General features: G+C 44.1%; 1 pseudogene; it reads left to right on the top strand.

Moving 5' to 3' along the window:
• Positions 1-12,587: 12,587 nt before the first annotated feature.
• On the top strand, positions 12,588-66,960 carry LOC147707665 (translocon-associated protein subunit gamma-like; annotated as a pseudogene).
• Positions 66,961-72,089: the final 5,129 nt, after the last annotated feature.

Below are 72,089 nucleotides of genomic sequence, written 5' to 3'. Positions count from 1 at the left end.
TACACAAAAAACGCTAAATTCACGTTTCACATCAACATCAGACACCAGCTTCCTAGCGTATTTTAGGGCAGGATCGTTCTGTTTGAACTCAAATCATTTACAGTTATTACAAACTCAAGTGAGTTATATTACACATACTGTAACAAGTTAAGTGATTAAGAAATAGTACCTTTCATATAGTCCCCAGTGAGATTATATACAGTGTGTTCACACGATCATATCCAAGTATCAGTGCCTCAGTAGGATTTTTCTTCCTGTACACCATTACATTTTCAATACCTACAATTAAAACACAAAAGAGAATGGGCCGATCAAAATACTAGTAAATAATAGCATTTCAAGAGGCTTCTAAGTTGGCTCTGAGTCACAAACTAAGTGTATAAAACAGTGAAACAAAATTTAAACTATCAAATTTATCAAATATATTAAAATCAGCAGAAAGCATGATGTAGACCTTGGACCTAAACAATCTTAGATACTAGACATCCATAGTCTATTCTTAAAAAGAATCGATTAACACAGTAGTATATACAACTTGCATTTTAGTCCCCTAGATGCCATTTCATTTCTTCTTCAGAGTTCAAGCCTCTGGGCATCAGGGTGTCTAGCTCAAGAATGTATCTATTCTCCATTTGCCTTCATTTGCGGATTTTGTCACCACCTCTTTTCATGGCTGGGAGCTTGTCAATTACGAAGAACTTCAACAAGTTTCTGTTGCTTTTGTGTAGCTCTTCAAAATGACGTGCAATTGGTGAAGTTTGATCTTTGTTGTCAATAGATCTCATATGTTCCAGGACACGTTTTTTTGCAGGGAACATAGTGCTCCCTACATACTTCCTGGAGCATGGGCACATCAACACATAGACACAATATTCGGAAAGGCATGTAAGATGTTTACTGATGGTTTTTTCAACTGCTTCAACAGGGAAGAAGACTCTTTTGATATTATTGCTATACCTGCATGCCTTGCATTTCATGCAGGTATAGAAGCCTTGAATGTCACTCACTTTCGCTGCATTAGTGCTCACCTCATTCTTGCTTAATTTGTCTTTCAGAGAGTGGGCCTTCCTATCGGTCATATTAGGATTCTCACCCAACACATCACTCAAGGTAGATTCAGTCCTGAGGATGTTCCAATGGCGCTTGAGACTGTTCTGTACTTGCCATGATCTAGAATGATAGGTAGAGATAAATCTTACCACCTCCTTGGTATCTGCAGGTCTCGAATCCTTGTTAGTAACCAATAGAGACAAATGGCTAATTTCACTAGCTTTTTTTAGTGCAGCATCTATGATAGAAGATTGATATCCTCTTTCAATAAAACGCTCTCTCATGCACACACTCTCAGTCAAGAAATCCCGTTCAGTACTACAATTCCTCCGGGCCCGGAGAAATTCACCAAAGGGGATACTTTTTATCAAGGCTTTCGGGTGTCCACTGTCTGTATGTAATAATGTATTCCCCGCAGTCACCTTGCGGTATAGGCTGGTCGTAAGTCTATTACCAGATACTTTGACATGCAGATCAAGAAACACCATGGTTTGGGTGTTCATATGGCCTTCCAAGAAAATGTTTTGGTCATTTCTGTTCAGGTCAACAATGAAGTTCTCCGCTTCACTTTGTGTGCCCTCCCAGATAATGAACAAATCGTCGATGTAGCGCAGCCATAGTTTCACATGGCTGCGGTACATCTGGTGAGTCTTCTCAACTTGCTGCTCCCAGCTTGCCATGAATAGATTAGCAAAGCTGGGAGCAAAACAAGTTCCCATCGCTGTCCCTTGTTGTTGCCTGTAATGAACATCATTAAAGACAAAAAAATTGTGCTCCAAGCAGAATCTCATCATCTGGATAATCATCTCAGAATGATTCAAATATGAGATTGATCTAGAACTCAAAAATTTACGACAAGCTTTGATGCCATCCTCATGTCTAATAGACGTGTAGAGGCTACACACATCTAATGTAATAAGTAGGTAGTCATCCTGCCACTCAAAGTCAGTGAGTTTATTTATAAAATCTCTGCTGTCTTTGAGATACGAGGGGACATTTTCAACAAAGGGTCTGAGAAAAAAGTCAATGTATCGTGACGTGTTCTCTAAAAGAGAGCCAATCGAAGACACAATTGGCCTGCCCGGAGGATTATTAGGGTCTTTATGTAACTTGGGCATTAATTACAAGACTGCTATTTTAGGGTTGCGGTTCAGCAAGAAAGAGTACTCATCCCATTCAATAATACCACTAGAGCGCCAGTTCTTAAGCATCTCATAGTAGGTATTGTTACTCTCCTCAATTGTCTGTAGGGAAGAGACTTCATAACATTCTTTCACATTCAATTGTCTCATACCCTCCTTAATGTAGTTCCCCACATCCATTACAACTACATTCCCCCCCTTCTCAGACTGACGAATGACAATAGAGGAGTCCCATTCCAATGACTTAATAGCTACTCTTTCTGCTTTACTTAAATTGTCATTAGACCAACACTTTTTCTTAGCCAGATTCTTAAAATCATTAATGACCAAAGTTTCGAATGTGTCAATACTGCAAGCAGGCAATGTTGGGTTAAATGTAGATTTCGATTTAAAATGATTCGGACAATTCAAGTCTATTCTATAACCCAAAGAGGTTGCATCGTTAGGAGCATTCTCTGGTGTACCAAACTCCAAATCTTTCATTGCGATTAGAGTTTCCACTTCCTCAATGGTCTCACGTGCCGGCTAAATATTGGAAACAACCATTGCTGAATTTTTTACCTTAAGTTTGTTCCATTTATGCAGCCGCAATTTCCTGGTAAATTTGAACAAATCTACTCGTTCATGAGAGTAATTAAAATTTGCCGAGGGGCAGAAAGAAAGGCCAAATTGCAATACATCATGTTCTATGTTAGACAGTATATGAGTGGAAAGGTTTACCACATTTCGCCGATTCATTTTCCTAGTGTTTTCTTTTGACCCCGTGTTTCCACTCCCACTGGGGTTGTTATGTTTCCGCTTGTTCCATCCGCCCCTCCTGACTGGCTGTTGTTCTTTGGTATGTTTCCTCCAAGATTGCCTCTTCCTCTGCCTTTTCCTCTGTATCCTCTTCCTTGCCCCCGACCTCTGTCTATTTGCCAGTTCTGTTGTTGCGAGGTCTGGTTCATCATCTTGAATTCCTCCCAAAAATTTGAGGCCTTGCTTGCACTTTTGGGTGCAGTTTTAGATGCCTGAATTTGACCATCCTCCGACACATCACTCTCTACTACTTCCTCCTCCGATGTTACCGTTGCCGCGCTCACTGTGTCAATATTCGCTTGCACACCCTTCCTTTTCAAATTGTCATACTTGCGGCTAAAGGTAAAAATACGACCTTCTTGATAGTCAATTTTGTCTCTCAAGAATTTTCTTTCTTTTTTGGCCACAATTTCATCCTCATGTTTGGTCATTTTTTTACTTATTTCCTCCATTTTCTTCGTAAAATTCTCAGTTGTATCCTCCTTCATTAGTTCCTCCTTTAAATCCGCAATTAATTTTAACAATGTCATTCTATCTTTCAATGCATGTTTGATTAAGATAGAAAGCATTCGATTTGGGCAATCCATCAAATTCTCGGCCCATTCCTCCGCCAGCTCAATATCAGGTTCCTCATGTGAAGGGGCAATTAGGATTCTCAATCCTCTTGGAATTCTTTTCTCCTCCTGATATTTTTCTAAGGTGATAGCTTCCAACCACCGCGATATTTCTTTCCGTATCAACTTCTTAAGTTTTTGATATTTATTCACGGTTACTTTCCCAGATGTTAGTGGGTCCTTGCTGGTAGAGCCGTTTGTGGTTTGCACGAACATGGATTGAGCCCTTAGTCTCCTGCGTGCTTCTGCATCCTCTTCCATTGTTACTAATCACGTGGGGATCCCCCCTCCTGCATGCATAAAATTATGCAATTACTTGGAACTAGCGCAGATGTTCAGTAAAGTCTATGATGGTTACTCGAGGACCCACGCTCCCTGATCCCAGAATGTACCTCTACTGGAGATCGGGCGTGGGAAGGTCGCGTTTACAGTTTTTAGCTGCCAAGTTCGAAAATTCCAACCAGTACTTAAGGGCAAATCTGCCTATAGCAGTGGTGCTTTTCAGACGGATACAGCTAATCGTATTCGTTTTTCAACACCCCATAACATCAAAAGCGGGAAGTGATTTGAGTAAAACTCACCGTCCACGGAGCACCAGGAGACTTCAGGCGTGCTCGCCTCGTACTTCCCAGGCCCCCAGTGGGCCGAGTTACACTTCCGATATTTGTATGTCGTGGAGTTCCATGTAGGCTTGTCAAGCTCCTCAGACTGTGGCAGAAACGAAACGCGGTCAACCGGCGATCTTTCAATATTCGGGTTCACATCCTTCGCAACGCCGGGACACCAAGACAGCGGTGCAGTTCAGGGGCAAAGGTAACCCTGTGTATAAATTCAGGTCCACAACGCGTAGCTACGCGACTGCACTCCCCTCGAGAATCCAATGATCAAATCCAATGCATGGTGCGCTTTTCCAAATACATTTATTTATTTAAATGCAGCATCGTGATGAAACACGGAAAAAACCCAACGCGTTTCGGCGAAAACACTCGCCTTGGTCACGGGTAATTCCACAAGCAATGTGCATGTTGCGAAGGATGTGAACCCGAATATATATATATATATATATATATATATATATATATATATATATATATATATATATATATATTACCTACTGGCGACCAGTTATAGTTAGGATTTTTTTCAATGCAAAATCTCAAAATTCTATTTGGAATAACTTTAGCGCCGGTTGACGAATCTGCCTGAAATTTTCCTCAACTTTCCCCCGCGGAGCTCCGGTCCTTCCTTGAAAGTTTGGGGGGGATTCGTGAAGCAGGCCGAGATAAAAGGGGGGTCCCAAAACGTGTTTTCCCCATGTTAATTTCCATAGGGCGGTCAAACTCACTTTTAGCCCGAACGGCTGAATGGATTTCCACCAAACTTGGCAAAATTGTAGGGACTGGTAGCCCGATGTGCCTTTGCTATGTCTCAAGATATGTGCTCCAGTGGTTTTTGAGTAATTTAGGTTAAAAAATATATATATCTATAGGCGCGCCCCGGTACGCGCACCGGGGCGCGTACCGGGCGCGCTACGCGACCCGCGTGCGGAAAGCTGATTGGCTCTCGGGTGTCTGTAAACATTCCAAACAGTCCGGAGCGGCCAATCGAGACACAAGAGGTGGCTAAAACAAAAGGGGGAATTGACCATAATGGGGCAGAGTAGACCCCCGCTTGACAATTTTTTTTGATTTTCGCGGGGGGAGCGCCCGGTACGCGCACCGGGAAGCGTACCATGGGGAAAAAGAATGACAGTTTTAAAAAAAAGTAGCTGTTTTGAAAAAAAAAATCTTTTTGTTGTTGTTTTTTTATATATATATACATACACACACACATATATATAAATGCATATGCATATATATGCATATATGTGTATATGTGTGCGTGTAGAGAGAGGTAGAGGTAGAGAGGGAGCGGTAAAGAGGTAGAGACTAGTAGAGAGAGAAGTAGAGAGAGGTAGAGAGTAGAGAGTGAGTAATAGAGAGTAGAGAGTGAGTAGTAGAGAGTAGTAGAGAGCAGTAGAGAGAGTAGCAGAAAGTGAGTAGTAGAGTGAATAGTAGAGTGAGTAGTAGAGAGTAGTAGAGAGTGAGTAGTAGAGAGTGAGTAGTAGAGAGTGAGTAGTAGAGAGTAGTAGAGAGTAAGTAGTAGAGTGAGTAGTAGAGAGCAGTAGAGAGTGAGTAGTAGAGAGTAGTAAAGAGTGAGTAGTAGAGAGTGAGTAGTAGAGAGAATAGTAGAGAATAGTAGAGAGTTAGTAGTAGAGTGAGTAGTAGAGACTAGTAGAGAGAGAGTAGTAGAGAGTGAGTAGTAGAGAGTAGTAGAGAGTGAGTAGTAGAGTGAGTAGTAGAGAGTGAGTAGTAGAGAGAGAGAGTAGTAGAGAGTGAGTAGTAGAGAGTAGTAGAGAGTGAGAAGTAGAGAGTGAGTAGTAGAGAGTAGTAGTGAGTAGTAAAGAGTGAGTAGTAGAGAGAGAGTAGTAGAGAGTGAGTAGTAGAGAGTAGTAGATAGTGAGTAGTAGGGAGTAGTGAGTAGCAAGTAGTAGGGAGTGAGTAGTAGAGAGAGAGTAGTAGAGAGTAATAGAGTAGTAGAGAATGAGTAGTAGAGAGTGAGTATTTGAGAGTAGTGGAGTAGGAGAGAGTAAGTAGTAGAGAGTAGTGGAGAATATTCCAAAGTTTGGCACAGCACCACTTGCACAATGAGTCCAATCAAATCATATCACTTAGAGTCCTTATTGAAGCGCTGAATCTTGGTGAATATTCAAATGCTTTTATTTTCCTTAAGTTTATGTATCACAGCCAGCCGAAACGTTTTGTTCTGTACAACAGAACTTCTTCAGGGCGTTCTTATTTCCTTCAAGTTATGTCGGTATCCTGTTGTCATATAACTAGATATTTCTTCCAAATGTTAGACGAGACGTAAGTACATTCTTATTCAAAGTGACTAGGTATCAATTTTACCCACACAATTCGGGCAGACTTGAGTAATTTATAGCATCCTCAAAGTTAGTCTTTCAAAAATTCCAAAGTATAGGACATGATAATCCAAATCCAAATGTTTCTCAAGAAAAGTCATTTTCAATCGTTCGGAATATCGGTGTTTGGACAGATATGACCCAGGGACCCCCAGTATGCAAGGGGAATTAGTCCCCCCTCTGCAAACGCGCCAGTGGCCTGCATTACAGAGAGGTGTAAAAAGGGTGTGGCCTCATTACACCTCTCGGCAATGCAGCCTCCTGGGCATACTGGAGGCTCCTGGTGGGCTAGTTGGCCCCCAGGGACCCCCAGTATGCAAGGGGAATTAGTTCCCCCTCTGAAAACGCGGCAGGGGGCTGCGTTGCAGAGAGGTGTAAAAAGGGGCATAGCCTCATTACACCTCTGCAATGCAGCCCCCTGGAGCATACTGGAGGTTCCAGGTGGGCTAGTTGGTCCCCAGGGGCCCCCAGTATGCAAGGGGAATTAGATCCCCCTCTTCAAACATGCACGGGGGCTGCGTTGCAGAGAGGTGTAAAAAGGGTCATGGCTTCATTACACCTCTCTGCAATGCAGTCCCCTGTCGCATACTGGAGATTCCTGGTGGGCTTTCAGGTCTTATATAGTTAAGAATTAGCATTAAAAAAAACTTTGAAATTCATTGAAAAAACCATAGGTTTCACACCAGTTATAGTTAGGAATTAGCATTTAAAAAACCTATGAAATTCACTGAAAAAAACGTAGGTGATGTCATGAGTGATGTCACTGACCATGTCATGAGTGATGTAATATGTGGCGTCATCAGCAGTGCATTGCAGGTGCGCAAGTTATAGTGAGTCCAACTAACTATAACGTGGGAATTTCAATGGTTTTATGTCAGTAAAATTTCCAGCTAACTATAACTGGTGTGAAACCTATGGTTTTTTCAGTGAATTTAATAGGTTTTTTAAATGCTAATTCCTAACTAAAACTGGTGTGAAACCTACGGTTTTTTCAGTGAATATATATATATATATATATATATATATTAGCATGGAATTATATGTAGGGCTTTTAATAACAAAAAACAAGCTTTTAAAAATAAAAATTAACTGTGGAATTCACCCCTTATACATAACTGACAGAAGTATAATTTGCACCCCATACATTTTAGATGTGATCAGTGATGAAATATGTGAGGTCATAAGCAGTGCATCATAGCGGTGCAAGTTAAACATATGCAGTTATGTATAACTGTTGAATTTCTGTGTTTTTTTCGTTTTTAAAATATTCGTTTTTTGGGTATTATTAGAAGACCTACGTATAGTGCCACTTTATTACATTTCTAGGGTTTTTAAAGAAAAATCAGAATCTTACTTTCTTACTTGCCTATAACCCTTTAACCTTTGTTTTTTCACTCAATTTCTATGGTACCTTTAATGTAATGTAACATCTTGCAACCATATGTCTGTGGCCAACCCCGTCACACATGGGTTTAGGCTTTGTGCGGATGGGGGTTGGCAGCAGAGTCTGCACTTAAACCCCCGCCACTCACAGCCTTTGTTGTGTGCAGCGTGAACCACCCCCTATGGGTTGCCAGCCACCTCACTGTGCACAGCTGCAGCTAGGTCATGTATTTCTTTCTTGATTTAATGATTAAATTTATTTATTCATTTTTATAAAGCGCGGACTTTACCCGAAGGTGTCAGAGCACTGTACAATAGAACCAGTTACGTTACATGAGAGAAATGTTACCAAATAGAACGTACAAAATAGCAATACACAGAATCGAACACAGCAGGCAAGAGGAACACAATATCAAACACAGCCAGCAAGGAATGTACAAAAATAGATAAATATTACAAATTTACAATGACTAACGGACTTCCTGGCGGGGTCCGAGAATGAAGGAATTAGTTCTGAAAGTGTCTTTGGAATAGAAGAGATTTGAGGTCTGCTTTGAAGATCCGGATGGAGGTGGTGACATGGAGCGAAGAAGGAAGCGAATTCAGATTCTTATCGCATTACCTGAGAATGATTGAGCCATCAGTTTTTCCCTTTTGAAGTAGGGGGGCTTAAGCAGAAACTTTTCAGCATTCCGAGAAGGTCTCAAGCTTCAAGAAAATTTCAGTTTATTCGCCAGATAGCGAGGGGAGAAATAGTCCAAGGCTTTGTGGGTGATGCAAGCCGTTTTGTAAATAGCTCTAGCCTCGATGGGAAGCCATCAGAGAGAAGACAGGATAGGAGTGATGTAGTCACTTCGTTTGGATCCTGAAATGAAGGGAGCTGCTGAATGGATTTGAGGGGTGAGAGGTGAGATTTGGGAAGGCCAGTCAGAAGAGAATTACAATAATCCAGTCTAGAGAGAACTAGCGATTGGACCAAGGTTTTTAGGTCTTTCTACAGGAAGAACCGACGAATCCCCCATAGAAGGGGCAGCTGATAATGTGCGTTCTTGGCAATGGAGTTGATGTGGGAGATTAGGTTTAGTCTTTTGTCAAGTATGACACCTAGGGATTTAGCGCAGTCGACAATAATGGGTTTACTGTAGAGTAGATTCAGCGGCTCCATCACGGATTGAACAGGAGGCGGGGAAAGAGAGGTGGATAGGAGAAGGAAATCAGTTTTGGAGGGCTTGAGAATGAATTGGTGAACTAACATACAGTTGTGAATAGAGTTGAGTAGTGAGAGATCTTGTGAGGAAGACACCTTGAGGTAGATTTGGGTGTCATCCGTGTAGAGATGGTAGAGGATTCCCGATTTGCTTAGGAGGTTCCCTAAGGGTTCCAGATAGAGATTAAATAGAGTGGGTGCAAGGATCAACCACCAGAGGAGACGAGAAACTGTTAGCAATATTTATCATTTGGGATCTGTCCGAGAGGAATGAGGCAAACCATTTGAGCACTGTGCCTTCAACGCCCATTCTCTGTTGAAGAGTGTTAAGGAGGGTGTTGTGATTAACATTGCCAAAGGCTGTAGAGAGGTCAAGAAGAATCAGCAGGCATGATTCCCCCGAATCGAGTATATGCATTGCATCATCGATCACTTGCAGCAAGGCGGTTTCAGTTCTGCAATTTTGAATAAAGCCAGATTGGAACACGTCAAGGAGAATATTGTCCATAATGTGTTGTGAAAGTTGTTTTCCGAATAACCTAATAAATTGTCCCTTACAGTTAACCTAGACTGTGAGTTTTGCTACATGCCTGCTCTTATTCTAGTCATTATTGGTGTGATGCTCCTATGTTGTTCTTTTAAAGTTGTTTTGCAACACATTTTTCTGTGATCTTTGAAAGAAAAAGGAGATTTGTGAATGGGTGGAAATTGTTGAGGTTTTAGAAGGGGGTTACCTGTCATGTTTTGAGGACAGCTGTGAGGGAACGTTGTCTGAGGAAGAGATTAACTAGCCTGGTCCAATAAGAGAGAGTATTGATATAGAAATCAATGGCAATGCCACTAGGAAAGGGGTCAGAAGAATGGTTGGAGGGTTTGGTTTCGAGGATGCATTTGAGGAGGTCATCTTCCAAGATGGCGGCAAAGTTCTGCCAAGTGACTAAGGATTTTCGCTCCTCATTGGGGGTGGTGTGGTGAACTGATCCACCAGTGATATGACCTTTTTATCAAGGAATATAGCAAATTCAGTTGCTTTCTTTGAAGCATCCTCAGGTTTTATGGTTTGGGGAGAACAATTTGGGTTTTTGATGAGGTCGAAAAGTTTTTTGGGTCTGTTTTTAGCTGAGTCGAGGAGGGATCTGAAATGAGATGCTTTTTCTTGGAAGATGTGCTTATGGTATTTGGATCTTGCTGAACGTAAAATAGAGAGATTGGAGGTAGATGGAGATTGTCTCCAATGTTTCTCCAAGATTCTAAAAATGTTCCTTTCGTCATAGAGAGCTTTATTGAACTAAAAGTGCCAGGGGGGCCGGTCTTTTCCTTTCACTTTGGAGTGGAGCAACCTTGTTGATTTCAACTGCAAGGATTGAGAGGCGATCGTGAGATCCTTGACATCAGTGTTAGAGTCTAGACTAGGAAGTGTACGCATAGCAGAATCACACATAGTCTCAAGGTCAATGTTTTTAATGTTGCAGAACCCAATAGAAACCTGTTTAGGTTGGCCAAGAGTTATAATGTGCGATAGGTGAAAAGGAAGGGAATGAGGAAATGGTCTGACCAGTCTACAATAATAGGGGAAGCAATGGTAAGCTGGTATGCTTTAGAAAAAACAAGGTCCAGAATTGAGCCCTTTGCGTGTGTAATTTCCGTACAGTGTTGGAGAAGATCATTAGCTGAGAGAAAGGTTGCATGCTTGTTGGAAGCCGAGTCTTCCACGGAGCCTCACTGGAGATTGAAGTCACCTAGGAAGATCTGCCTGTCATGAAGTCAGTGAGTTACTCCCTGAAGGAAGAGCAGTTATCGGGCGGGTGGTAGATGGCATGGAACCTGAAGGGTGAGCCGTGATGTACTTGAAGTTTAAGGGATAGGCATTCGAAAGTGCGGAAGAGGATTGTGGGAAAGGCCAGAGGAATGGGGAGACAAGAGAGGGTGCAGGCCAGATACCATGGGCTATGAAAGGTGAATGAAGGGGGACAGGCACCAGGCAGAGTGAGGGGGTTGGGCTAAATGGTGGTTGTGGGAGGAGTGAGAGGAGTGAGGGACTGTAAGGTCAAAGGGAGGGAAGAGGGTGGAATTCCCAAGAGGGGAAACATGGTTGTGAAGCATAGGAGGAGGAAGGACTGTAAGGTCAGAGAGAGAGAAGAATATGGAATTACAAAGAGGGGAGGCAGGGATGTGAGGCATAGGAGGGGGGAGTGTAGGTTGTAGAGAGATGGGAGGTGTAAGAACAGAATTAAAGGTACCAGAGAAGGGGAAGAGCAGAAAGGGATGAGGAGAAGGGGGGAGGAAAGGGGGAGAGCAAGGCAGGTTGATCTGTAGTTCAGGTTGTAAGAAAGATGGATTAAGTAGATGGAAATGGGTAGAAATGGTGGGGGGGTGGTGAATGGCTAACTGGCCACAGACCTCCATCCATATTTTCCTTTTTTTGTTTTATTTATTTTTGCTCCTGAGCAAAACCCATATGATATAGGAGTCCTGGCTATCTCCCATGGCGGTTCTGTGGGACCACTCAGGGTGGGGGGCTGACTGTGTCCCGCAGGACTCCCACTGGACCTGTCAAAGGTTTTGGAAATGTACCAAGAGACCGGTGCATCCCAAAAAATCAGAGCAAAATATTTTGTTCTCAATTTAGTTTCCAGCACTAAACTTGTTTACCCCTGGAAATAACGGGTAAGCAATGCATAGTGCTGCTTTGCATTACCTAGCGCCATGGGTGGCGAACCAAGGGTGGAGCATGGGCGTTCCTGCGCAACCATCCAAGGTTTCTCAAACTAATCCCACTTTACTAAATGAAGCAGATTGGGTTTAGCGTGGGAAAACTGCACCCTTTTTAAGTAGGCACAAGGAAGGAGAAATGCTTTAATTTCTCCTTAATTTCCAGCTTTGCATGCATTCTAACCTGTGCAGCATGCATACAAAGTGGGAAAAGCTTTGCATCATGTCTGGGCATAGTATTTTGTACAGGAAGGGCACCCTTCCTGTACAAAGCCCATGCTAGACTAATACACACACCTTAGTGCTATGGCGCTAAGGTGTGTGCGATAGCTCTATGCCACTAAAGTCAGCACCGGCACAAGGGAAAGGGGAGGAGAGTGCCACATCTCTGAAGAAGTGGCGCTCTTCCCCTCTCTCTCTGTCGCGCAACTCAGCACAGCCTCGCGGGGTGCTGCTATGAGTTGTGTGACTTTTTTGGTAAATCTCCCCCCTAGTAAACAAGTTTTAGCGTGTGAAAACAGCACCCTTTGAAAGTAAGTGCAAGAAAGGAGAAATGCTTTAATTTCTCCTTCCTTTCGGACTTTGCATGTGTGCTGCACTGTACAGGATGCATAGAAAGAGGGGAGGGTTTGAAATGAGGCTTAGCATAGTATTTTGTACTGGAAGGGTACCCTTCCAGTACAAAACCTATGCTAGACTCACAGAAACACTCTTGCACCATGGCGCAAATGTGTTTCCGTGGTGCACAGCAGGTGATTTCTGCACCAGCATTAGTGAGAGGGGAGGAGAGTGCCTTATTTTAGTAAATAAAGTGCTCTCCTCCTCTCTCCTTTTCACGTAGCGCAGTGCAACATTAGCGCTGCGTGAAAAGTTGCTAATTCTCCCCCTAAGGGTTATAATATTACATTAGAATAGGTTTGGGGTATACACAGGGTGAGATGAGAATAGACAAATCTTTTCTTGTCTTGTAATATTATTATTATTATTATTAACAAGAGATATTATAATTATACATATGTATTATTTTATAAAGTATTATTATGTTTGTTATTAATAATAATAGCAATAATCATCATCATAATTGTAGTATGAACGTCTTTCTGCGATATCAATCATGCATAAGATGTTTAGCAAATTTCTGGCATACATTAAGTAATACTATGATTAAAAAAATTGACCTACATAAGCAGCAACGACCTTTATATCATAAGAAAATGCAACATGAACGTTTAATTGCTCTTAGCTAATTAAACTATTATGTATAAATGGAAAAATCACAATATCACATTTGGTATGAAAATGCAGAAAATGAAAACTAAAGAGGTGTAAAAGAAAATTATTGCAGGTAGTGAGGAGAAAATAAAACAGGAGAAAAGAATAACATAGTATAAAAGTGAATAGAAATATAATAGCAATACAATGCTAATCCAGTTACTTTGATGCTGGGATGAATCTGTCTCCTTCAGAAGGCTGTGCCAACATATCAATTTCATCCATGAGGTTTAATAAACATTACATAACCATCCATGGCATTCTATAAGGCGTTGGAGCTGTTAATAGGTTCTCTGTTACTTAACAAAATATTGTCGCATTTCCTCAAGTAGGTAGCATGGCTCACTATGTGTGTGTGTGAGTGTATCCATGAGTATTGTGGGTCGTACGTTATACTTAGCTCAGGTAAATATGACTGCTGAACTTCTATGGTTTTGTATGTGGAAAATCTGAACCTAACTATAATGTCCCATTACCTTTTGTTTTTAGTGAATCTATCAGTAAGTGCGTAAGTGGTTTTAAGGGTGTGTCAGTGGGTGGGTGTGACTGTATTGGTCTGTTTAGGTTGTGTATGAGTTGTTTTGTGGGTCTGTAAGTTGGTGTGTAAGTGTGTGAATAGGTGTGTGAGTGGCTGAATGGGTGTGTGAGTGTGTGAGGGGCTCTATGGGTATTTACGTTGTTGTGACTGAGTGGCTGTGTGAGTGGCTGAATTGGTGTGTAAGTGTGTGAGTGGTGATATGGGTGTGTGAGCAGATGTCTGAGTGGCTGTATAGGTGTGTAACTGTGTGTGTGTGTGTGAGTGGGTGGGTGCTTGAATTGCTGTGTGGGTTTCTGAGTGGGTATGTGAGTGGTTTTATGGGTCTGTGAGTGGCTGTGTATGTATGTGAATGGTGATTGGGTTTGTGAGTGGTTTGCAATTAATCAGTCAGCATTAGTGAAGTGCAGCACTTTCACCACTAGGGTATCTGGGCACTGAGGATGCCATGTCTCTGTCAAAGAGCCAGGTCTTGAGTCTCTTTCTGAATCTGCCAGGGAGGGTGCTCCTCGAAAGTGGAGTGGCAAGTTGTTCCAGGTCTTGGCGGTGATGTAGGAGAAGGAGTGGTCCCCACAATGGATACGGAAGTGAGGGCGAGTGAGGAGGAGTGAAGGTGTCTGGAGGGTTGATGGAAATTCAGCTGATGGATGTTGTAGGAAGGTCCTCGATTGTGGAGGGCTTTGTAAGTATGCATGAGGATATTGAACTGGCATCTCTTTATAGGGGTGTAAGTGGGTATGAGAGTGGCTGTATGGGTCTGTGAGTAGGCATGTGAGTGGCTATATGGGTATGAAAGTAGGTTGAGTAGGTGTGTGAGTAGGCATGGGCGTGCTGGAATGAGTGTGTGAGTAGCTGTATGGGATGTGAGGGGGTGTGTCTTAGTGGCTGTATGGACCTATAAGTGAGTGTGCAAGTGTTTGAGGGCATGTGAGTGACTGTGTGGGTCTGCAAGTAGGTATGGGAGTAGCTGTATGGGTCCATGAGTGAGTGTGTGAGTAGCTGTATGGGTGTGCTAGTGGGTGTATATGTGGCTGTGTGGGTGTGTGAGAGAGTGTTTGTGTAGGTGTGTAACTGGCTGTTTCTAGATATCCTTGAGGGGACGTACAAAGTGAAGAAGTGGGATTAGTGCGAGCCTGCAGATAACCCAAATCCTCTAAACTCTAGAGTCTTTGATTGGTTTTCATCTCACCAATGGAGATTGTTATTCAAATTGCAAGTAATATACTAACACCACTTGCAAGCATTCATTTACCCCCTGCCTCCACACAAACACACACACACTTACAATGTTTTGTTAAAGCCAAAACTCACTAAGGCATATGGGCATCCTCACTATGAACGTAAAATGGCCTAATAAAGTAGAGACAAGAATCACAAAGTACAGTCTTATTACAAAAGGAGGTATTTTTTTCTCCATAAGCTTGTAAGGCTTCTCACAGGCTTCCAATCTGGATGATTTTCCACAACAAATATTTCTGCCAAATTGCAGCTGCCCCTCTTACTGACTTTCCCAAACATGAGACATCAGCTACTGGATATTATGTTTGAATATTACTAACCCTGCCCAATATGATTCCCTGCACTGTCCTTTAGAATGAACATTCAGATATATACACTTTGATTGACAGGTGCATCACACGCTTATATAAAATGCTCAGCACTAACGCTTTTAGAATAACATACAACGCTATTTTCCACATTATGCTCACACTTTAGCAAAACCTAAGCTTCCTTTGTAAGTTCCACTATAGCAAGATATTGTCACTTGCATTACACAGGGGTGCCGCTTCCATTAGTGCAGCCGGTGCTGTGGCATCAGGGCCCAGAGACCTGAGGGGCTTGATTGTAGTTGTATTTCACAGTTTAAAATAATCCAGGGGCTCATTTCCATATTTGCACCAAGGACTGGGATACACACTGGCTATGCCATTGGCATTACATTGTATTTACAAAGCCATTGCTGGTGCAGTTGATAGAGCGCGTAGGTCACCCGACTCTTGTTTACCAAATATATGCGCCTGGGCCCATAACGTTGTTTACCACTATATTTCATAAATCAGGTAACTTGCACACCGCTACCAGTAATCCTTGTTCCTTTCTATTTATTTCTGTGTACCTGACTTACCAATCCTCGAAACAGGTACCTAAGATCCCAATGGATCAGGAGCTATCAGAGGGTAGGAAGATAACACAAAACAAATACCATATACATTTGAATAATGTTTATACTTTTGTAATAACCACAAACGCAAGAAGTTTTAAACACCTTTATCTAATTAATCTTCATCATCCAATGCCATGAGAATGAAATTTACACAGATCAAAACATCAATAACTAATTTCAGAAATATAATATAGCTATGGATCAAAGTAAGAATCATCTATAACTCGCAAAATAAAGGAAATGGGAAAATAAGGAACACGCTAATTTTGTCTAACAGATTTTCACGACGTTACTAAAGGTGGGTAAGGAAAGGGAACATACTAATCAATGCTGATTTTTGAATATACTAACGATTTAGAAGAAACGGTACTTTTCAAGATGTACTTATTTTCTATAGGGAGGGTAAGAGTGGAACATACTAGATATGTAAACAGTTCAGTGTTTGACTAAAGGTAGGGAAAAGATATGGAACATACTAGGAAAAATACTTTACGTGAGAGTCAAATGACAGAGAAATTTTGACATAGGCAAGCTTGCTTTATTTAAGAAACGGGAGAGAGGAAAGAGTTTACATAGACAAACACCCACATGGAGATTATATTTACCTAGGACAGAAGGGAGACTAACCCTGGCCACGGGTCAGTTGGAAAAGGCGGGAAAGGACCCTCAAGGACTTTGGATGCCAGTAGGCGAGCAGGTACAACTCATGGACAGTCAGGACAGGACAACCTCAGGATTCGGATCAGGACTGGGCTCACCAAAGGGTACGACCAACACCTGCAGCTTCGGATGCAACGCCTGCGCTACGCCCTCTCTGCAAGGAATCTGCCAATAACCCCGATTGGGTTCTCGAATCTCCCAGTAAAGTGCTTCGCCAGCACTTAAGGTCTCTCCACCCCAGACTGAGTTTGTGGAAATTTCGGACAGAGTGCTCCGCAGCTCTCTGTATCAATCACCTATAGAGTTCGTAGGGTCAGTGACAGGTCAGCTATTCGGACAAGTCAGACAATTTCTCTAGCTAAACCTAGGCTAGTTATACTGTTTTCGGGTCAGTGTACCACCCACCAATGTTGCAAGTGAAAGGATCCCCAACTTCGGATTGGACAAGAGAGGTGGTTAGGTCATGACACCACCTATAATTTGAACTTTCCCATACTAAATATTCAATTTTCGAACCCACCCCTTACATTCCAGTTCCCATGGCATAGAAATTCAGAATACAATAGAGCATACAGAAAATATCGCAAAATGTTTTGAGTGCAGGTACGAGTTGATGTCTTTTCGCTGGGCATGGGTCACTTTCCCAGGAGCATCTTGGCTTCAGCAGCCAGCTGGCTGATTTCCACTGCTGCAAGACTCTCTTTTTTCTCATCACGTGATTAGTACCGCACAGGCTTCAAAGATGGAGTGGCCCGCAAAGATCGATACATAAAAAGTAAGCGAAAACAATTCAGAAACACAGAAAAATGAATACACTGTATACCATGATTGGCTATACTACATCCCTTACTTTATAATAACTATAGCATTAGGAGTTAAGCAGAACAAAACGGTTTGAGCAAAAGCAGCAGTGCAAGCGAAGAGCATGTGAGAAACAAAGCGGTCAGTTTAGCTGTACTGCGCATGAGCGACAAGTTCCCTTCAGAACTGCGAGTGCGTCACATCACATGGGTATGACCGACGCATGCGCAGACTAGAATCCTGCATAGCAGCGACCATTTTAGGTGCAAGCGTAGTTAGGATTAGTAAACACATAGGCAAGCCTCGCTGGGACACCCTCGTGTAGTGTAAAAGTGCAGTATTAATAAGACAAACAGGTTGGTTATGACATTAACGTTATTTGAGGTTCATGAATACAAGCAAGTCGCGTAACGTGCAAATCCTTGCTCCATCAATCCCCTCTTTGATGATATTTACTATCATCACTATTAATGGAACCAGATGCCAACTTTCTCTTTCACAGTTCACCAATTTCAATTTCTACAAACCTCTTACTGAGCCTTTTTTCTGCATCCTTATTAGGATGGGAATTCTTCAATTTTTTGTAAATCTGATTATTCACTTCTAATTCAAGCTCATCAGCATTCCATTTCACTCCTCTCTTATTCACAGCATACTTCTTTTTGCATTTTTGACATTTACAGCAAATTAATATTATTAGCACAATTAAACTTATTCCTGCTATTGGCATCAGTATTTTACTCACAAGACTTTTACTTATATTAGAAAACCAACTACCTACTGAGGAGAGACCATCAGTCAGTCTCTTCCAGGCACTGTCAACCTCCAGTGGTTTGAGCTCCTTTTCCAAATTAGTTATGTTTCTCACATATTTCTTAATTTCAACACTCTTATCAGGAATGTAAGTGCAACAATGTTGCGCTTTCAACATTCTACAGACTCCGCCCTCTTTTGCCAATAAGGTATCAAGAGCAAGTCTATTTTGTAACACCATTGATCTGATCGCAACCATTTCAGTATTGACCAGCAGGAAACCAGCAGCAGTGTCAGTTGATAATCGATCCACAACTGTAGACAATTTGCAAATTCGGTGTGTATTCAGAACCACTCCCACTCCAGGTATCAATGCACTAAATATATCACCTAAAATTTCTCCTACACTTTCTCTTCTACTACGCACTAAACCATTAGTATTTTCATTGCTTCCAGTGGCGTCATTCACATGGTATATTTTCGGGAAGACAATTCCAAAATAGCAGCTTCCATACCAGTGATCCGGCAATTTGAAATAAGCCTTGTTTCCACATATATAATAAATTCCGGAAAACACAGGTTCTGACCCATTTTTTAAACCCCAACCTCCAATTACCTTGTAATTGTGTTCGCATTCACTGGAACCAATGAACATATTATTATAATAACTGGTCTTTTCTCTATGAAGACAAAGTTTCCCTTTTCTTTCGAAATCTAGCAACAGTGCAGGGTTTGCCTCACCATTTGAGGTGCTTTCCATGTTTTCTGCCCATTTAGGAGTTTTCTGCCTTTTATCACTGGCCTTTCTTTGGAAACTTACCCTTCTTTTCTCTGCCATGTTTAGAAACATTTTCTCTTGGTCATGTAATGAACAGGTCAAGTTATCTCGGTGTGCTTCACCTAAATCTATAGTACCTATTGTCAGAAAGTATTCTCCCATATAATGTGTCACATCACTTTTAGTATGTACAATATTCAGGTTTCCACGAATGGGAAATTCCGAAAAGATTACGTCAGAGTTAGAATAATAATACTGTAAAGTTCCTCTATAAAATAAGCTTGCTAAAATACTACAGGAAATTCCATAGGTTAGGGGTAAATGGTGATAGGTCACACCTTCAGCTACAGAAGTGGGTAGCTTCATACAGACATAGCAGTCTTCTATTTTCATTGCTTCTACATAGTGTACTAAAAGGTTTGCAAATACATTTAAATGTGTTCTGTTTTTGATTCTGTGATAATGTAGTCCTCCCTCTTCTGATGCATCTACGTCCATTTTTGTCTGTCTAAGACTAAATGTTTTCTCACGTCTTTCTACACTTCGTGGTGTCTCTTCTGTCGGCAGAACTTCTGTGTCTTTTGTCACTTGTTTAGTGGGATATAGGTTAGAGTCTTTACTTATCATGAACGGTATTGTAATTGTTAGTCCTATCCATAATATCAGTACTATTGCTACACTACACAAACATATTTTACAGCATGTTTTACAACAATTCCGTCTAGGTCTTCCATTCACATTAGAATCAGACATTGTGGCTCAAAAGAAGTTTTCCAACCCCTCTTTGTAACTTTACACAGGTTGCTTACGCAGGGTAACTTTCAGGTTGGGTCTTCTTCTTCGGAAACTTGGTCAGTAATCAGTTCTTCATCACTCTCGTCACTTATCTTGAGGTCTTCAAATTCCTCTAGCACTAGGTAAGTCCATTCGGGACTCCGATACTTTTCGTTTTGTCTTTTTATTCTGCTACTTCTTCTTTTAGGCTTGGCTCCAGATTTCTCTTTTTCACTGGAGGCCCTTTTCCTGTCTTCTAGCTTTTCTTCTACCATTTTCAATCTTAGTCTCAGTCTTTTTATGAATCTTGGTTCACTCTTCTTCTTTTTGAGTCTTTTAACTGGCACTGTGGTTTTGCTTTCTTCTAATGGTCGTTTATTTTCATTTAGTTGTGGCACATTTATTTCAACACTATCTTCTTCCCTTCCTGTCTGACTAGTTCCAGGTCTTATTTCAGCCTCTTCTGCCTGGTTACTAAGCTGGCCTTGTTCAGGTGTAAGCTGATTGTGATTTTCGTTTGTCTCAAATTCTGTTTCCTGAACACATTCGTCTATCACTATCTAATCCTGTTCATGCTCTTCGAACCCTTGATTTTCTTCCGCATGAACTTCAGCCCTAATTTCTAACTGTCCCTTTTCAGTCTCTGGAGTTCTTGGAGGTGTGTCGATAACCTGCCCTGTCCCTATCTGACCTTCCTCCTCATCAGATTTGACATGGATTTCGATTATCTGATTATCTCCCTCTAATCCTGTCTCGTCCTCACTCTCCCACTCTCTATCTAAGTAGGTGTATCTTCGGGTTCTTATTGGATCGAGAGTTAGATCGTCTGCTGGGACCCCCTCGTCTTGACTGGTGCTCGGTTGTTCGTCATCAGCTATTTCAGGACCAAAGTCTGGAGATCCTTCAGCTGCACAACCTTCAGCCTCAGTTGCTTCTTCTTCTGTCACCCTCTTGGTATGACTGGCATGGATCCACTTTGGCACACCTACACACTTCACCGCGGTTGTGGTGACAAGAATCACTTGTCTCGGTTTCCCCCACTTCGGTGCAAGGCAACTCGACCGGGTGTGTTTCTTTAGAACAACCCAATCACCTGGGTTTAGATTATGGACTGGAGTTGTTGGCCTGGCGACGGCGTCTTCCCCAATCTGGTGAGAGATAGAACGCACTTGGTCACCCAGTTGCTTGCAGTACTCTAGTGCCAAATCATCAGAAATACTTAGCAGTTCGTGTCCTGGTACCCATGCCTGCCCATCACTCTTCCCATCAGTATCTCATGGGGACTCAGGCCTGTGTTTCGGTCTGGAATACTTCTCAGTCCCATCAGGACAAGGGGTAAAGCGTCTATCCAATTCAATCCTGTAGAGTTACACATTTTTCCCAGTCTTGACTTTATAGTGCTATACAGCTGTTCTACTACTCCAGAAGCCTCTGGATGATATGCACAGTGCAGTTTTTGTGTAATTCTGAATGCTTCACAGAGCTGAGTTATTACGTCATTGGCAAAATGCCCACCTCTGTCTGATTCAATTGTGATCGGAAAACCGAACCTAGGTATCAGTTCTCTTAGTAACAACTTGGCTACAGTAATGGCATCATTTTTCTTAGCTGGGTAAGCTTCCACCCATTTTGAGAATAGGCAGACTATGACAAGGACGTACTTCATTCCTTTACAACGGGGTAACTGTATAAAGTCAACTTGTAGTCTGATAAAAGGGCCCTCTGCCTTTCCAATTGTACTTGACAACACCACTGTTTTCTTCCCAGGATTAAACTGCTGACAAGTTAAGCACCTCTGGCAAAGTGCCTCTGCAATGTTCCTGAACTTCGAATTGTACCATGCCTGTTTGAAAACACGGACCATCGCATCTCTCCCTATGTGTGTGTCTCCATGTATCAGTCTAGCCATAGGAGCAATCAAGCTGTCTGGTAACACAGGCATACCATCACTACAGACAATGACACCATCTTCATTCCTTGGTCGACAACCAGATTTTTCCCATCTTTCCTTTTCCTCTGGTTCTGCTGCCCTTTGCAACCCTTTCAGTTCCTCCCAAGTTGATACATCCTCAAACACCATAAGTTGGCAGCTGTTTCCGATTCCCCCCAAATTGATATTCACTGACATTCTATGTCTTGCACAATGTTGGGCTACTTGGTCAGCATATCTGTTTCCGGCTGTCACATCGTCATTGCCAGATTTGTGAGCAGCACACTTGACCACTGCCAATTCTTTTGTTAACTGGATTGCTTCCAGTAGGTTCTGTACCACTTTTCCATTTCTGATAGGGGTACCTGAGGAAGTCATAAATTCTCTTTGCAGCCATAATTGGCCGAAGTCATGCACAACCCCGTAACCATACTGGCTATCAGTGTATATGGTTACTCTTTTGTTTTTCCCATTTTTACAGGCTCTTGCCAATGCAACCAATTCGGCTACTTGTGCAGACTTTACTCCAAATAGGTAAGATGCTTCTATTGTCTTTTCTAGAGTGCACACAGCATAGGCAGCACTTAGACCTCCATCCCTATGTCTTAAACATGAGCCATCTACAAACAATTCAATATCTTTTATCGGCAAGGCCTTTTCCTTGATATCTGGGCGTGGTTTTGTGCTAAATTCAGTCAGATCAATGCAATTATGCTTGACCTCTTCTCCGACTTCTGCAACCAGTGTATCTGGTAACAGAGTTGCAGGATTCAGTATATTACATCTAGTGATGGTTACATTTGCTGCACCCACCAGGATTCTTTCATACTTAGTCAGCCGACTAGGTGTGAGGTACTGAGTCTTGGCTCGGGTCAGTAGGATTACAACTGCATGTGGGACATACACGGTTACCGGATGTCCCATGAAAATGGATTCACTTTGTTCTAGACTCATGCAAGTTGCAGCTACTGCTTTCAGACATCCAGGCAATCCAGCAGCCACTGGATCTAAGGTAGCAGAAAAATATGCCACTGGACGTCTGGTCAGACCATGAATTTGTGTTAGGACTGAGAGTGCACAATTGTCTCGTGTGTCACAAAACAGGGCAAAGTCTTTTGAATAGTCAGGCATTCCCAATGCAGGAGCTGTGCATATACAGTCTCGCAATTTCACAAAGGAAGTCATGCTTTCATCATACCACTCAACTGGATCCTTTGCTCCTTTCTTGGTCATTTTTATTAATGGCTTTGCTAGGACTGCAAATCCCACAATCCACTGTCTACAGTATCCTACTACTCCCAGGAACATTCTGATTTCCTTTTGAGTATTTGGTAATTCCATGTCTCGAATTATCCTAATTCGTTCTGAAGTAACTTTCCGAATACCTTTTTCTGTCTGGTGCCCCAGATATTTCACTGAGTTTGTACAGAACTGTAATTTGTCTGGTGATACCTTATGTCCTCCTTTACCTAAATGATTCAACAATGCAATGGTATCAGTAACACAGTTGTTCCGACTTTTAGACGCCACCAAGAGGTCGTCTATGTACTGGACCAAAACTGATTCTCCAGGTAAGACTAATGATTCAAGGCATCTTTTCAAAATTTGATTGAAAATTGAAGGACTTTCTGTGTACCCTTGAGGAACACGATTCCAGACATAGACATGACTGTCAAATTCAAATGAGAAAATAAATTTGCTGTCTGGATGCAATGGGATCGAAAAGAATGCGTGACATAAGTCAATGACGGTAAACCATCCAGCATTCCATGGAATTTGGTACAAAATCACTGCAGGGTTTGGCACAATAGGACAGCAAGGGACAACGATCTTGTTTACCTTGCGCAGGTCTTGCACTACCCTGTACTTCCCACTAGGCTTTTTGATTCCAATTATGGGCGAATTACAAGGACTGCTCATTACTTCTTGTATGATGTTTGCTTCTAGCAATCTTTTTATTTCAATGGCAACTCCTGCTTTCACTTCTGCACTCATTTTATACTGCTTGGTATTTGGGTAAACTGCATTTGCTTTTATGGCTATTTGAATCGGGTCTACATTTGCCATTAATCCTACATCTTTTCCAGTGAAATCCGACACCTCTGGTTTCACTGTCTGTTGGAGCTCTTCAGGTAAGTCTTGTATTGTCAATTTCTTAATTTCTGAGTCAGGCCTTATTAACATTAATTTATACAGCCCATCTTCGTCCGGGGTCTGAATTTCAACGCCCTTTGGTGTGCAAAAGATGGTACAGTTCATTTTGCACAGCAAATCACATCCCAGTAAGTTCACAGGACTGGAATCACAGACGACAAATCTGTTATGTTATGTTATGCTATGAGATTTCCATTGGTTCAGTTACTGGGGTACTAATTATTTGGTTTCACACACCCACTACTTGGATTGCTTCTCCCGAGAGGGGTAGGTTTGGAACGTCTGCTGTTCTCACAGTAGAACGGGTAGCACCAGTGTCCAACAGAAAGGTGACGTCATTTCCTTCAACCTTTCCTTCAATGTATGACCCTGTCTGGTCTACCGGTAAGGAGGCGCCAAGCACGCAATCCTCGTCCTCCCCCCTCAGGCCCCGTCAGTAAGGTTTATCACAGAGAAACGTATCATTCAACAGGAATTGCGAAGTTGCTGCATTTCTATCCTCCCATACCTCAATTTCCTCATTATGCTGCGTTCTATTCTTATAGTTTGGCCTAGGTGCGCGAGGCAACTGAGGCTGCTTTACCTGCTGCTGTGTCTTTCGTGGCCACTCTTTCTGCACCTGTGGATTTAAATAATTATTTGGCACATTACCATTCTGTAGCAAGGGATACTCGTCTCTCCAGTGCCCTATCTGTCCGCACCCGTGACAAGAGAATTTCTTTCGGGCTTCTTCTCGACTCATTTTTACTCGGGGTTTCCCTCCTCCCCCAGGGCCTGTATTCGGGGTATTACTATTCATTTTACCCAACTGCTTTTCTTGTTGTTCTGCCAATTTCACTTGTGCCCACATGACCTTTTCTTTTAATGCTTTCCGTTTATTTTCCATCTCATCTTCACAATACTTGGCGTATTTCAGGACCTCATCTATAGGTTTTCCTTGCCAACAGATTTTATTATCTCTAATCCACTGTGAGATCTCGGGTCTTAGCCCTAATACAAATCGATAAATAAAATGGGTCATATCCTTCATTTCAATGTTATCGATTCCACTGTAGGTTTTGAACACTTGTAACAGTCGTTCATAATATGAGTGAACAGTTTCATCACGAGTTTGGGTAGTTCTATCTATGCGGGTCCAATCAGTTTCTTTGGCTGGCACTTTTCCTTTTAAATACAGTATTACTTTATCATACTGTCTCATCACCTCCGGGGAGGGAGCTCCGGTTCTTGAGTCTCTTTCATACTCTTCACTGAGCCAATCAACTGCAATTTTACATTCTGTCCATAAATCTACAGGAACTACAATGTCGAAGAATCCATCTAGGTCCTTCAAAAGACATTTTTGAACTTTTACAAATCTTTCAACCTGTCAATACCACTCTACAGGCTTTTCTCGTAATTTCGGGAAATCATTCGTAAATGACACAATATCTTGTCGGGACCATGGTACATGTACATATTTCCCACCTGGCACTTCTCTCATAGGATACAAAGTCTCTGCCTTGTCGACTTCTTTTAGAACATATTCAGAAGTCATTTGTCTGGCCTTACTGTCTTCCTTTTTCTTCGCCCATCTAGTTTTCCATTTTTCTAAATCTCCCCATTTTTGTAATAGAGTCAGCAATTCTCTTATCTGTACCTTTTTCCCTGACACATTCATGTTTTCGAAATCCTTGTCAGAAAATTCTGCTCTGTAGGGCTTTTGTAATACTTTGGATCTGCTAACATCTATTCCCATATTAGCTGCTGTGTCCATTAATTTCTCATGGAACACTTGTTTCTGGTAATGCTTTTGCAGATGAATAATAACTCTTCCTCACTAAGGGTGTTCAACCTGTCCAGTCCCACGTTCCCTGCCGTTAGTTCTTCCAGTTCGATTCTTAACTTGTAAATATCTAATGGTTTTGGCTGAGGATTTGCTTTCTCTAATTCTCGAGTCCATCGATCTATCTCTTCCGGAGTCACTACCGTGGCACTCCGAGTACCTGCAGATGACTCTATTAGGACTTCTCTTGCACTAGTCTGGGTTCTGGTTCTCTGTGCACTGCCTTCTGGTTCTCTTATGGGTAAATCCATTAGGGAAATCACTGACTCACATTCACTTGTCTGGTCATCTACTATTAAAGGCTCTTTTCTGGGCGGTACTACAGTTGGAGTAATAACTGGAGTTGTTGGACTAGCCTGTCTATCCCCATAGAGGGGAACAACTGGGCCAATAGTTAGTGGAATGGTCAAAGCTTCAGGACTGGTATTTAGCTGGGTTATTTTCTGAATGAGTTCATTTCTCTGTTTCTCTAAGGCTTCCTTTTCCCTTTCCTGCAAAATCCTTTCCATAGAGGTTTCAGGTATTATATGCGGAACCAAAGGAGGGTAAAGACTCGGGGCAGTTGGAACTGTCCTACTTGGTCCCTCATCACAAATTGGTCTATAACAAGGGATAGTTGGATCCGACATGCTTGATCCCTCATTTCCACGAGGTCTAGTGCCTAGTCCCGTCGCTTCAGTGGTACTGGCCCTTCTATCCCTAGTATGCCTGTAAAATGGGTTTTTCGAACTCCGGGACCTAGACTCCTCATCATAGGGTGGTGGATTTTTCATAAATAAATCCTCCAAGTATTCATCTTCTGAATCACCCGCAGCCACTTGGTGTCGGGTTTTCTCTGTGCTTTTTTCTCCTGCATGTTCGTCTACACCAAATACTGGAAATAATCCCTCAACCATCTTATTCTGTCTCCATTGTTTCATCTTTTTCTCTTTAGTCTCTCTCTGCATTTTCGGGTACCATTTACTTATTCCCTTGTCCATTCTGGGTCTGTCTCGCTCAAAGGCCTCAATGTCCCATTCTTCTAAAGCCTAGTATTGCGTCAATCTTGGTCTGGGATGTAAGTCATTCATTCGGGTCCTCAAATTAAACAGAATTCTACTTTTAAAGGTACCATCTAGGGGAAATGCTAAGATTCCATCGTCCTTGGTATACTTTACCCAATTTTCCAACCATACACAGGTATGATATCCTTTGTCAAACATCATAAATGACGCGGGAGTATTAGGTGGTGGAATGATTGCACCTTTTCTAGTTGTAATGGACTTATCTTTCTTGAAGTAATTTTTGACCTTGTCTGTGAAAGACATTTTTCTCTTGCTTCCGTACATATTGTAAGGTCTGCCTCTTGGCATCTGATCCTTACGGAAACCTAAGTGTTGTGGATCTGGTAAAAATTCAGGATACCACATATACTTCGTAACCAGAATTTTCGTATTAAACGACGTATTTTGTTTACAAATCCTTTTCCAATGCTAGCGGGTCTTTCAGTCTTTCAACCACCAATCAACACTATGATTACAATTGTTTCCGACCAATGGGTGCGCGGCCTTTTTCGCGAGACGCGGTCTCACGCTCCGGCACTCACCCCGCCTTTACAATACTAGCTTCGTTACACACCCGCTGTTTCGACCAATACCAGCGCAGCACAGAGTGACGTCAACGCAGCTCTGCGACCGACTCCCTCCTTCACAAGGTAACGGAAACTTTTGAATTTTCTTAAAGTGCAAGTGCTCAGTTTAATATACAGCGTATAACATTCGCCACTGTACTCGAGTGTCTATAAAGAACGCTGTGTTACACTACAACTAAACCTCTTCTGTCTACTTTTCATACACTACGGATAGACCCTTCTGCCTACCCTTCACACAAGCATTAGAGAACCTGTTACTTCTTTGACTCATCCACTCTTTCCGGGATATATACGAAGTCTAAAGTTTCAACAGTGAACTCCTTTGCTATCACTCAAGCTTCGATGAACCTACTACTCCTTCCTCGTGTGACCCGTACTAGGTTATATCACAACTGAACTTTCATCAGCGAACTCGTTGCGGTCAGTCATTCAATTATTCATTCAGAAAACCCTATTTAGCGCTTCCAGTTCTGCCTAACCATGCACTAATCTTCCTCACAGCCAGTGACCTCTCTGCGGAGTGGATTCTACTCACCACCCGCTATTCTATCCCCGGGAAATTTCCAGACAACATATAACAATCACTAACAATTTGTTAATAAACACTTAATATAGAAGCATTTCATAAAATAGAATTTCAAAACATTTTCAAAACATTTTAAAGCAATAATTTTTACAGCAGATCGATCTTAAGGAGGAAAAAGAATTGTTAACAGTACATTTAAATTTTCACGGTTTATCAATAATTAATTTATCTACCTATCTTAACTAGTCCTAACCATTCCTCTGCTACCAGAAAATTACTTATAGAGCGCGCAGGTCACCCGACTCTTATTTACCAAATATACGCTCCTGGGCCCATAACGTTGTTTACCACTATATTTCATAAATCAGGTAACTTACACACCGCTATCAGTAATCCTTGTTCCTTTCTATTTATTTCTGTGTACCTGACTTACCAATCCTCAAAACAGGCACCTAAGATCACAATGGATCAGGAGCTATCAGAGGGTAGGAAGATAACACAAAACAAATACCATATACATTTGAATAATGTTTGTACTTTTGTAATAACCACAAACGCAAGAAGTTTTAAACACCTTTATCTAATTAATCTTCATCATCCAATGCCATGAGAATGAAATTTACACAGATCAAAACATCAATAACTAAGATCAGAAATATAATATAGCTATGGATCAAAGTAAGAATCATCTATAACTCGAAAAATAAAGGAAATGGGAAAATAAGGAACACGCTAATTTTGTCTAACAGATTTTCACGACGTTACAAAAGGCGGGTAGGGAAAGGGAACATACTAATCAATGCTGATTTTTGAATATATTAACGATTTAGAAGAAACAATAGTTTTCAAGAGGTACTTATTTTCTATAGGGAGGGTAAGAGTGGAACATACTAGATATGTAAACAGTTCAGTGTTTGACTAAAGGTAGGGAAAAGATATGGAACATGCTAGGAAAAATACTTTAAGTGAGAGTCAAATGACAGAGAAATTTTGACATAGGCAAGTTTGCTTTATTTAAGAAATGGGAGAGAGGAAAGAGTTTAGATAGACAAACACCCACATGGAGATTATATTTACCTAGGACAGAAGGGAGACTAACCCTGGCCACGGGTCAGTTGGAAAAGGCGGGAAAGGACCCTCAAGGACTTTGGATGCCAGTAGGCGAGCAGGTACATCTCATGGACAGTCAGGACAGGACAACCTCAGGATTCCGATCAGGACTGGGCTCACCAAAGGGTACAACCAACACCTGCAGCTTCGGATGCAACGCCTGCGCTACGCCCTCTCTGCAAAGAATCTGCCAATAACCCCGATTGGGTTCTCGAATCTCCCAGTAAAGTGCTTCGCCAGCACTTAAGGTCTCTCCACCCCAGACTGAGTTTGTGGAAATTTCGACAGAGTGCTCCGCAGCTCTCTGTATCAATCACCTATAGAGTTCGTAGGGTCAGTGACAGGTCAGCTATTCGGACAAGTCGGACAATTTCTCTAGCTAAACCTAGGCTAGTTATACGGTTTTCGGGTCAGTGTACCACCCACCAATGTTGCAAGGGAAAGGATCCCCAACTTCGGATTGGACAAGAGAGGTGGTTAGGTCATGACACCACCTATAATTTGAATTTTCCCATAGTAAATATTCAATTTTCGAACCCACCCCTTACATTCCATTTCCCATGGCATAGAAATTCAGAATACAATAGAGCATACAGAAAATATCGCAAAATGTATCGAGTGCAGGTACGAGTTGATGTCTTTTCTCTGGGCATGGGTCACTTTCCCAGGAGCATCTTGGCTTCAGCAGCCAGCTGGCTGATTTCCACTGCTGTAAGACTCTCTTTTTCCTCATCACGTGATTAGTACCGCACGGGCTTCAAAGATGGAGTGGCACACCTCTCCCAGGCCCGCAAAGATCGATACATAAAAAGTAAGCGAAAACAATTTAGAAACACAGAAAAATGAATACACTGTATACCATGATTGGCTATACTACATCCCTTACGTTTTAATAACTACTAGCAGCCCGCCCCGGCTTTGCCCGGGGCAGAAGGGGGCTGGGGGCAGCATTTTAAGCCTATGTGCACCCCCCCCTGACATTGCCCAGACCGCATCCCTCCCGCCTCCCGCCCCGACATTGGCCATACCGCCTCTCGCCTCCCGCCTCCCACCTTGAGCCTTCAGCCTTGAGCCTCCCGCCCGCCCCGACATTGGCCATACCGCCTACCGCCTCCTGCCTCGCGCCTTGACCCTCCCGCCCACCTCCCGCCTACCGCCTCTCGCCTCTCACCTCTCGCCTCCCGCCTCTCGCCTGCCTTTGCCTTACCTGAGCTCCGGACTTCACCGCCACTCCTCGCCGCAAGTCACTGCTCCTCCCCGCATATCGTCATTACGTTACGTCTAGGTCGCGATCAGCGCTACGTCGCGGCCAGCGCTTGTTTTAGGGGACTACTTTGTTTACAAATTTGAATTTTTTAATTTACGTTTTTTTTAAATTTAATGTCGCCTATGTCCATCTACACACCCTGACATTTTCATAATTGTATCGGGTGTGTACATTGGCGCTGTGGTTCCCGAGTTTACCTGGCCAAAAGGTGCAAGTTCTCTCTTTATAATAGTAGTATAGATAGCATTAGGAGTTAAGCAGAACGAAACGGCTTGAGCAAAAGCAGCAGTGCAAGCGAAGAGCATGTGAGAAACAAAGCGGCCATTTTAGCTGTACTGCGCATGAGCGACAAGTTCCCTCCAGAACTGCGAGTGCGTCACATCACATGGGTATGACCGACGCATGCGCAGACTAGAATCCCGCATAGCAGCGACCATTTTAGGTGCAAGCGTAGTTAGGATTAGTAAACACATAGGAAAGCCTCGCTGGGACACCCTCGTGTAGTGTAAAAGTGCAGTATTAATAAGACAAACAGGTTGGTTATGACGTTAACGTTATTCGAGGTTCATGAATACAAGCAAGTCGTGTAACGTGCGAATCCTTGCTCCATCACAGTCTCCAACCACCATCAGGCGCAAAGTCACCCTTCAAAGTGAGTTGAATTCATGTTTGTTTTTTAAGCAGATTGGCTATACTACATCCCTTACGTTTTAATAACTATTAGCAGCCCGCCCCGGCTTTGCCCGGGGCAGAAGGGGCCTGGGGGCAGCATTTTAAGGCTCTGTGCACCCCCCCTGACATTGCTCAGACCGCATCCCTCCCGCCTCCCGCCCTGGCATTGGCCATACCGCCTCCCGCCTCCCGCCTCCCACCTTGAGCCTTCAGCCTTGAGCCTCCCGCCCGCCGCCCGCCCCGACATTGGCCATACCGCCTACCGCCTCCCGCCTCCCGCCTCGCGACTTGAGCCTCCCGCCCGCCTCCCGCCTCCCGCCTCTCGCCTCTCACCTCTCGCCTCCCTCCTCTCGCCTTCCTTTGCCTTACCTGAGCTCCGGACTTCACCGCCACTCCTCGCCGCAAGTCACCGCTCCTCCCCGCATATCGTCATTACGTTACGTCTAGGTCGCGATCAGCGCTACGTCGCGGCCAGCGCTTGTTTTAGGGGACTACTTTGTTTACAAATTTGAATTTTTTAATTTACATTTTATTTTAATTTAATGTCGCCTATGTCCATCTACACACCCTGACATTTTCCTAAATGTATCGGGTGTGTAGATTGGCGCTGTGGTTCCCGAGCTTACCTGGCCAAAAGGTGCAAGTTCTCTCTTTATAATAGTAGTATAGATAGCATTAGGAGTTAAGCAGAACGAAACGGCTTGAGCAAAAGCAGCAGTGCAAGCGAAGAGCATGTGAGAAACAAAGCGGCCATTTTAGCTGTACTGCGCATGAGCGACAAGTTCCCTCCAGAACTGCGAGTGCGTCACATCACATGGGTATGACCGACGCATGCGCAGACTAGAATCCCGCATAGCAGCGACCATTTTAAGGTGCAAGCGTAGTTAGGATTAGTAAACACATAGGCAAGCCTCGCTGGGAGACCCTCGTGTAGTGTAAAAGTGCAGTATTAATAAGACAAACAGGTTGGTTATGACGTTAACGTTATTCGAGGTTCATGAATACAAGCAAGTCGCGTAACGTGCGAATCCTTGCTCCATTACAGTCTCCAACAACCATCAGGCGCAGAGTCACCCTTCAAAGTGAGTTGAATTCATGTTTGTTTTTTAAGCAGATTTTCAATTAACATGTTACTATGCACAAACAATTGGGCAGGGCTGTTGGGCATCAGGCACGCCTCTGTTAATGCATGCATAAAAAGTACACACCTGCTGATCAGAATTTACCGGACTTACCAGAGTTATCAGCAAAACAATAGGAATGAAAAACTCACCTCAATCTGGCAAAGCAGCAGGCTGGGCAGAGCTGGGATCATCCTTTAGGGTAATTCATGCTCTGTTTATGTGAAGGGTTTAGAGGCTGCTGCAACTGTTTGGGCCAGCAGATATAAGATCCAGTGTCTGCTCACAGAGGGTCAACACTGCATGCAGATGTTGAAGGCATGACTACTGCTCCCATGACTGGCAGGGGGCTGGTGATGTTGTGGCGATGGGAACTCTTGCACTGTGCCTTGTTTGTCCTAGGAGTATGGAAGAAGCAGAAGTCACAGCAAAAATACGGGACACAGAGTAAAGGTTGAGAAATCTCAGCTGAGTCTGAGTCCCAAGATGACTGCCAACCTGGCTGAAGTAGTTGGCAGCCAATCAGATCTCACCATAAGAACTGTGTTAAGACTCTGCCCAGATTTGATTAATAAAACTTTTTCCTTAATAACACCAAAACTACTGAATGGATTTGCACCAAATTACAAATAAGGATAACATACGTACTACGGGTATGTGACTAAAGAAAGCATTAAGCTGCTGAATGAGGGGAATGAAATTAGCAATTTATTGTTGAGAAATAAATCGTTCTGCATGAGATGACATACTATGTCATGCTTCAGGTACTGTCTGTGTGAACCTATTGTGGGTCGGAACATCTGCGTGATTGAAAAGTGAGCCAGCAGTTACTGGGACTAAGACCAATCAGGGTGCATATGATGATGACTTGGCAGCATGAGCAATTCAAACAGCGAATTGTTCGTTATAAATGACTATGCTTAATCACCCAATGGCAGTGATCTTTTGTGCATTTAAAGACTTTGAGAATGAACTTAATGTTTAACCAGCATTGAGATAGGCAAGCAAATGCCTAAACTCGTCTGTCTCGGCAATACATTTGATTACAAAGTACCAGATGAGTGCTCCTTGTGTTTCCTTTTAGAGCGCTGTTGTGGTTATATGCAATTAATTTGTCTCTTTACCAGGGTAGGGATTTGCTGCCGTTTTGCTATGCGTCACCTGTATTTCTCTTTCATAGACAAGGAAAAAATACATTTGTATGGAGACACATCTATACCACGTAGAAGTAATACGATGTTTGGTCACCAGGAGTGTAAATACATCACCAAAGTGTAAAGTAGAGCAAACATGATATAATATCATGAGAATAGCAGCACATTGTATAAATAAATACATAAATAAATAAATATATACTCAATATATGACTGTCCAGCTCTTACAATTTCAGCAGTTAGTGAAACAAGGCTACTATTTATGAATAAAATGAGGCTAAAAAAAGTAAAACCAATGTAAAACTTTTTCTCATATATAGCAGCATTATACAAAAATCATATAAGTCTAATGGTTACACATAGGATATACCCATGAGGTTAAGATGGTTAAAAAGATAAAGCACAAGTGGACAATTGCCAAAAATCCATGTCAGCATAAGAAATGAGACTAAGTCAGTGTAAATACGCAAAATCATGACACAATAAGTGCAAACACCATGTGCAAAAGTGTAAACAACAAACAGTACAAAGAAAATGAATTCTCAAGCTAAATAATTAAAAACATTATTATCAGGTAGGTAGGCAGCAGCCTGAGCTGATTGTAATCATAATGACTTATTAAAGATGGGTATAAACGTCTTCACTGGAGTTCAATCCATTCGGTGTCTTACAGTCCATTTATAAGATGTACCTTGTTTCTAGTTTGCGTAACAATGATTCACGATCCCCACCTCTTCTCAGTGGTGGGACCATGTCAATTTCAAAGTACTTAAGGTCAGCAGAGTTTTTAGTGTGAGATTCATCAAAGTGCCTAGCAACAGGATATGCAGCATCGCCATTGTTGATAGCACGTATGTGCTGGAGTATCCTCTTGTGGACCTGCAACTTTGTGCTTCCCACATAGCGCAGGCCACAGGGAAACTCCAGCACATTTACTACAAATTCAGTCTTGCGGTTACGTTTTTTCTGGATGTGGACAGGTCTGTTGCGGAGAGGTTTACAAAAGGGGGTGGTGATGAACAGAGTGTCTGAATTGAGCAGACCACTCTTACCCAGTCCAAAGATCAGGGCTTGATCCATCACCGTTATTTATCTCACTACCCCATCCCAGCTCAGAACCTGGCTATATGCAAATCAGTCTGTCCCTGGCCCAGTGCATCATGGGAACAGGGCAGACTAAACTACCAAGCCAATTCTTTACCAGAAAGGAGACAAGCTACCGGGGACCGGTTTCTGGCATTTCAGCCTCTTCGGCCCGGCTTGCTTGAATCCTGATGGAGCAGTGAGAAAGGGACTCATGTCTGAGTATACCCTGCCACACCTATAGTGGCCAAAATCGATTTACAAAAGGGGGTGGTGATGAACAGAGTGTCTGAATTGAGCAGACCACTCTTACCCAGTCCAAAGATCAGGGCTTGATCCATCACCGTTATTTATCTCACTACCCCATCCCAGCTCAGAACCTGGCTATATGCAAATCAGTCTGTCCCTGGCCCAGTGCATCATGGGAACAGGGCAGACTAAACTACCAAGCCAATTCTTTACCAGAAAGGAGACAAGCTACCGGGGACCGGTTTCTGGCATTTCAGCCTCTTCGGCCCGGCTTGCTTGAATCCTGATGGAGCAGTGAGAAAGGGACTCATGTCTGAGTATACCCTGCCACACCTATAGTGGCCAAAATCGATTTACAAAAGGGGGTGGTGATGAACAGAGTGTCTGAATTGAGCAGACCACTCTTACCCAGTCCAAAGATCAGGGCTTGATCCATCACCGTTATTTATCTCACTACCCCATCCCAGCTCAGAACCTGGCTATATGCAAATCAGTCTGTCCCTGGCCCAGTGCATCATGGGAACAGGGCAGACTAAACTACCAAGCCAATTCTTTACCAGAAAGGAGACAAGCTACCGGGGACCGGTTTCTGGCATTTCAGCCTCTTCGGCCCGGCTTGCTTGAATCCTGATGGAGCAGTGAGAAAGGGACTCATGTCTGAGTATACCCTGCCACACCTATAGTGGCCAAAATCGATTTACAAAAGGGGGTGGTGATGAACAGAGTGTCTGAATTGAGCAGACCACTCTTACCCAGTCCAAAGATCAGGGCTTGATCCATCACCGTTATTTATCTCACTACCCCATCCCAGCTCAGAACCTGGCTATATGCAAATCAGTCTGTCCCTGGCCCAGTGCATCATGGGAACAGGGCAGACTAAACTACCAAGCCAATTCTTTACCAGAAAGGAGACAAGCTACCGGGGACCGGTTTCTGGCATTTCAGCCTCTTCGGCCCGGCTTGCTTGAATCCTGATGGAGCAGTGAGAAAGGGACTCATGTCTGAGTATACCCTGCCACACCTATAGTGGCCAAAATCGATTTACAAAAGGGGGTGGTGATGAACAGAGTGTCTGAATTGAGCAGACCACTCTTACCCAGTCCAAAGATCAGGGCTTGATCCATCACCGTTATTTATCTCACTACCCCATCCCAGCTCAGAACCTGGCTATATGCAAATCAGTCTGTCCCTGGCCCAGTGCATCATGGGAACAGGGCAGACTAAACTACCAAGCCAATTCTTTACCAGAAAGGAGACAAGCTACCGGGGACCGGTTTCTGGCATTTCAGCCTCTTCGGCCCGGCTTGCTTGAATCCTGATGGAGCAGTGAGAAAGGGACTCATGTCTGAGTATACCCTGCCACACCTATAGTGGCCAAAATCGATTTACAAAAGGGGGTGGTGATGAACAGAGTGTCTGAATTGAGCAGACCACTCTTACCCAGTCCAAAGATCAGGGCTTGATCCATCACCGTTATTTATCTCACTACCCCATCCCAGCTCAGAACCTGGCTATATGCAAATCAGTCTGTCCCTGGCCCAGTGCATCATGGGAACAGGGCAGACTAAACTACCAAGCCAATTCTTTACCAGAAAGGAGACAAGCTACCGGGGACCGGTTTCTGGCATTTCAGCCTCTTCGGCCCGGCTTGCTTGAATCCTGATGGAGCAGTGAGAAAGGGACTCATGTCTGAGTATACCCTGCCACACCTATAGTGGCCAAAATCGATTTACAAAAGGGGGTGGTGATGAACAGAGTGTCTGAATTGAGCAGACCACTCTTACCCAGTCCAAAGATCAGGGCTTGATCCATCACCGTTATTTATCTCACTACCCCATCCCAGCTCAGAACCTGGCTATATGCAAATCAGTCTGTCCCTGGCCCAGTGCATCATGGGAACAGGGCAGACTAAACTACCAAGCCAATTCTTTACCAGAAAGGAGACAAGCTACCGGGGACCGGTTTCTGGCATTTCAGCCTCTTCGGCCCGGCTTGCTTGAATCCTGATGGAGCAGTGAGAAAGGGACTCATGTCTGAGTATACCCTGCCACACCTATAGTGGCCAAAATCGATTTACAAAAGGGGGTGGTGATGAACAGAGTGTCTGAATTGAGCAGACCACTCTTACCCAGTCCAAAGATCAGGGCTTGATCCATCACCGTTATTTATCTCACTACCCCATCCCAGCTCAGAACCTGGCTATATGCAAATCAGTCTGTCCCTGGCCCAGTGCATCATGGGAACAGGGCAGACTAAACTACCAAGCCAATTCTTTACCAGAAAGGAGACAAGCTACCGGGGACCGGTTTCTGGCATTTCAGCCTCTTCGGCCCGGCTTGCTTGAATCCTGATGGAGCAGTGAGAAAGGGACTCATGTCTGAGTATACCCTGCCACACCTATAGTGGCCAAAATCGATTTACAAAAGGGGGTGGTGATGAACAGAGTGTCTGAATTGAGCAGACCACTCTTACCCAGTCCAAAGATCAGGGCTTGATCCATCACCGTTATTTATCTCACTACCCCATCCCAGCTCAGAACCTGGCTATATGCAAATCAGTCTGTCCCTGGCCCAGTGCATCATGGGAACAGGGCAGACTAAACTACCAAGCCAATTCTTTACCAGAAAGGAGACAAGCTACCGGGGACCGGTTTCTGGCATTTCAGCCTCTTCGGCCCGGCTTGCTTGAATCCTGATGGAGCAGTGAGAAAGGGACTCATGTCTGAGTATACCCTGCCACACCTATAGTGGCCAAAATCGATTTACAAAAGGGGGTGGTGATGAACAGAGTGTCTGAATTGAGCAGACCACTCTTACCCAGTCCAAAGATCAGGGCTTGATCCATCACCGTTATTTATCTCACTACCCCATCCCAGCTCAGAACCTGGCTATATGCAAATCAGTCTGTCCCTGGCCCAGTGCATCATGGGAACAGGGCAGACTAAACTACCAAGCCAATTCTTTACCAGAAAGGAGACAAGCTACCGGGGACCGGTTTCTGGCATTTCAGCCTCTTCGGCCCGGCTTGCTTGAATCCTGATGGAGCAGTGAGAAAGGGACTCATGTCTGAGTATACCCTGCCACACCTATAGTGGCCAAAATCGATTTACAAAAGGGGGTGGTGATGAACAGAGTGTCTGAATTGAGCAGACCACTCTTACCCAGTCCAAAGATCAGGGCTTGATCCATCACCGTTATTTATCTCACTACCCCATCCCAGCTCAGAACCTGGCTATATGCAAATCAGTCTGTCCCTGGCCCAGTGCATCATGGGAACAGGGCAGACTAAACTACCAAGCCAATTCTTTACCAGAAAGGAGACAAGCTACCGGGGACCGGTTCTGGCATTTCAGCCTCTTCGGCCCGGCTTGCTTGAATCCTGATGGAGCAGTGAGAAAGGGACTCATGTCTGAGTATACCCTGCCACACCTATAGTGGCCAAAATCGATTTACAAAAGGGGGTGGTGATGAACAGAGTGTCTGAATTGAGCAGACCACTCTTACCCAGTCCAAAGATCAGGGCTTGATCCATCACCGTTATTTATCTCACTACCCCATCCCAGCTCAGAACCTGGCTATATGCAAATCAGTCTGTCCCTGGCCCAGTGCATCATGGGAACAGGGCAGACTAAACTACCAAGCCAATTCTTTACCAGAAAGGAGACAAGCTACCGGGGACCGGTTTCTGGCATTTCAGCCTCTTCGGCCCGGCTTGCTTGAATCCTGATGGAGCAGTGAGAAAGGGACTCATGTCTGAGTATACCCTGCCACACCTATAGTGGCCAAAATCGATTTACAAAAGGGGGTGGTGATGAACAGAGTGTCTGAATTGAGCAGACCACTCTTACCCAGTCCAAAGATCAGGGCTTGATCCATCACCGTTATTTATCTCACTACCCCATCCCAGCTCAGAACCTGGCTATATGCAAATCAGTCTGTCCCTGGCCCAGTGCATCATGGGAACAGGGCAGACTAAACTACCAAGCCAATTCTTTACCAGAAAGGAGACAAGCTACCGGGGACCGGTTTCTGGCATTTCAGCCTCTTCGGCCCGGCTTGCTTGAATCCTGATGGAGCAGTGAGAAAGGGACTCATGTCTGAGTATACCCTGCCACACCTATAGTGGCCAAAATCGATTTACAAAAGGGGGTGGTGATGAACAGAGTGTCTGAATTGAGCAGACCACTCTTACCCAGTCCAAAGATCAGGGCTTGATCCATCACCGTTATTTATCTCACTACCCCATCCCAGCTCAGAACCTGGCTATATGCAAATCAGTCTGTCCCTGGCCCAGTGCATCATGGGAACAGGGCAGACTAAACTACCAAGCCAATTCTTTACCAGAAAGGAGACAAGCTACCGGGGACCGGTTTCTGGCATTTCAGCCTCTTCGGCCCGGCTTGCTTGAATCCTGATGGAGCAGTGAGAAAGGGACTCATGTCTGAGTATACCCTGCCACACCTATAGTGGCCAAAATCGATTTACAAAAGGGGGTGGTGATGAACAGAGTGTCTGAATTGAGCAGACCACTCTTACCCAGTCCAAAGATCAGGGCTTGATCCATCACCGTTATTTATCTCACTACCCCATCCCAGCTCAGAACCTGGCTATATGCAAATCAGTCTGTCCCTGGCCCAGTGCATCATGGGAACAGGGCAGACTAAACTACCAAGCCAATTCTTTACCAGAAAGGAGACAAGCTACCGGGGACCGGTTTCTGGCATTTCAGCCTCTTCGGCCCGGCTTGCTTGAATCCTGATGGAGCAGTGAGAAAGGGACTCATGTCTGAGTATAGCTTGTTTCCTTCCCAGTGTAAGAATTGGCTTTTGTAGTTTGGTTTGCCCTGTTCCCATCATGCACTGGGACAGGAACAGACTAATTTGCATACAGCCAGGTTCTGAAACTGGGATGGTGCAGTGAGCTAAAAAACGGTGTTGGATCTAGCCCTGATCTCTTGACTGGGTGAGAGCTTTCTGCTTAATTCAGAGACTCTGTCCCTCACCACCCCTTGTTGTAAATATTTTTGTCCACCCTAAGCGTGGAAGGGTATTCTCAGATGTGAGACCCTTGCTCATTGCACCATCAGGATTCAAGCAAACCGGGCCGAAGACGGCTGTAATGCCAGAAACCGGTCCCCGGGAGCTTGTTTCCTTCCCAGTGTAAGAATTGGCTTTTGTAGTTTGGTTTGCCCTGTTCCCATCATGCACTGGGACAGGAACAGACTAATTTGCATACAGCCAGGTTCTGAAACTGGGATGGTGCAGTGAGCTAAAAAACGGTGTTGGATCTAGCCCTGATCTCTTGACTGGGTGAGAGCTTTCTGCTTAATTCAGAGACTCTGTCCCTCACCACCCCTTGTTGTAAATATTTTTGTCCACCCTAAGCGTGGAAGGGTATTCTCAGATGTGAGACCCTTGCTCATTGCACCATCAGGATTCAAGCAAACCGGGCCGAAGACGGCTGTAATGCCAGAAACCGGTCCCCGGGAGCTTGTTTCCTTCCCAGTGTAAGAATTGGCTTTTGTAGTTTGGTTTGCCCTGTTCCCATCATGCACTGGGACAGGAACAGACTAATTTGCATACAGCCAGGTTCTGAAACTGGGATGGTGCAGTGAGCTAAAAAACGGTGTTGGATCTAGCCCTGATCTCTTGACTGGGTGAGAGCTTTCTGCTTAATTCAGAGACTCTGTCCCTCACCACCCCTTGTTGTAAATATTTTTGTCCACCCTAAGCGTGGAAGGGTATTCTCAGATGTGAGACCCTTGCTCATTGCACCATCAGGATTCAAGCAAACCGGGCCGAAGACGGCTGTAATGCCAGAAACCGGTCCCCGGGAGCTTGTTTCCTTCCCAGTGTAAGAATTGGCTTTTGTAGTTTGGTTTGCCCTGTTCCCATCATGCACTGGGACAGGAACAGACTAATTTGCATACAGCCAGGTTCTGAAACTGGGATGGTGCAGTGAGCTAAAAAACGGTGTTGGATCTAGCCCTGATCTCTTGACTGGGTGAGAGCTTTCTGCTTAATTCAGAGACTCTGTCCCTCACCACCCCTTGTTGTAAATATTTTTGTCCACCCTAAGCGTGGAAGGGTATTCTCAGATGTGAGACCCTTGCTCATTGCACCATCAGGATTCAAGCAAACCGGGCCGAAGACGGCTGTAATGCCAGAAACCGGTCCCCGGGAGCTTGTTTCCTTCCCAGTGTAAGAATTGGCTTTTGTAGTTTGGTTTGCCCTGTTCCCATCATGCACTGGGACAGGAACAGACTAATTTGCATACAGCCAGGTTCTGAAACTGGGATGGTGCAGTGAGCTAAAAAACGGTGTTGGATCTAGCCCTGATCTCTTGACTGGGTGAGAGCTTTCTGCTTAATTCAGAGACTCTGTCCCTCACCACCCCTTGTTGTAAATATTTTTGTCCACCCTAAGCGTGGAAGGGTATTCTCAGATGTGAGACCCTTGCTCATTGCACCATCAGGATTCAAGCAAACCGGGCCGAAGACGGCTGTAATGCCAGAAACCGGTCCCCGGGAGCTTGTTTCCTTCCCAGTGTAAGAATTGGCTTTTGTAGTTTGGTTTGCCCTGTTCCCATCATGCACTGGGACAGGAACAGACTAATTTGCATACAGCCAGGTTCTGAAACTGGGATGGTGCAGTGAGCTAAAAAACGGTGTTGGATCTAGCCCTGATCTCTTGACTGGGTGAGAGCTTTCTGCTTAATTCAGAGACTCTGTCCCTCACCACCCCTTGTTGTAAATATTTTTGTCCACCCTAAGCGTGGAAGGGTATTCTCAGATGTGAGACCCTTGCTCATTGCACCATCAGGATTCAAGCAAACCGGGCCGAAGACGGCTGTAATGCCAGAAACCGGTCCCCGGGAGCTTGTTTCCTTCCCAGTGTAAGAATTGGCTTTTGTAGTTTGGTTTGCCCTGTTCCCATCATGCACTGGGACAGGAACAGACTAATTTGCATACAGCCAGGTTCTGAAACTGGGATGGTGCAGTGAGCTAAAAAACGGTGTTGGATCTAGCCCTGATCTCTTGACTGGGTGAGAGCTTTCTGCTTAATTCAGAGACTCTGTCCCTCACCACCCCTTGTTGTAAATATTTTTGTCCACCCTAAGCGTGGAAGGGTATTCTCAGATGTGAGACCCTTGCTCATTGCACCATCAGGATTCAAGCAAACCGGGCCGAAGACGGCTGTAATGCCAGAAACCGGTCCCCGGGAGCTTGTTTCCTTCCCAGTGTAAGAATTGGCTTTTGTAGTTTGGTTTGCCCTGTTCCCATCATGCACTGGGACAGGAACAGACTAATTTGCATACAGCCAGGTTCTGAAACTGGGATGGTGCAGTGAGCTAAAAAACGGTGTTGGATCTAGCCCTGATCTCTTGACTGGGTGAGAGCTTTCTGCTTAATTCAGAGACTCTGTCCCTCACCACCCCTTGTTGTAAATATTTTTGTCCACCCTAAGCGTGGAAGGGTATTCTCAGATGTGAGACCCTTGCTCATTGCACCATCAGGATTCAAGCAAACCGGGCCGAAGACGGCTGTAATGCCAGAAACCGGTCCCCGGGAGCTTGTTTCCTTCCCAGTGTAAGAATTGGCTTTTGTAGTTTGGTTTGCCCTGTTCCCATCATGCACTGGGACAGGAACAGACTAATTTGCATACAGCCAGGTTCTGAAACTGGGATGGTGCAGTGAGCTAAAAAACGGTGTTGGATCTAGCCCTGATCTCTTGACTGGGTGAGAGCTTTCTGCTTAATTCAGAGACTCTGTCCCTCACCACCCCTTGTTGTAAATATTTTTGTCCACCCTAAGCGTGGAAGGGTATTCTCAGATGTGAGACCCTTGCTCATTGCACCATCAGGATTCAAGCAAACCGGGCCGAAGACGGCTGTAATGCCAGAAACCGGTCCCCGGGAGCTTGTTTCCTTCCCAGTGTAAGAATCGGCTTTTGTAGTTTGGTTTGCCCTGTTCCCATCATGCACTGGGACAGGAACAGACTAATTTGCATACAGCCAGGTTCTGAAACTGGGATGGTGCAGTGAGCTAAAAAACGGTGTTGGATCTAGCCCTGATCTCTTGACTGGGTGAGAGCTTTCTGCTTAATTCAGAGACTCTGTCCCTCACCACCCCTTGTTGTAAATATTTTTGTCCACCCTAAGCGTGGAAGGGTATTCTCAGATGTGAGACCCTTGCTCATTGCACCATCAGGATTCAAGCAAACCGGGCCGAAGACGGCTGTAATGCCAGAAACCGGTCCCCGGGAGCTTGTTTCCTTCCCAGTGTAAGAATTGGCTTTTGTAGTTTGGTTTGCCCTGTTCCCATCATGCACTGGGACAGGAACAGACTAATTTGCATACAGCCAGGTTCTGAAACTGGGATGGTGCAGTGAGCTAAAAAACGGTGTTGGATCTAGCCCTGATCTCTTGACTGGGTGAGAGCTTTCTGCTTAATTCAGAGACTCTGTCCCTCACCTCCCCTTGTTGTAAATATTTTTGTCCACCCTAAGCGTGGAAGGGTATTCTCAGATGTGAGACCCTTGCTCATTGCACCATCAGGATTCAAGCAAACCGGGCCGAAGACGGCTGTAATGCCAGAAACCGGTCCCCGGGAGCTTGTTTCCTTCCCAGTGTAAGAATTGGCTTTTGTAGTTTGGTTTGCCCTGTTCCCATCATGCACTGGGACAGGAACAGACTAATTTGCATACAGCCAGGTTCTGAAACTGGGATGGTGCAGTGAGCTAAAAAACGGTGTTGGATCTAGCCCTGATCTCTTGACTGGGTGAGAGCTTTCTGCTTAATTCAGAGACTCTGTCCCTCACCACCCCTTGTTGTAAATATTTTTGTCCACCCTAAGCGTGGAAGGGTATTCTCAGATGTGAGACCCTTGCTCATTGCACCATCAGGATTCAAGCAAACCGGGCCGAAGACGGCTGTAATGCCAGAAACCGGTCCCCGGGAGCTTGTTTCCTTCCCAGTGTAAGAATTGGCTTTTGTAGTTTGGTTTGCCCTGTTCCCATCATGCACTGGGACAGGAACAGACTAATTTGCATACAGCCAGGTTCTGAAACTGGGATGGTGCAGTGAGCTAAAAAACGGTGTTGGATCTAGCCCTGATCTCTTGACTGGGTGAGAGCTTTCTGCTTAATTCAGAGACTCTGTCCCTCACCACCCCTTGTTGTAAATATTTTTGTCCACCCTAAGCGTGGAAGGGTATTCTCAGATGTGAGACCCTTGCTCATTGCACCATCAGGATTCAAGCAAACCGGGCCGAAGACGGCTGTAATGCCAGAAACCGGTCCCCGGGAGCTTGTTTCCTTCCCAGTGTAAGAATTGGCTTTTGTAGTTTGGTTTGCCCTGTTCCCATCATGCACTGGGACAGGAACAGACTAATTTGCATACAGCCAGGTTCTGAAACTGGGATGGTGCAGTGAGCTAAAAAACGGTGTTGGATCTAGCCCTGATCTCTTGACTGGGTGAGAGCTTTCTGCTTAATTCAGAGACTCTGTCCCTCACCACCCCTTGTTGTAAATATTTTTGTCCACCCTAAGCGTGGAAGGGTATTCTCAGATGTGAGACCCTTGCTCATTGCACCATCAGGATTCAAGCAAACCGGGCCGAAGACGGCTGTAATGCCAGAAACCGGTCCCCGGGAGCTTGTTTCCTTCCCAGTGTAAGAATTGGCTTTTGTAGTTTGGTTTGCCCTGTTCCCATCATGCACTGGGACAGGAACAGACTAATTTGCATACAGCCAGGTTCTGAAACTGGGATGGTGCAGTGAGCTAAAAAACGGTGTTGGATCTAGCCCTGATCTCTTGACTGGGTGAGAGCTTTCTGCTTAATTCAGAGACTCTGTCCCTCACCACCCCTTGTTGTAAATATTTTTGTCCACCCTAAGCGTGGAAGGGTATTCTCAGATGTGAGACCCTTGCTCATTGCACCATCAGGATTCAAGCAAACCGGGCCGAAGACGGCTGTAATGCCAGAAACCGGTCCCCGGGAGCTTGTTTCCTTCCCAGTGTAAGAATTGGCTTTTGTAGTTTGGTTTGCCCTGTTCCCATCATGCACTGGGACAGGAACAGACTAATTTGCATACAGCCAGGTTCTGAAACTGGGATGGTGCAGTGAGCTAAAAAACGGTGTTGGATCTAGCCCTGATCTCTTGACTGGGTGAGAGCTTTCTGCTTAATTCAGAGACTCTGTCCCTCACCACCCCTTGTTGTAAATATTTTTGTCCACCCTAAGCGTGGAAGGGTATTCTCAGATGTGAGACCCTTGCTCATTGCACCATCAGGATTCAAGCAAACCGGGCCGAAGACGGCTGTAATGCCAGAAACCGGTCCCCGGGAGCTTGTTTCCTTCCCAGTGTAAGAATTGGCTTTTGTAGTTTGGTTTGCCCTGTTCCCATCATGCACTGGGACAGGAACAGACTAATTTGCATACAGCCAGGTTCTGAAACTGGGATGGTGCAGTGAGCTAAAAAACGGTGTTGGATCTAGCCCTGATCTCTTGACTGGGTGAGAGCTTTCTGCTTAATTCAGAGACTCTGTCCCTCACCACCCCTTGTTGTAAATATTTTTGTCCACCCTAAGCGTGGAAGGGTATTCTCAGATGTGAGACCCTTGCTCATTGCACCATCAGGATTCAAGCAAACCGGGCCGAAGACGGCTGTAATGCCAGAAACCGGTCCCCGGGAGCTTGTTTCCTTCCCAGTGTAAGAATTGGCTTTTGTAGTTTGGTTTGCCCTGTTCCCATCATGCACTGGGACAGGAACAGACTAATTTGCATACAGCCAGGTTCTGAAACTGGGATGGTGCAGTGAGCTAAAAAACGGTGTTGGATCTAGCCCTGATCTCTTGACTGGGTGAGAGCTTTCTGCTTAATTCAGAGACTCTGTCCCTCACCACCCCTTGTTGTAAATATGTTGCGGAGAGGTGTCATGTATTCGGTCTTACTAACTCCATTTTTGCAGGTTTTGCAAACAGAACACTTGATGAAACCCTTAATGCTATTGAGCCAGGAAGTATTGGTTCTAACCTCAGGGCTGCTTTTAATCAGGCAATTGCTCATCAAGCCTGCCTTTCTGTATGTTATACTTGCTGATCGTGATAAATGGGTCCCCAATATCGGATTGCTTTTGATTAATGCCCAATTTCTGTTTACAATCTTGCGATTTGTTTTATGCTGATTGTTGTAGGTTAGAATCAATGTGGTCTTGATCTGTTCGTTTTGTACCAATTTGGTTTTTCCTGCTAATGCCAGTGGTCTGCCATGTTCATTTGCTTTAAGTTTGGCTTTGTCGACCACTTCTGGGAGATAGCCTCTTCTCAAAAACCTGTCTCTGCAATCTTTCTATGCAATTCGGCAATCATTATCAGTGCTGAAAATTCTTCTTATTCGTAGCATTTCCCCATAGGGAATGCTACTGATTAAATGCGCAGGGTGATGTCTAGTGGCATGTAATATAGCATTTCCAGCAGTAGATTTCCTATACATTCTAGTGTGAAGTTGATTCGCTTGGATGTTAATTTCTACCTCTAGAAAGCATACTGACCTATTGCTTATCTGACCAGTGAAACTAAGATTAAGGTTGTTGTTATTAAGTTTTTCAATGAACTGTTAAGCCTCACATTCAGATCCTTTCCAGATTATCAAAAGGTCATCAATATACCTAAACCATTTAACAACATTTCAGACATCATTTCAGGGTAGGTGGGCATGAGGATCTGTTTCTCCCAGTGTCCCATATGCAGACAGGCATAGCTGGGGGAGAAAAAAGCCCCCATGGCCACACCTCTCACCTGCTGGAACACTTGGTTGGAAAACAAAAAGAAGTTATTCTCAAGGCAAAAATTAAACATGGATAACAACATCCTGTTATGATGGAGGAAACAAATAGGTCTCGTATTTAAATAATATTCAATGGCTTTTAATCCATCCCTGTGATGGATACTGGTATACAGGGAAGAGACGTCAAGCGATATCAAAAGAAAATCATGTTGTGAGGTCATTACTTCTAGTTTTTGTAGCAAATCACCAGTATCAAGAATAAAAGGAAGATTCTTAACATGGTCCTGTAAGAAAAAGTCAACATACTTGCTGGCATTCTCCATAATGCTATTGCAAGCTGAAATTATGGGGCATCCAGGTGGCTTCACATTGCTCTTATGAATTTCGGGTATGAAGTTTACAATGGGCATCACTGGGTGGCACTTCTTTAAAAATGTAAACTCATCCATAGTTAATAGACCAGTGCTTTTCAACACCACCAAGTTAGTATAAAACAAATTCCAAGCCACTTTAACCTCTGCCATCGTAGTTCTTTTGTAACAATTCCTGTCATTGAGTTGACCAAGTGCGTCCTCCATCTACATTTCCCTTGACCACAACACGACGTTACCGGCTTTGTCTGATTGGCGGATAATGACATTCACATTATTTTGGAGTTTTTTAATAAGTTGATGGTAAGCAAAGTCACGATAGTGGTGCCTCTTATTAATATTAACTTGCTTTTTGTACAACAATCTCAGTTCTTGAGAGACTTTGTCGTGGACGGCATCAATGTTGTCTTTAAACATGATAGGGCAAAATGTCGATTTGGGTTTGAAATTAGTAGGGGCTGCACTAACTCTGAATCCAGTGCCCTGGTTAGCAGACAAAGTTACAGTGTCAGTGCCGTCCTCACCTTGCATTTGTAGTAAGTCCTGCAATAGCTCTGCATCACCAGCTGTAAATAAAGGCGGACTCAAATTGTGTACTGTAGGTGGTACTGATCATGCTGATTTGTGTAACATGTGAAACTTGCGAAGTTTCAACTTACGCATGTATTTATGCATGTCTATTCTGGTACCCGCGTAATCAAAATTACTTTTAGCACTGAAAGATAGACCTAATGCTAAAATGTGTGTTTCCTTTTCACTCAATGCGGTACAAAAGGGTGTGGTGATGGACGGAGCATCTGAACCAATCAAACACTCACACCCAGTCAACAGATCTGGGTTTAATCCATCATGTTCTTTAGCCCACTCTGCCACCCCAGTTCAGACATGGCCATATGCATATCAGTCTGACCCTGTGCCTCATGAGAACAGTCCAGCCCAAACTGCCAAGCCTTGCCTTCCCTGGACCGGAAACAAGCTTCCTAGGACCGGTTTCTGGCATTCCAGCCGTCTTCAGCCAGGCTTGCTTGAATCCAGTGGCAAAGTGAGCAAGGGACTCCCGTCTGAGCATACCCTGCCAACTTATGGCGAACAAAGTGGTACAAAAGGGGGTGGTGATGGACGGAGCATCTGAACCAATCAAACACTCACACCCAGTCAACAGATCTGGGTTTAATCAGAGTGGGCTGAAGACCGGTGATGGATTAAACCCAGATCTGTTGACTGGGTTTGAGTGTTTGATTGGTTCAGATGCTCCGTCCATCCCCACCCCCTTTTGTACCGCTTTGTTCACCATAAGTTGGCAGGGTATGCTCAGACATGAGTCCCTTGCTCACTTTGCCACTGGATTTAAGCAAGCCTGGCTAAAGACGGCTGTAATGCCAGAAACCGATCCTAGGAAGCTTGTTTCTAGGAAGGCATGGCTTGGCAGTTCGGGCTGGACTGTTCACATGAGGCACAAGGTCAGACTGATTTGCATATGGCCATGTCTGAACTGGGGTGGCAGAGTGGGCTAAAGAACGGTGATGGATTAAACCCAGATCTGTTGACTGGGTGTGAGTGTTTGATTGGTTCAGATGCACCATCCATCACCACTCACTTTTGTGCTCCTTTTCACTCACTGGCATCTTGGTTAAGTTAATTACTGTTTGGGAATCACAGCTATCAGTTACTGAATCTATTTGAGCCTCCATTGCTTTCGTGGTTTTCTGTTGGGTTGCTTTGTACTCACGTTTGTGTTGTTTGTTGCGTTGCCGCCTGGTGCCTAGCTTCCTGTTGATGCTTTGCTGATATTTGAATTTCGAGCACCAGAACGTAGAGTCTGCCTCAGATCCTAATTCTTGTGCCAGTGTGAATTTTTGAAACCCCAAGCGCTGTGCTCATTGTTGATCATTGTCACACTCACTATCAATATTCGAGCTCAAATCTGAAAGTGAAGATGAAGGTGGTATGTCATTTTTAGGTCTCGGTAATATCCGGTCGCAGACCGGAAGTCCGAGAATTAATGTTGCTTAGTGGGACTATTTGTCCCGCCTCTGTTTTTGCCTCTCTCCCATTGGCTGGCTTCCTAAACAGAGGCCAGCCATTGGAAGAGAGAGCTGACCCTCCGAATAGGCTCCGTCTTTTTCGGATTCGGGGGCGTACATTTTGCTGTTCTTTAGCCAGTGACGTCATCTGTCACTCAAAACAACAAATACACGCCCCCGAATCCGAAAATTGGCGTGCGTTTCTCTGAGGCATTTTCTCCTTGCCTCGGAGAAACGTGGAGGTGTTTTCGGAGTTGCTCGTCTCCATTCCCTTCTGCTTTTAGGAGCTGCTCGGCTCCGCTCGCCTCCCCCCTTCCCTCTGCCCTCCTCCGTCGTGCTCTCGCCTCCCCCCCCTCCCTCTGCTGCAGCTCTCCTCTGTCGTGCTCTGCCGCTCCCCAGCCCCCACCCCTCCCTCCTCCTTAAAATTATGTTGTGACCTCCCTATTCACGGTGCAACGCTGACCTCCACTCCCGTGCAGAACTCTTGTTTATTGTCGTTGTGAGGAACAGCTCCGATGTTCAGGTTCGGTCTTGTTTTTCCTCCTCTCCTTTCCTCCTCTACACGTGGTATGGTCCAATTAAGACATGATCTAGCGCGGAAGGTGTAGGGTTGAGTATTATGTGTGAATTTAAAATGAGAGAAAATACACAGGATTGCGATTTTACAGGTCCCTTGGCAAATGGCGGTCGGTAAGAAATTTACATTTTTGTAATACTTCACATAACGCAACTCGGGGAGGAAACCCTGCGGTGATGAATACAGCTGCTGCATATATTTGCTGAATGGCCGATGTTTTGTTATGCGATCTATCCAGCGGGATGACAGGGTCACTTTAACACTCGCCGCTGACTTCAACCACGGATTGCTTCTCGATAGCTCGGATAATTGTAAAGGAACCTATTTAACCTTTCACTCTTTCAAGGTTGGTGACCACATTGGCATTGGTGAGTTTACTAGTGACATCTGTGACTTACAGCGCTTAGAAATGGCAGAAGGTCGGCGTGTCGCGCTGTGGAGAAAATGAATATTGTTATTGACATGCACTTCCTGAATCTGGTATTTCTAACTGTTCAGATGGGCCAAAGGGGTTAAACTAACTCCTCTGACAGATGCTATGATTTGCAAGTTAAGCGCTAAGATTCCTGCTAGGCGATCTCAGCTTTTCATCATTCCGACATCGGTAACTTGGTTACCATTTAACTTGTAATATGCAGCAGTCTATTTCATAGACCTAGAAAAAGGAGAAAGGTGGTGTAACAACGTATTATATAAAAAAAATGTTAGCGCGTCCCAACCCGATTTACCAACTGTCTAATTTTACCGTGTTCCGGTATCGACTCGACTTACATGGATGTGCAGAAGAGAACACGTCTGACCCCCTTGCTGCAGCAACGCCCGAATCTCCTCCAACTCTGAATGTCTGAACTGAGGGGTTTCTGCAAATGCAGAAGGAAGAAAAAGACTGCAGGCATGTTAACTATTCCTGCAGGATACAACCCGACGCAATAATTTATTGGCGCTTTAATAACAGTCGTAATTAAAGCAGTCTAACCCGAGCTGTTCTTTGCTCAAAATGTGAATGCCTTTATTTTTAAAAAAAAAGCGACCACTAGGGGTTTAGTTTTCTCTGTTTTTGCTCGTACAATTTTATATATATATATATATTTTGCAACCTTCTTGAAGTCAATTGAAAGGTTTGTGGTGTGCAAAAGTTTAGCTTCGCAACATCCATGTAAAACTCGTTACTTTTGCTATGAATTTGTGTCATGTGCGTCCTTGTTTAAGTGCGTCTACAGTGACGTCCTTTGGTGAAAATAGTGTTTTTTAGTCAATGAAATGCCATTGTGCCTAGATAAACTGGACACAATGTAAACCCGAAGAGAGATATTCTGCATACATTTTCCAGGAGGAACTTGCGTCTCAAACGTACATTTAGCCTGAATTACAACCAGCAGTTGGTGGCTAACTTTACTAGAGTCTATTCGGAACATTCTCCTACAAAGGAATGACAAAACCTCAAATGTGTAAATAAATAGAGAAACTTCTTAGCCGTTTTAAAGGGTGCAAAAATCTGACACTTACCAAAACGTTCCTGGCAAAAAGAACTGAACAATCACCACTCGCTGTTTTGAAATTTTACAAGATGTTCTTGCATTTGACTTTGGGGGAAAGGGTTGGTTTGTAGCTAAAGCAGCGGCGTTCAAACTGCTGAGGGGGCAGCCCCTAGGGGGTGACAAATTAACGGATACTTCAGTGTGAGGCTCTGTCGCACAGAGAGCGTGAGTGCACAAGTCAGTAAAAACACTGATATAGTGCTCCAAACTGAAGGCGTGGTATATTAGCGCTAGAAAGAGGCTGCCTTCTTCAAGCTAAAAGGTCCCTGAAAAACAAAAGCGCAATTACCAATTGCCGGGTGGCCAAATTGGCATTTTGAAGGCCTTGCTGGAAACCATCACCATGTTTAAATGCTAATTAAAAAAGTGTGGCATGTTTAGTGATCATTCAATTGTCACTTTCCTCCTAAATATCTCCCATGTAACCCTCACTCCTTGTTTTAAACTCCATCCCCCACTTTTGTAATCCATCGCCTATTTATTGTGGGAGGTACCTTTCTCTGATACATCATTGTGTACATTCCTTGCAGGATATTTCGCAGTCCCCTCCCTAATCTTTTCAATTAATTGGTAGCTGCCTTAATAAGCCCCACGTAATAGTTCGCGCAAACACTGAAAGTCTTCGCAGTACATTTGAGTGCCCTGAACCGTACTTTTGCTCAGCATGCAGCTCAGTGCAAATCATTTAAAGACTGCTGGGGCTTTTAGGCAAGCAGTTTTAATTTGAGATAGTGACTTCCCTGCTTAATCGCACTGAGTGATTCTGAGCAAATCACAACACATTCTCTTACCTTACAGTTTTCTCTATTGGATTTGAAAGCGCTTAGAAGAAGATTCTTCGCAAGCAGTACAAGCTATATTAAATCAGGACATTTTGAAACTTATCTCGTGCAAACGGGAGGCTAAAACTTTCCGCATAAAGTCCTTTTATGTCACAACCACCCTTCCCTTTCAGTGAATCGACTCTGTCTGTGTGTGTGGGGCTCTGTCTGTGTGGCTCTGTGTGTTGGGGCTCTGTGTGTTGGGGCTCTGTCTGTGTTGGGGCTCTGTCTGTGTTGGGGCTCTGTCTGTGTTGGGGCTCTGTGTTGGGCTCTGTCTGTGTGGCTCTGTCTGTGTGGCTAGCTTTTTTTGTAGGTGGCTCTATGTGGGGGTGGCTCTGTGTGTGTGGGGGTGGCTCTGTGTGTGTGTAGGTGGCTCTGTGTGTGGGTGGCTCTGTGTGTGTGTGTGGGTGGCTCTATGTGAATGACTGTGTGGGTAGCTCTGTATGTGTGTGTGGGTGGCTTTGTGTGTGTGGCTCTGTGTGGGTGCAAAAGCAATAGGTCTCGCATTTGCGAGCGATTAAGCTATTGGCATTGTAAATGACAATGCCATTTATTTATGTTTTAAAAACAAAAACATAAATAAAAATAATGTCATGAGCAATGCCAATAGCTCTAACTTTAACAATGCGAGACCATTGCATTGTAAATGCTTGTTGACTGTTTGTAATGAAGTCGAGGGACTTGGTGTCATTTTCTTAGTCGCTTTCACATTATCGTACTTCCTTGCAAAAGTAAATATTTGCCCGTGTTCGTAATCCAACCTGTCTCGTTGGAATTTATTGGCATTCCTTTTCTTATATTACTTCCTCCTCGCGGAGCAAATGTGCTTTCATGTCATCCCGATATTTGGCGGTGCTTGGAGTGATCGGAATCTTTCCTATCTCCGCATTCAGGGCATCAATTTTGCTTTGTAATGCAACCCGGTCACTCTCTGCGTATTTGACAAGGATTTCCAGCAAACGCCGAGAGGCAAGGTTGCCCCCTCGAAAAAGCCCCCCACAGGTAGGTATTCTTCACGTTTTATTAGATGAAAGCTGCAGCACAGTTTCAGGACATCTGACCGTAATGTCAGTAAGCCGACGTGTTTCGTGCTCCCTCGCACTTTATCACAGACTTGATTACTTCACCAATGTAGAGCAAACAGAGCACCTGATATGTTTGATGATACCCGCCCCAGTGGGAGTGAACAGTAGCACTGCCTGCTGGTCTCTGCAGTGCTCGTATAATCTACTCCAGTGAGCTGCTTCTGCGTTGCACAACTTCAAAAATAAAATACCCCAGTGGGTTGTGAAAATGTCCCGTTCACCCTGGGCTGCATCTTAGGACTTTCCCACTTTCCTCCTGTTCAACACTGCTGACTACCGGTTGGCATCAGCATTGATCCACTGCATATATATTTACTGAAAGAACCAAAGGTCACAGGGACAATATAGCTATGAAATAGAATTTAAAAAACCCTTAGAAATTCACTGACAAAACCCCATAGGTTACAGTGACGTAATAGTTAGGCTTAAATTTCACTTGTACAAAACCAGAGAAATTCAGCAGTTATAGTTACAATGTACTGCTTATGACTTCACATATTAATCAATCATGACATTACCAGTGACATTACTGATTACAACACTGATAGCAACTCAAAAAACATAACTGATGACATCATCCAGTAGGGGTAAGTTTTCTCTAAGCGTTTGTTAATCATATATAATAAGCTACTCCAAAAGTTAAATTAATACTAGGTGTACAATTAATGAGTGATACTATTTCTAGCATATATTATGTGAGAGGCTGTGCAACTGTGTGTATCCATGTGTGAGTGGGTGTCTGAGTGGCTGTATGAGTGTATATTTGAGTGTGTAAGTAGTTGTGTGGGTGACTGAGTAGCTGTGTGAGTGGCTGTATTGGTAAGTGAGTGGGTGGGTGTGTTAGTGACTGCATAGGTGAGTGAGTGGGTGTCTGAATGGCTGTATGAGTGAGTGGCTGGGTGCGTAAGTGACTGTATGATTGAGTAAGTGGCTGTTTGAGTGGGTGTTTGGTTAAGTGATAAGGTGTATGAATGCTGCATTTGAAAGTGTTTCTCATTGTGGATGGCTGTATGAGTAAGTGAGCAGATGTGGAAGTACTTGTATGGATATATGGGTGTGTGAGTGAGTGTATCTGAGTGCCTGTATGGGTGAGTGGCTGTATTGAGAGGGTGTATGGGTCAGTGAGTTGGTATGTGAGTGGCTGTATAGGTGAATACGTGGGTATGTGAGTGACTGTTGGGTTAGTATGTGGCTGTGTGTGTGGTTATATAGGTGATTGGTTGAATGAGTAGCGGTATGGGTGAGTAAGTAGTTGTGTGAGTGGCTGTTTGAGTGAGTGAGTGGAATGTGAGTACCAGTATAGATGAGTGAGTGGGTGTGTGAGTAGCTGTATTGTTGAGTGAGTGATTTTTTGAGTACTTGTATGGGTCTGTGAATGAGTATGTGAGTGGTTGTATGGGTCTGTGAATGGATATGGGAGACATTATATAGGGATGTGAATGGGTATGTGAGTGGTTGTGTCGATGATGTCAAAAGTGATGTCATTTGAGATGTCATCAGTGATGTCAATGACCATGTCATGAGTGATGTAATATGCAAGGTCATAAGCAGTGCAAATCGGGGGCATAAGTTACAGATAGCACAGGTAACGATAACTGCTGGATTTCTCTGGTTTGTACGAGTGAAATGTGAGCTTAACTGCAATGTCCCTGAAACCTTTGTTTTTTTAAGTGTATTTCTAAGGGCTTTTAAAATGCTATTTCCTAACTTTCACATCCCTGCAACCTTCATTTTATCAGTGAATTTCAACATTTAAAAAAAATGTTATTTCCAAACTGTAACCTGTAACCCTTGAGATTGGGTGTGTGAGTGGCTGTATAGGTAGGTCTGTGTGTGTGTGAGTCTTTGAGTGAGTGAGCGAGTGGATGCGTGAATGTCTGCATGGGTCTCTGAGTAGTTGTGTATGTCTCTGACTTGGTCTGTGAATGGTAATAAGGCCTGGGCGTAAAATTCTGCTCCACTCATAGAGTTTGCGTAATTCTGCAACACCGCATTCTGCGGAGAACATGGAGTTACCAATCAACTCTGCATTAGAGCAGAATTTTCTTGTGCCATGTGTGAGTGAAATCGAGTGTGAGTAACCGCGGCTGCAACCTGTAGTGAGCCAGAAGGCCAGGGCCCTTTGCAGATTGGTTGAGAAAAAGGGTGAGGCCTCCAACAACGTCTTAGCAACCTGGGTGTGGGGAACTTACTTCTGGCAACAATAGGGGTTCTGAGGTTCCGTGATTCTGAACCCGTTCAATAAAGGTCATCGTATCAAGACTATTTTGGTATCAGCGGACCGCAAATGACGAGTGCGGTATGTACGAGTGTTTTTGTCATAATCGATTGATGGAAACACCTTGTATTTAGAGATTTTGTTCGAACCAACGGGTTCCATTTTGTGTACGGCAGCCATTTTGTGGTTGCCCTCACATAGGCAGATGACTGCGGCCGAACGAGTCTTTGGGGCACGTACACCTTTAGCTGACTTTTGTGTGACCTGAACGAACTGACTCCCTTGCCCGAGCCTGACCTCGTTGAGCCAGTTCCTTTTTAGGCAGCTGGTCAGATAGAGATCAAAGAGCAGGACATTGCTGAGTTTATGGTACACACACACACACTCTTCCATCTTGCTTCTCATCTGTTTCTGCTCCTTCCTTTATGGCCTATTTATGGTTTGGGTTGAGGTCCTTTTATTATGGGTTTGTCCGGCCTGTCCGAGCAGGAATGTTGGATTTTGCCTTGTCATTTCTGGTGGGCTGGACAACTGAAAGTGGGCTTGCCGTTATGCGATACTTTTGAGATGTCACTACGTGATTGGTTAGTTTGTAAGTAATTGATGTTAGTCAGGAATGTGATTTTTGGCATTAAAGATGATGTCTCACTTTACTAAATTGTGCAGTCTCTGACAAACCACCCGTGTTGTGCTTCGTAGACCTCTTTTCCTGGTTGCAGCCAATAAACTTGGTCTTTGACATCACCTAGAAGTGTCCTGTGTCTCTGTTTGCCAAGACAGGGGAACTCGAAGACTTTGGGCGTTTTCCCTGGCGCCGCTGGGTTCTAAAACCTGGTTCTTCAGTTCTTAGTGCCCAGCAACCTTCAGCAGTCAAGGGGACTTCATCTTCCAACCAGGAGTACGCCAAGAGGCCCATGTGCAGAGCGGTTGAGAAAGGGGGCAGGCCTCCGATGACTTCACAGTTATCTGGCTCTGGGGGACTTATTTGTGGCAACAATAGGGGTTCTTGACCCTCTACAACCCTTGGTAGCCAAGGGGACTTTGGGGCATATTATCAAGGACCGGTGTTAAAGTTTCCTGCCGATAAAACGGCGATAATTTTAACACCGGTCCTTGATAATATGCCCCTTTGTTCCCTAACCAGTAGTGCGCCACGAGGCCCCTGTACAGAGTGGTTGAGAAAGGAGGCAAGGCTTCTAACGATGTTTCAGCAATCCCGCTGTGGGGGACTTACTTGTAGCCACAATAGGAGTTCTTGGCCCTCAATGACCCTTAGAGGCCAAGGGTCTCTATTTTGCCTCTTTCGGGATGTTTCGGACCTTTATTTTGCCTCTTTCTGTTTATTTCTTACTTTTCTCAAGCCTCTTTCTGCTCGTTTTACACCTTTATTCACCCACTTTCTGCTCATTTTGACTCTTTCTGTTTATTTCTCCCCTTTATATTGCCCTTTTCTGCTCGTTTTGACCTTTATTTTGCCTCTTTGTGCTCGTTTCGCATCTTTATTTTATCTCTTTTTGCTAGTTTCTCACCTTTATTTTCCAACTTCTGCTTGTTTCTCACCTTTTTTTGCTTTTTTTCTGCTCTGATCTCTACTTTGCCACTTTCTGCTTGTTGCTGGCATTTATGTTTCCTCTTTCTGAGCTTTATTGTGACTCTTTTTGCTCGTTGCTTATCTCTAGTTTGCCTCTTTCTACTCATTTAAGACCTTTATTTTGCCTCTTTATGATCGTTGCCTCTAGCTTGCCTCTTTCAGCTTATTTCTCACCTTTATTTTGCCTCTTTCTGATCGTTACTGACCTTTATTTTGCGTCTTTCTGCCTGACCCTCCCAAGAGTCCTAAGGGGTCAGGGTATTCCTACCATGACCCCTTCTCTATTTTTAAGGTTTTTTTCTGGGACTTGACAGTCCCAAGATGGCTGTCAACACTTCCTGGTTGAAGTGGTGGCAGTCAATCAAATTTCAGCATGGGACTGTTGGATCCTTGGATTTCTCTCACCATTTCCAAAACTACCACATTGGAAAAAGGCACTTCTCTGGATCAATATCTACCTTTCTGCCATATTTGATGGAATTCTGTTCAGTGGTTCGGGCTGAGTCTGGATGGGAAATTGCATGGGGAAAATACATTTTGGGACCCACCTCTTTCTCAGACCCAAAGTGGCAGATCACCCCAAAACTTTCAAGACAGCAGCTGAAGTGAGCCGCAAACTCCCGGGGCTTACTAATGTCCCAGGGGCCACCAACTCTAAGGGCAATCAATTATAGAAGTGTGGGGGTCCGGCACAGCCCCGGAGACAGCCACCACCCGGGGCAATTAACTTATAGAAATGCGGGATTGCAAAGAGCACTTCTGAGGCACACACCCTTTCTCCACCACTGTGCAAATGCACCTCCTGGTGCACTTCTGTTTGGGGAATGAAGTCTCCTTGACTTAAGAGGGTCCATGGGGCCAACTACCTCTCCTGTTACCTCCAGTAAGTCCCACACTGTGGGATTGTTGAGGGGTCTTCGGAGGCTAGGCCCCCGCTCTTTACCACGCTGCAAACTCACCTCCTGGCACACTGCTGGTTGAGGGATGAAGTTCCCTTGGCTACTGAGGGTCCTTCGGGGCCAACGACTACTCCTGTTGCCTCCTGTAACCCGCACACAGCGGGATTGCTGAGAGGTTGTCGGAGGCCAGGCCCCCTATTATCCCCCACTCTGCAAATGCACCTTCTGGTGCACAGCTGGTTGGGGGATAAAGGGGCATATTATCAAGGGGGTTTATCTCCGCTTTTTTGGCTTTAAAAGCCAAGAAAGCGGAGATAAAATTATCTCCCTATTACCTAGCTGCGACAGCTAGTAGGAGATAGCGACCATCTTGGGCCCAACTTTGCATGTCAGTGATATTTATCACTAATGACATGCAGAGTGGGCGTGCCAAGATGTTAGCGACTGGAAACAGTCACTAACATCGCTATCTCCTATTATCAACTTTTGGAGATATTTGCGCTAAGCGCGAATATCTCCAAAAGCTAACACCTGCCCTGAGCAGTTCTTAGCCATGTTATCCAATGGGAGGTGGATTACATGGCTAAGAGCATTAGCTCGCTAATGCATGAATATTGCTGACTTTTCAGCGATATTCATGCATTGCGGACGATTTTTATTGCATTTGCGATAAACCTTGGTAATACCAAGGTTTATCTGCGATAAAAATCGCCGCAGCTCGGCGATAATTTTTTCACGCTAACCAAGCAATAGCGATAATTATGGCTATTGCTTGGTAATATGCTCCAAAGTCCCTTGGATGCTGAGGGTACTTTGTGGACAGGAACCCCTTCTGTTACTTCAAGTAAATCCCAGACAGCTAGAGCAACTGTAGTGCAAAATTATACCCACCAAAGAGCATTTAGTATTTGTTTAAAGAATATATTCGAAGGAATTAAATGCATGTCAAAAATGCTGGAGCTCAGATTGTGTAGTAACAAGTGGAGCAATATTATATACTATCAATCCAGTAATAACCTATAGTTTGCAAAAACAATTATGCCACCCTAACTATCTCCTTTCTGCTGATCACTGTTCATTTAAAAAATATTAGTTCATAAGAAAAAAACTACGCTTCACATTATCGTTCTTTAAGTTGTAGCTGTAATTATTCGGTGCCCCCTGCCTTTCACCTTGGCTGCTGGCTGCAGGCATTATGAAGTCACAACTCTATTTCATTTCACTATTTTATATATTACACAGTGGCAGTCTCCACTGTGTAGTTCTGGTTTAGACTGTGTTTCCATTTAAAAGCTTTTATTTGATTTGCCTGAATCTTTTGACCCATGGACAGTTTTGTACTCAATTTGGCAAGCCACTTAATAAGTCAAGTGAGCTTCTGCATGCCTCGTTTCGTGAAGATCTGTTCAGGGAAAAAAGTTAATGAGCGAGCGAAAATACAAGTTATTTCTCATTTCAGTTTGCATAGGAAATTTGCTCTCACCTATGGTCTGAATGGCTGAATGAATTTTCACCAAACCTGACATGAAAGTGGACCTTCACTGAGAGGACAATGCTTTTTTCGTGTGGTGTCAGGTCATTCAGTAGTTTTTTAGATATTAGAGTTTAAAACAGTTCAAGAACTGTCTTGAAAGGGTTTTTACCACTTTTGTATATCGTGTCCATTTTTAAAAGTCTTTTTATTGTTTTACGCAAGAAGAAAACATAAGAATATTGGCACTGACACTTGTGACAAATCATAGTAGGCGACATTTGATCATTATTCATCTTGGAGACATTGCCACTGCAAAATTCTCTCCTCCAATGGTCCCAGACCCCTTTGGTATCCAAGTACCAAGAGAACCTGATTCTGCATGACTTCAGCCACAACCTGCCCACAAAGTCCTCAGCACTATTCTTTGGCAATGCTCATCGCATCTGCAATCCCCAAATGGGTATATTGGAGGATATGGCACATTGATCTTGTCCAGTCTGCAGTTCTTTACAGTGTCATGACTTTCGTCAGCTCCTACCTCATTGACTTTGCATGCACACAAACATTTTAAATTCGTTCTGAAGCACAAAGGTGCTCAGAGATGGCGCAGGGTCATATGTTTACATGGGGATATTGCCAGCAGAACGTCACTTATAGCGGCGTTCTGGCGGCGATATGCCTTTCTCCATATTTACAAGGCGCTGTTAAGCCACTTTTTGTGGCTAAACCATGCCTTGTAAATAAGGCCGCTTTACACGCACCACTTAGCGTGAAAGGGGTCTGCAATTGGTGTTGTTGTGGGCACTCCACCGCAATACCCATTGCCTTTGACGCTGCCCCCAGATTTACAAGGAGGTGTAAATCTGAGGCAGCATCAAAAACTAACGCCATGCAAGAGAGTGTTAGGGTGGCAATTGTTTAATTTCCCCGCGTTTTTCCTTTTTCTATGTGTGCTGCATTCTGCATCACACATAGAAGAAACATTATGCCATTAGAGATTGTTTATGTGCAGGAATGAAAACCTTGCAGCTAAATTTAGCTTCAGTGCAAGGGAAAACATAGGGGTGCAACGTATTTTGTGAATAGGGTCCGGTCCATCCCTGCGTTTTGAAATTTCGGAGCGCTCTGACATTTTCAGCAATCTTTCTGAGGCAGATAACCGGAGGATGTCAAAAAAAGGATGAAAGTATTTTGTGATGACAAATGAAGTTGCTGACTATGAGGCTACAACCTTTTCTATTTTGTACTACAACACACTTTTCCTGGACCTTGTCATCATTGCATTGTTTTTAGGACGAGCCTGAGGCCAGTGCGCAAGCACTGCTCTGGTGATCTGTTGTAGGTAGAGTACGGAGGAGAAGCCCAGCCCATATTTTTCATTGACTTGTGTCTTTATCCTTCGTAAATGCTGATGTTTGATTCCTTAACTGGCTTGTTAGTCCCTCCTCAGTACGGCCATGCCGTCATTTGTATCCTTCCATGGCTACTGGCCCCTTTACTCAGAGGTTACACTGTATGTGTACAGTTTCTTAATTGAGCTGGGACAATGGCAGCCGCTTGTTTTGGAATGCGAGACCTATGGCATATTTTTAAATTAATATTTGCAGGCGCTGCGCTGCCTCGCACGGCTCGCGGTTTCATGTATTTCTTTTTATTAAATTTTCTGACGCCGCGCTGCCTCGCACGGCGCCTGGTTTCATGTTTTTTATTCTTTATTAATGTGATCAGGCTTTGCGCTGCCTAGCACAATGCCGGGTTTCATGTTTTTTTTTTTTATGAATGTGTACGGGTGCCGCACTGCCTAGCGCACTGCACGGTTTCATGTTTATTTTTTTATTATTATGTTCAGGCTAACTATATGTTGAGTGAATAACTTGGCCAATTGAGCAGATTTGTGGATTGATTTTAGAGGAACAAAATGACTCATATCAGAAAAGTGATCTACCACAACCCAGATGGTGGAATATCCCTGACTGGAGGGAAGATCTACAATGAAATCCATTGAAACGGTAGGCCAGGGATATGGGGCTACTGGCAAGGGCATAAGTAAACCTTGAGGGGGCTGTCTATAAGCCTTTTCCTTAACACACTGTTCACATTTCGCCACATATTGTCTCACCTGAGCATCTAATTCAGGCCACCAAAATTCTCGTTTTATCAGTTCCAAGGTCTTCTTCACATCCTTATGACCAGCCAAAAGATCATCATTATAATGTTCCACAATTTCTTTGCATAATTCCTCACCAGGCACAAAAAGATTTCCTTGATAGTAGGGTTTACCATTCTTAATCTCATGTTTGGAATCTTCTTTTACCCAGGCCAACATTTTCCCTACAGGGAGAGCCTTTTTGATGTTGTCCTCCAATTCTGAATATAAAATGGTATTAATTCTTTTTTCCTCTGGGATTATGTAACCTTCCTTTTTAGCTTCATCATTGTCTCTGACATCCGAACGAGACAAGGCACCAGCCTTTCAATTAGCAGATCCTGGTTTGTAAGTCAAAACAAAATTGTAATCAGCAAAAAATAGGGACCACCTCAATTGTCGGGGGTGAGAGTGCGAGCAGACTTCAAAAATTGTAGATTTCTGTGGTCGGTAAAAACTGTGACCTCATACTTAGACCCTAATAGATAATGCCTCCATTCCTGAAAGGCATCTTTCACTGCCAATAACTCTTTGTCTGCTGTAGAGTAATTGATTTCCGCTGCTGAAAGCTTCTGAGACCAATAAGCTACAGGATGAAGTTGCCCAGTAGTCTTGTGTCTTTGAGACAAAATTCCTCCAATAGCTAGATTTGAAGCATCAGCTTCAAGAAAGAATGGTTCATCTGGGTTTGGATGCTGCAAAATGGGTGCAGAGGTAAAAACTTCTTTTAAATATTGAAAGGTCTTCTCAGTCTCTGAACTCCACAAAAACTTCTCCTTCTTTTTAAGGAGACAAGTGATAGGAGCGATCTTGTCTGAAAAGCTGATGATAAATTGCCTACAACAATTGGCAAACCCAATGAAACGTTGTACCTCTGTCACATTGCAAGGTGACGGCCATTCTTTGATTGCCTTCACCTTCGACTCATCCATACAGACTCCTTCAGGGGATAAAACGAAGCCCAAAAATTCCACGCGAGTAGTATGAAAAACACACTTTTCCAATTTCACAAAAAGCTGGTGGTCAAGCAAATTATTTAAGATGGCTCGTACATGTTGGACATGATCTTCCTGATTGGCCAACAAGATGAGAATATCGTCAATGTAAACCACAGCATAGCGATCCAAAAATTTGCGTAGCACATCATTGACTAAGTGCTGGAAGGCTGCAGGTGCGTTACACCGGCCGAAGGGCATGACCTGATACTCAAATAGGCCAAATTGAGTGCAAAATGCCATCTTCCATTCATCCCCTTCTGGCCATCCTAACCAAATGATAAGCCCCTCTTAAATCCAATTTTGTATACACTTGGGCTCCCTTCACTTTGGTTCAAAAGTTCCGAAATCAGAGGCAAAGGATAATGATTTCTGTTGGTCACAGCATTCAAGGCCCAATAATCTATGCAAGTCCTTAGCTTTCTATCTTTCTTCGGAATGAAGAAAAGAGGGGAGGAAACTGGAGACTGCGAAGGCCGAATAAATCCATCAGCCAAAAATCGTTCTAAGTACTCTTTTAGATAACTATGTTCGGATTCCCAAAGTGCATAGATTCGGCTACAAGGTAAAGAAGCTCCAGGTTCGAGCTCGATCTTACAATCATATTCCCAATGTGTAGGTAACTTCTGGGCCTCATGTTCATCGAAAACTGCAGTTAGTTCTTGATAGTCCAAAGGAATCTGTGGAGCTTCCAAAGCACAAATCAGTGGCGGAGTCTCGGCCAAGCCAAACGGTTGTGTAGGTTGCTGATTCAACACCAGAGGATGAAAACAATGCTCCCTGCAATAGTCTGAATTAATTTCTTCAGTTCTTTTAGCCCAATCAATTATTGGATTATGTTCGGTCAACGACAGAAGCCCCAAATCAACTGAAACTGAGGAGCATCTATGAGACTGAATTTCAAATAACTTTGATGAAGACCTGGGCCAATCATAGTTAGTTCCTCCGTGTGGTAAAGGATAGGTCCCGAAGACAAATTAGTTCCATCTACAGCTCGCACAGGTTCCGGTTTGTCTTTCTTTACGAATCGAATGCATAAAGACAGAGCAAACTTAATGTCACAAAAATGTCCAGTTGCCCCGGAATCAATCATTACAGAGATTTCATCCACTTCAATGGTTCCAATTTTATTATACTGGAAATGATTAAATGTGGGGCTGCAGATTGTATGTGTTAGCTAAGTACTGAGACTCTGGAGTTGTCTTATCCGAAGCTTCCACCAGACCAACTCCTCTTACAGGTGGGGCCTGTCTTTTACCCATGCACTGATCTTAATCTTCTTCGGCACTCTTTGACAAAGTGCCCAGAACCACCGCAATACATGCACAACTTGCCACTTCTGGACTTTTCGCTCTCTTCCTTGGTAAGAGGTCCCCGAACAGAACTAATTTCAATGGGCTCCTCTCCTGCTGCTATCTCACTGGGTTTAGCCGGTTCAGGTTTTACTCTGTCAAAACGAGGTGGGAACGATCTAACTTCTTTATGATGTTCACTCTTCCGTTGATTTTGCTGCTGATCAATTTAAAGTACCAAATCAATTAACTCAGATACTTCCGTTGGTCTCTTAGGAATCTGAGCTAATCCATCCTTAAATTCATCCCTCAGACCCCTATAGAATATTGCTAATCTCTTAGCTTCCTGCAATTGAGTCTCTACAATCAATTTGTTAAATTGCGCAAGGTATGCCACCAATTCTGTATTACCTTGTTTTAAATCTAAGAGCTCATTGTCAGTAGTCTGTGAGGTGGTTTTGTAATCAAAAATTGGCAAAAATTCTGTCTTGAAATCTTCAAAATTGTAAAGTATAGGATCATTACAATTTACCAATGGCATGGAACACGCCGCAGCATCCCCACTCAGGAAAGACAATAAAAAGGCCACCTTAGACTGATCCTCCTTGAAGATAATGGGCCTACATAAAAAGTGTAAGGAACATTGGGTGAGGAAGATTTGGGCCTTATGTGGGTCACCATTAAACCTTTCTGTGGCGGGATAGTGGGGGAGATGGCATGTATGACCTGTGTGGTCAACTCTGCTGCTGAAGGGGAGGGTGAAAGAGATTGAGATGTATGCTCGTTGGACATAGGATTTCCCCCTTCAATGAAATCATCAAATCGCTGCCTAAAGAAGCTGGCCTCTTCACTGGATTTTCTCATCTCCTCTGTAAGAGTCTTATTATCTTCCATGGTCTCACTGAGTTGTTTTTGTATCCCCTCCAAGACTGCAGCTAAGGCCCTAACATCTTACCCTTCCACCATCCTGCCCAGGTGGAAGTTAGGTTATGGCACTTCAATCTGTCAAGTGCCACGCACCTGATAACCTAGTACTTCCACTGGAGCAGATGACAATTCCTCCAATCCCAAAGCCCACTGCCAGCGGACTGAATTCCACTGTCAGTAGAGAGAGGGAAAGGGGGATGGGACAAAGAGAGACTCCACTGCTGTGCCTCTTCCACTCAGGAATTCTAGCTATACCGGCACCTGAAAACACAAAAGATAGTGTTAATACACTTCTAAAACCTTTCAGATACCTAACTACTCCCTTTAAATAGAACGAATATTGTAGCCTTGTGTTTAAAGTTCAGACTTGGTTGTGCACTACGAAGGAATCTTCCAGCTGATGAAAGACACTGCGCACCAGAAGCTGTCAATAAAGGATATGAACTAGCAAGCCCAGAATAGAAATTGATCTGATGCCAAGGTCACGGACTTACTTGATGTGAGAGGGGAAACTCTCACTTCCTTTTACTCACGAACACTGCAAACGCTGGAAACAAGATAAACAGTTCACCAGCCGGTGAACTCCGGAATTCCAGCTTGCTGCACAAATCTGTTTAGAGATATCAGGCGGAGATGCAAAGGAAAAGAAAAAGAAACTCACCTGACTGAAGTATTTCACTAACGAACGAGCGGAATAGAAACGCTCCGTTCGCTGGGAAACGATGGTTGAAGCGTGCAGCGTGAAAAAACATGTGCTTGCTACACCTGGCTCCTGTAATTAGCCCCTCCAGCACTAGAACACCTAATCCCTGACTTGACACGGTCACTGCTGCCACCTTTAGTGTACTACACTGACCTAGAAACTTCCTACATAAAAGTGATTCCAAGGGTAAACCAGTAACTTCCTGGACTTTGTGAACCTCTGTGTACTTGAAGGGGGGTTTTACTCGACCAGCCGTGACACATGACTTAATTAGCTAATCATTTCTAAATCCATTTTACTAGGGGGCGGGGGTTTGAAACAGACAGGAAATAATGCTGGGTTAAAGTGATTGAAAGCAGGCACCCGTGTTATGGGGCGACCATGCTGCTTAAAAAAACACAAGCGGTTTCAGCTGAAGCAGTTTATGTCTGGGCTGCAGTGGGAGAAACTCAATAAACTAAATAGTGCTTACAGACTAAATAACAGGTCCCTTGTAACAACCGAAGTAAAGGGATCAGTAGCCATGGGGAGTTGCAAATGAAGACAATGCCATACTGAGGAGAGACTAAGAAGCCTATTAATGAACCAGAAGCCAACATTTAAGAAAAATAATAAAACAAGCCAATAAAAAATATGGGCGGAGAGTGGGAGCAGCTTCTCTCCAATACTCTACTACATCAGTCTCGCAGAGCGAGTAGTGCATGCGCACTGCCGCTAGGATCCACCTAAAAAAAAAAGGCAAGTGCATACAAGCCCGAGTTGTCTTTATGGCTTTGATGTTTACTACGCCAAACAAGGTTTAGTCACTGTGGACACGATAGCCTCACTTATTTAGTAAATTGGCACATGAGTGATACACTGTTGAGCATGGAATATGTTGCACTGGAAAGAAGATATGAAAGGGCACACAGTGGTGATTGCACGCTGGCTCTGGTGGCTTAGTGGACTAATGTGTCCACTGTAGCGGCCTGTTCTCGACCTCATGGTTTCAGGTTCAAATCCAGGCAGGTCCACTCAGCCTTTCAGCCTTCTGAGGTCTACAAAATGAGTGCCCTTCAGTCTAGTAACAACAAACATCTGTTATTTAGCGCAAAGATGCCCTTCTAGTTGGAAGTGCACTTTACAAGTGATTTTCAAAGAGGGAATGTATAAGGTGGTGAATTTGCTGCGCACAGGGATGTACCATTGCACAAGGAATGCAGGTGAGAAGCCACATCAGTGTAGTGCCAGTATTGAAGGTTGTGGGATGTCATGAACATGGTTTGGAAAACACTAATATTTACACTTTGGATAGGATATATATTTTACAAGGAATTTACATAGGTTTATGTGGGTTGTGTATTAAAACAGATCGCTTGATTTGGCTTCTCTTCGTGCAGGGGGCAATAAAGGTTTTTTCTAGTGCCTAAACGTATGAGGCAGGAAGAATTAATTGGTTTCCGGGAGTGGAGTGGCTGGACTATTTCAAATGTATTATTAAGGGTCAGATTAGTGCCAGGCAGAATTAAGAAATAGATTACAGCATCTGAATCACTAATAAGTGTGTTTAAGATTCCATGGCTTCAGTGACAGATAGAAGCTGTCTGTGGATAAGACCTACAAAATTCATCAAAACCAACTGCTTTCATGAAAAGACCTATGTAAACGATTTGATTTGTCATTTTTATTTTCATTTTTTAACTTTCATACTGTGCGCTGTGCCCGCTTCAGGGACACTGTGTTCTGTTTGTATATTTTTGATTTTATTTTCAAACTGGGCGCAACGCCCGCTTCAAGGAACGCGCTCTGTTTCTTTTTTTTAACTTTAACACTGAGCGTGGTGCTCGCTTCAAGGACACCTCACTCTGTGTTAAAGAAAAAAAAAGTGCAGTTTCTTTGAAGTGGGCGCCACGCTCAGTGTTAAAGTTAAACAACGATTTGCAATGCAATAGGTCTCGCACTTACGCAAGTTTAACCTATTGGCATTCTAAACGTCAATACCTTTTATTTATGTTTAAAAACCAAAACGTAAATAAACTGCATTGTCATTTACAATGCCAATAACTAAAACTACTGCAAATGCGAGACCTATTAAATTGCAAATGCTTGTTTGTTCTGAGGAACTTCAACCCCACTGTAAACTACATTCTAAATATAAGTGCTTCATCAGCACTAAGCACTTTACTCCCCACAGGGTCTAAAGACTGAAGCAATGCAGAAAATGTGCTTTTGTGTAAAATGTACAGATTAAGGGGCATATTTCCAAGCCCCAATCGCCAAAGGAACTTCACTTTTAGGGACGTTTCTGTGGCGATATGTGCTTTGTCTTATTTACAAGGCAGCGTTAAGCCGCTTGATGTAGCTCAATGCTGCCTTGTGAATAAGGCACCCTTTCATTCTGATTCATGCAACACTCATTGATTTTGAAGCTTCCTCCTATTTACAAAGGCAACGTAAATAGGAGGCAGCGCCAAAATTAAGACCATGGAAAACCTGGTCTTGAACAAGCGCAATGAGGAGAAATGCTTAATTTTTGCTCGTTTTTGCTGTTTCCTTGTGCTCTGTGTTGTGCAGGACACATAGAAACAGCAAAAGGTCATTGATTGTTTATGTGTAATAACATTTTGTTACTTCTTTGTGTGCTGTATTAAGCATGGATGTGACAAAACACCATTTAACCAGACACCCTTGCACCATGGTGCAAGGGTGCCTGCGTTGGAGCTAGGCTCATAATTTATTGGCAGTGCAGGGGGAAACGCAGGGCTGCACCATACTGTTGTAAAAATGGTGCAGCCCGGCGTTTCAGAAGTGGTGGAACATGGCGTTAACACACAAGATGATGGACGGAATGTAGCACAATGGCAAAACATTCACCCCCAGTCACAGATCTGGGTTTAATCCATCGTTATTTTGCTCTCCAAGCCACCCCAGTTCAGACATGGCCATATGCAAATCAGCCTTGACCCTGTGCCTCATGGGAACAGTCCAGGCCGAACTGCCAAGACATGTCTTCCCTGGACCGTAATCAAGCATCCTAGGAGCGGCTTCTGGCTATCAGCCGTCTTCAGCCAGGATAGCTTGACTCCAGTGGCGTAGTGAGCACGGGACCCACGCCTGAGCATACCCTTCCCACATAGGCGTTGAGCCAGGGAGCCTGACGCCATGCCCCGCTACTTCATTTTAAATATGCCCCTAAATGTCCTGTTGTAAACTTGACAAGAGTTTTGAAAGGTGAGTCTGCAGGTGCAGCAGCCACCCCACCCCAACCTGTTTCATGTCCCCTGCCTGGGGCATTACACAGATCCTCTGCAACAGCTTTGCAGCGTTGGGGGTGCAGGGGCTGCGTAGAAGCGGCATTGCCAGCTTTCAGTAAGTTAGCCGGTATAATCCCAAACCCCACCCAACGCATACCCGCTTGGTTCCATGTCTGGGGTATGCAGTTTGTGTCCCCGCTACAGCACTGCAGCTGTTGCATGCGGATGGGCCACGACGAAGTGGCCTTGTGGCCTTGTGGCCCAGGGCAGGAGATGGGCAGGATGGTTCACATTTGAGGCCGATTAGCTCTGTTGGTTGGAGCGGGGTGCTGTTTACAGCTAGGTCCCGGGTACGTGCCAATGTGTCTTCTTATGGGTAGTTAGGCAGACCCTGATAATTTAATGTTAATAATTTGCATTTAAATTTAAAATTAACACAGTTGTGCGACGATCTCCCTGGTGACTCGCACTAGAGTGGCGAGGTCCTAGGTGCTGCACCGGTCCCCTGTTTGATCTAGCCAAGACCTGCGAGGTCCCAGGCGGAATGCCCTACTCTCGGCAGTGAGATGACAATAGCTATTGTTAGTGCTCATGATCGCTTTTCTCGACACCCGCCCTCACGCTGTAGTTGTGAGTGAAGGTGATGTGAACCTTTCTTAAGTTTATATCCTGGATGTGCGGGTTGTGGCCCACAAGCGCAATTCCTTTAATTGACAGTGTGCAAAGACTTTTAAGTGAGGAGCTGCGTTTACTATTACTCCCGCTGGTTCACTGAATTGATTGTCTTTAAGAGTTCAAACCTACTGCTATGCAGGCAGGTGCTGCTTACATGCAGGAGTCAGAGGAGTCAGTACTTAAACTGCCCGTGAGAAGGAGTCAAATTCTCTGAGCAGGCCTCTCTTAGCGTTCCGTTCTTGCGTGGACTACTAAACAGTGGCATTCGGGTTAAAGAATTAGAGGTGCCCTTCTGAGGTATATATGTCCCCCATTACGGACTAGAGGCAGATTTCAATAACAAGCCAGAGGTGGTCTCTATTAGAGAGTAGGAGGAGGCCCTTTTGTGTGTATTCAAGGTGGAAGCATGCTCCGGGGCATGTGCACCGGAGGAACTGTGCCTGCTGCCATAAAACAGCTCTGGTGTCTGAAGGCAGATTTGGTTTACGGCTTGCTTTTGGGCTAATGTTACAGGTGAGAAAGTGTGGCAATGAGCCCCATATGCTAAATTACAGCATCAAGTTTACCTGTGTAATATGGCCGAGTGGTTTCTGGTGCGCTGCACGTCACTTGTCACACCGGCGCTTGTGACAGCCTGCCACGAGTTGGCGCTGTCTGTCTATTTTAGGGATGACCACAACAGTCATTGATTAATTCAATTTACGTTAAAATCACTATTGCCTGCTGCCCAAGCCATTCTTATAGCTTTGAGGGCTGGGAATAGGCCGTAGTGTCAACCTTGCACGTGTCAGGGTTAGTAGTTGTGGTGTTACTATGATTGGCAGCATGGCAGGAGCAAGGTGTGGTGCAAAAGGAAGTGGCCGCCTGACGTGACTCTTGGCATATAGTGCAAAAAACACAGTTGATGGACAGAATGTAGAACAATGTCATACATTCACCTCAGTACAAGGATCTGGGCCTAAATCCATCTTTTTTTGCACTCCACACCACCCTGGGTTAGACACTGGCTATATGCAAATCAGCTCTGACCCTGTGCCTCATGGGAACAGTCCAGTCCGAACTACCAAGCCATGTCTTTCCCAGACCGGAATCAAGCTTCCAAGGACCGGTTTCTGGCTATCAGCCTTCATCAGCCTGGATAGCTTGACTCCAGTGGTGTGGAGAGCCTGGGACTCACGTCTGAGTATACCCAGCACACTCGGGGTGAAAATTGCAAAAAACACAGTTGATGGACAGAATGTAGAACAATGTCATACATTCATAAGTGTGGCAGGGTATGCTCAGACGTGAGTCCCTTGCTCACTTTGCCACTGGATTCAAGCAAGCCGGGCTGAAGACGGCTGGAAAGCCAGAAACCGGTCCTCGGAAGCTTGATTCCGGTCCAGGGAAGACATGGCTTGGCAGTTCGGGCTGGACTGTTCCCAAGAGGCACAGGGTCAGACTGAGTTGCATATAGCCATGTCTGAACTGAGGTGGCAGAGTGGGCTAAAGAACGGTGATGGATTAAACCCAGATCTTTTGACTGGGTGTGAGTGTTTGATTGATTCAGATGCTCCGTCCATCACCACCCCCCTTTTGTACCGCTCTTGGTATATAGTGGCACAAGAGTCAAGTTTTCCGTGGAACTACCTTGCTGTATGTAGCTTGGACATCTGCTGATTCTAGTTTTGGGCAATATTGGGCGTCTCGATGTATGTGCCGCTGTGAACAGCTCTAGGTCTAAACTTGTGTTTTACCCTGCCTTCAGTTGGCGTTGCGGTACGTTTGCCATGGCGGTAACCGGACAGGGTGCCCTGAGTGGGGCAAAACAATATATCAGTTTGGGTTGATTATTGGTGTGTTGAACCAATTTGCATGGCCAGGGTGCATAAAGTGAGAAGGCCACTTGGGGGAAGTGTTTCTCACTTTGGCTGAACATGAATGAACAATGTCTGCCTTCATCAATACCAATTCTGCCCATTGCTCCATCCTTCTCAGCAAGGTAGACCAAAGCGGTTTAATATGTCCTTTGACTTCGAGGAGCGATTCATTCAATGCTTTTCTTTCAAAGAACTATTCTCGCCAATTTAAATTCAGTAGTTTGGATGGCGCCTATGTCTCGAATCCATCAATATTTCATTGACGTTCTGGTGACTGGCATTTAAGGGGATGTCCATGGTTCTTTGCGTGGTCAATTAATGTTTTCAGTCCACAAAGACACCCTTGCTTATTGCTTCAGCCTTGGTTTGGTCGTACCATAAGGGGGGCAGTCACTTACGTAACATATAATCCATCGGTTGTTTATGTTAGAAAGACTTTTCTCACACCTGAGATTATCTGGAGCCTCCATAGCTGAGAGTTCAGAGGAGAATTGGACAGACCACTGCCTCCAGTGGGGTGGCCGCCCATTGTAGCAATAGGTAGGTAGGGCATGGGTGCATGTGGAACAGCTGTTAATGGTGCAGGATAATTATGGTTTTACTTAGGAAACAAGGATCCCATGCCCAGGTTCTGCCTTTTGTCGGTCAGTTACTAGCCCATTTGTGAAAAAGGACAATTTTACATTTACTCTGTGGGGTGTTATTCTAAGTACAGTTCCTCGAGCTTCCCTTAAGGGGATGATTGGTCAAGGAGGTTTCTATTAAGGCAAATCTTTCACCCATTTTATCTAGTGAGATTCGTAGGTAAAGATCTTATCTTTCGACCAAGGCTGTTAAACTCTTTAGGCCATTACCATAAGAATCGGTCTTTTTATGGGTTTCATCCAGGAGCCTTTTCTTATCCCTGCTCTTTTTTTCCCCTGCTTGCCCTGTTTTGGGGCGGAAGGGTCCAAAATCTTTAATATTTTTGTATGGGCTAACCCCCTTCAAACTCATCATTCAATTTATCAGTTGTAGTTCGATTTTTTAATTTTTTCTGTGGGGGTTGTAGAGAGGAGTCAGTCACTTAATATAATTTCTTCAGATACATGTTGGATACAACTGTTGCGAGGTAAAATATCCTTTGACCTTAGCCCCGTAGACTCTTGTACATCAGGTATTTTCCCTAATTCAATAGTAGCGCAGGCAGGTCGAACCTGCCTCTAATGATTCTTCTAAGGAAGATATTTGTTTTTCCAAAGCCCCTATTGCCCCTGTAAGGTAACTCAGTAATGTTTGCTGTGCCTCACTGGAGACCCTCTTTGCTGGATTATGCTGAGTGCTTGGTAACTTTCTTTTACCCATTGTTAATTCCTTAGGCCGAGCTAAAGAGTCTATAATTAGTACCAGGGGCCCCAAACCGTCCCTTTATCCCCTTCCGGTCAAAAAAGTTTTAAAAATACCCATGTTCTTTTATCATATGGGAACATGAAAGTCATGTATAGTAGAGTACAAGTAGTTAGCCTTTTCCTCCCTTGTACAGTAAAAACAATTGCAAAAAACAAAGGTA

This window comes from Lissotriton vulgaris, chromosome 6 (assembly GCF_964263255.1).
Source record: "Lissotriton vulgaris chromosome 6, aLisVul1.2, whole genome shotgun sequence".
Taxonomy (NCBI): domain Eukaryota; kingdom Metazoa; phylum Chordata; class Amphibia; order Caudata; family Salamandridae; genus Lissotriton; species Lissotriton vulgaris.
This window is presented reverse-complemented; position numbering and strand designations above follow the sequence as displayed.